This window comes from Cottoperca gobio, chromosome 11 (assembly GCF_900634415.1).
Source record: "Cottoperca gobio chromosome 11, fCotGob3.1, whole genome shotgun sequence".
Classification (NCBI taxonomy): domain Eukaryota; kingdom Metazoa; phylum Chordata; class Actinopteri; order Perciformes; family Bovichtidae; genus Cottoperca; species Cottoperca gobio.
The window spans coordinates 11062238-11134326 of NC_041365.1; the positions used below are offsets into that span (position 1 = coordinate 11062238).

A 72089-nucleotide genomic window follows, 5' to 3' on the forward strand; every position below is an offset into this window, starting at 1 on the left:
TAAAAATAAAAATAAAAACACACACACACACACAAAACAAAACCTTGATTATGACAATTACATCATTTTCTGGCCAGAGGCATCTGAACAAAACATGACTCATTTTAATGACTCCCAACCTTGAAACAGGAGCACCCGTCTCAGTGATCGTCTCATTGATGTCCTGAGCTATAACACAATCTCTGAGGAGGAGGCATCTGTTTCATTGTTTGGGCCAGACGGTGCAGCTTGTCAGGGGAATTCTTCTCGACGGCACAGGCCTGCCCATGCTACAGATGGCTAAATGATTCAGAAAACGATAATATGCCTCCAAACGTAGAAGAGGTCATCTCCTTTTTCTTAATGGAATGTCTTCCGCAGTTAGAGTCTAGACAGAGCACTTGTTGGATATCTATTTAACGGTGGAAACATGAGGCTCTGCGTCAGCTGCTCAGGAAAAGGTGGACTTTTTTTTTATCCACTCGCAACACTCCTGATCCTCTCATTTGAATAGTAAGCGGATCAATTAATGTTTAATTTAGGCAAAACATAAGCTTTTCCAGACAGGAATTCAAGGTGTAAATATGACAGTTTTAATTCCCTTACATAACCAACCAGACAAGCCTCTCTGCCAGAACGAGGAAAGCTGATTTCCTGCAAAATTATGGTTTAAATTGTCAACTCAGGCCTTTGAGCAGAAGCTAAAACCCTTACCCTGTTCTCCCAGTGTCAAAACACTGAAACATTTATGTGCAAGTCCAAACATATAAGTAGGCAAAGGACTGTAAGCCAAGACCTACTGTAATATTCGACAATTATCGAGGCAAAAAATGTCAAACAGATTCAGTGTCAAATAGCTGTGAAACATATAATAGATGTGATCATTCACCTGCTTGGTTAAGTAAGACTCACATTTTGTCAAGTAAATCGTCGATCACGAAGCATATTCAATTAACTTTGAAAGTTTATTGGCGCTAGCTTTGCACACACACACACACACACACACACACACACACACACTTTGACCCAGGTCTGGAAGTGAGACGTTGAGAGCCGACAGCAGAATCTGCTCTACTTCTCTCTCTCTCTAATGTGATATCAGGCCTGATGTGTAACAGCAAAGACAAAATCTTATCTGCCCCCTCTGTCCCTTTTGACATGGACATTAGTGCATCTGAGACACGTGTCCCTCCCCATTGTCAGCTTCTTTCTGTTCTGCGTAAAAAGATTAGAAAGAAGCTGACGGGCAAAGGGAAACGAGAGCGACGTGGGGAGACAGATTTGGGGAGACATGAATGGCTTGCAGGTGTTTTTTTTTTCTTCTTTGTTTTTTTTTGAGAGAGAGAGATGGATAGAGTGGGAGATGTGGAGCCGTGACTTTCCCCCCCCATGCTGTCATTATGTTTTATGGCAGAAGAAGTGTTTGGGAAACCGAAGCGAGGTGCTGTGAGGATGGGCCATGTGAGAAAAGGTGATAGTTTTACACCAAGAGTATATGCAAGGAAAGAGTGCTGAATGCTTACATGTCTGCTCACAACCAACTTATCTAAAAGTGGAGTGTGAGAGAAAGAGGGAGTGCATTTCTTTTAGGCATAGTGCTTAAGAAAAACAAACAGAAGTGAGTGCAGAGTAAGTGAAGGTGAAGGAGTCCCTGTTAAGATAAAGAAAGGGCAGACAGGGGTGAAAGAGAAGGCTGCGAGTCATTTCTGTGCAAAGAAACGGTGCAGTCAGTTTGTTACACACTGAAATAAACACACAAGAGTAAATTTGCAAAAAGATTTTAATTGGCATTGTTTTAATCATTCTTGGATCACTTTACAGTTGTTGGTTTTTTTTTCATTCTTGTCAAAGGTAAAGACATTTCTTGTGGTTGTCTTCAACACCGGTAAATGCTTTTCGCCCCGCTTCCCAAACCCCGTAACGTAAACTAACATTACAGAAGAGCACATTCTCTCATACTCACTTGCATATTCAGATCCTACAAACAACTCCTTAACGGGTACGAAATTCCTAAATGCAACATACTCGAAAAGCGCGGACAAACACATTCTACATACATACGCACACAAATGTGCACACATACGTTTTTTCTCTTCCTCGCTCTCTCTCCCACACACACACACACACACACACACACACACACACACACACACACACACACACACACACACACACACTCCATAACCGGTTTGTATTATAAATATACATTACAATGCAGACTCCTTCCTTTTCGCAAGTGCAGCACTTGAGGAATGCTGCCCTTCCATCAACTCTGTCTGTGCATCAGTTGGTTTATGACATGCGCTTCAGCTTCAACATAATCTGTTTAGCAGTATCTGTTACATGAGAGTAAGGTTACTGAGTGTACATCCCTACTGATTAGTCATAACCAATAACCCTCTCTTTTTGTCAGGCTGAATTACATCTGCCTATTTATCTACACAAGCAAAATGCTGCAGTAAAAATTCCACTGTTTAAAAAAAAGAATAAAAAATGGCACAAGAGCTTATTGAGCAAAGGCCTACAAATGCACATTAATAAATTAGGTAGATAAATAATATACTTTAATTTCAAAATAAATACATTTGAAAAGTAAATAAATAAAAAAAACATTGTAATCTGATTAATGCCAGCCTACGTTGTCCTGTATAACAATATAAAAAAAGTGAACTTCTCTTTATTTGCACATTCACACGTGTTTTGTTTTTTTTGCTCCTAACAAAATGGCGGCAGCGTTACTTTGAGACTCAAAGCACCATTTCTCCTCAGGCACCTGTCGCACTCTGGCGACTGTATGGGGTCGTCTCCATGGTGACTGTGACTGCTGTAATGGCCATCAGCACTGATTGGCTGGGAACCTCTGAAGTGGAAAAGGAATAGATGGGGCTGTCTGGGATTAAAAGGGAACTTGCTGCGGAGAGAGGTTTTTAAGAATTGTAAATTAGTGGTATTCTGAATGACTCATGCTGATTGCTGCGAGGAGAAAGGTTTGACATCCGGAAAATCTAAGCGAAGTGCTGAAGGTCAATGCATCGGAACAAAACACACATCTACCACGTCTAAGTGCCGTCAAATTACTAGTCCAGTGTCTGTATTTTTCTAGGGTTGTTACAGTGTGAAGGCAGGAAATACAGACAAAAGACTAGTTCTAAGGGGGCACTCGCTATCTCCTAAGAAACGCAGGCTTTGCATCTGTACCAATCACAAAGCCAGGGGTATTTTTGATGTCAGGGGAAAATGGATTCTTGAAAGGCCTGTTGATATCCTTTCAAAGTATTTCCATTTCTTAAGAGACACTTTGGGCTGTTATTACCAGAAGCTCCCTCACACCAGTGTGAAAACATTCTTCAATGTCCAGGATAATGGCAGCAGAACTCATCACTGACTATATAAATACCCTATATAGACCAGGTAACATCAGTACAGTTCCAGAGACCAGTTTGCTTTTTATTTATTTTTTTACCAGATCTAAGTTGAGTTTTATCCATCACCATACTTTGTCCGTGGTCCAAGGCCTAAACATCCACTGCAAAGTCCGCGTTTGCAACCCTCTTCAAAGCTTACAGTTACAAAACAAAAAGCCAGTGCAGCTTAAATTCCTCAGGTGATTTTTTTTTTATATCCATGCTACAATAAGAGTGTGTAGTCTACATCCAACTCATTACAAGTCCACTTTCTCACTCGCCTGTTGGCTGACACGCCTGACACGCCTGACAGCAGCACAGAAGTCTGATGCTTAATACTGTGGTCTCCATGTTGTGGCAAACACACCTACATGAAATGCTGCGGTATTCATATGACAATAATGTCCAACAACACATGGAGTGTCAAACTACACTGGTGTAAATATGACAGCAAAAAGGCCTCTCCTTTTTAAAAGTCTAGTGAAGTTAAGTTCAAGGATTTTTTCTTTCTGTGTCCTTTTGATTGTGGTTCTGTTGCACCTCTGCTTTATCCTCTTCTGTGTTCCTGCCAACGATCACAACAACAACAACTCGGTGGATACAAAGCCCTTTGGACAAGGCGGTCCCAGCTATGCATCAAGTGTCACTCATGGTGACAAGTCGCTAGGACAAAAGGACGGCAGACAGGAGCAGCATCGCCACGGTGAGAAGAAGGCGGTCACGTGATGGGCTGCTGCCACTGACGCTTTTCTCCAGTTTGGGAACTTCAGGGTTAAATTCATCTGGAGAGAAAGTCACAGACAGAAAAAAGAAGAAAGTGAAAAGAGCGAGCGAGATGCAGTGTGTATGTGTGTGTGTGTGTTGTGTGTGTGTGTGTCAGAAGGAAACGAACCATTACCACATTATTAATTTATCAATCTAAAAGGCAATGTGTGATGCATGCAAATTGTGCTTTAACATATGCAGAGAAAAAGACATGATGCAATTAACAAACCACCAATTATCATCAGCACTGCTACAGTACATATGGCCATTTTCTCCTGTGGGATGAGAAATTAAAAACACTTTTGTTTCTGATCTGTTTTTTTCATGTATTCCTCTTTTCACACTAATGATGTTTTTATCCTAGAGGGATTTCAATCAAACCAAATCACTATGGCCTTGCCATTGATTAGACACAACCAAACATTAGCCGGAGGCAAAAGACGAAGAAAGATCTGGGAGAACACATTTTGTAGTATTCAGTAAAAAGTAGATTACACTGAGTCATTATGCTCGGTCTCAACATAATGTTTCACATTATATCTAGAGGGTTATAAAATAAAGCAAAAGGAACCAAACAGCTCTGTATCTTACACAACTATAAGAACAGCCTGAGCTGGCTCCATTGAGATGTTAGAAAACCTATTTCTTTCTATAACGTAATCCAGCTAAGTACAGAAGAAAGCTGCAATGTCTTCCTGACGTCAGTCACATTAGCCCACATCAGACATAAAAGAGCGATGTAGGTGAAGGGGGGGTTGATGGAAGAGTGTGTCATACTGATGTTATATTGTATCATTAGGAAATTGTTTGGGTTTAACAGCCTAAAATCACAATGGAAAGATGAAAAATACTTGTTTTGATACAAGAAAGCATATATCTTTTGACAAATTGTGCCCAGAAATGGACAGAAATCTTGCGTTTGTCTATCAAAATCCCATTACTTTTACGTTGTCATCATAATTTCCCAGTGTGTACAAGTTCCAGCCGGCATCCATCAAATTCAAACTGGCATTCAAACATCAAAATGCTGTTTCACTGTGACGTTAAAGCCTTGGCTGGAGTTTGCTAAATGTAATGGAGAGAGTAAATGGCTACAACTTAAAACAAGGGATGTGGTAACAGACAGGGACAACAAGCACATGACAGCTGATGTTTGATGAATGTACGGAATTTTGTTGTCGCTTTGTCTGTCTGAGAGGAAACCATCCAACCGCTCAGGTTTGTCCTTGTTGTGTGCGACTCTTGCCCACGTCCTTGTGTTCTTAAGGAACACGACGCATCTGTCTGTGGCGATGACACACACAACACTAACATTCACCCCACAGTGCACTGGGATGAACTCAAATAGAAAACAGTCAGTCAAGGCAGGAGGGAGAATATAAAGCAGCATTGCCTCAGGGTGGGCCTCACAGGTCGCAGTGTCCGTCCGGTTTGTCTCTCCAAAAAGGTTTCATCAGAGAGGTTCCAGAAATAAAATGTACACTCCGTGGCTAGAGGAGACACCCTGTCCCTGCTCAACAAGTGAGCTCTCCCTTACCTTTATACAAACAAGTCCATGCAGCCACATCTACACTCCTGAAGTGATTCATTTCGTGTGATGTTACAGACTTTATTTGTGGGTGCCAGGAGCTTTGACAATCACAAAGATGCACAATATGCACCTCTTCAAAAACCCTGGCTATTTAGGGAGGCCGCCCTTGGAAGATGAATGTGAGGGACGTTGGGCGCCTCGGGCCATAACAAGTTATCAAAAGGTCCCCTGTATGACACCTAACATCACAGTACAATTGTGGGATACAGAAATCAATTTCAGAGCGCACATTGTGGTGCAGTCTCGTCTGTATTACGAGCACACTGACGGGGTAGCTCTCCTGTCCACCGCCAAAGGCATTTACAGTGAGCTAAGAAACATCAGCTCTACACTGTTGATGAGCGGAAGAAGGTTGTCTGGTCTGATAAATCCTCGCGCCAACTACGCCACAACGATGGTAGACTCGCAGTGATGCGTAAACGACATGAGGCGATGGACCCATCTTGTATGGTTACAGCTCTACAGGTCGGGAGAGGAGGTGTAATAGCGAAAGCTTCAACTGCCTTAATGCCATCTTTCTTCATAGCTGAATAGAGCAACAGAAAAACAGCAACAAGCGTGTATGAGATCGATGTTGCTGTAAGTGCTTGTAAGACCACAAACAGAATGAACAACTCTAGAATATGAAAATTCCTCAGATCGTCTTAAAAAAGCCTGAAACTAATTCCTCCTAGCAACTGCTATCGTAGCTTTCGTGTCAATTGAATCACTTACTACTGATTGGTTAGAACTCAGAGAAGGCGAGGAGGCTGCATGTCCATCAGCACCAATGGAGGTCCAACATGTTTCTGAACCAGTGTTTTAATTCTTCTGGTCACTGAAGCCCCCTCGGTTTGCTTGGTGCATCACAACTTGTACATACCAAGCCACTCAGAACAGATGAATCAACAGTGCCGGTGCCAGTTGATGCATCTTAAAATGATCTGTTGCATTTTCTTATTTATAGTGCAGCCTTTAGCTCTCTACTGCTGAAAACACTCAATATAGGAGGACATGTTTCCAGATTTGAGCAACTAACTTATCAGACTTGATAAATGATGAAACCAGAAAAACAAGAAGTTGTAATAGACCAGAATTGTCCTAAGAAAACCCTGTTAAATAAGGGCGACGTGACGTAGAAGCAAAGCTAATAATAACGAGGATGTCGGCAAGTCCAAACATACGTGGAGAGAGAATGAGGGATGTGTTGATGCTAAGCCTGTCTGTGGGCTGGTCTGGTCCTTAAGGGTGAGTCAGAGAGTGGGTGTCCAGCGGTCAGCAGGGCCATCAGGGCTACGAGTTGTTTATAAGTATGTACGTGTGTGTGTGTTCATAAATCTGTGTCCTGATTTTGTTATTCCTCCAAATGTATTCAACAAAATGCATCACAATGCTAGAGGCTATGATTTTGTATGATTCTCTGCCAGTGAGTTTTTTTTTTATATTAAATTCTACGTAAGCTCCAGCCTGAGTTACTGCTGAGCAATTCGCCCACCACTGAGCTTTTCTTTCTTCCTGCCCCTTCTCTCCGCACCCCCCTTTATCGGCCCCCACTCTGGTTTTATCTTTTTTGTTTCCTGCCGGTTTCTCCCTCTCTCTCTCTGCCGTATCTGTCCCTCTTTCTCCTGCTGCATTTCTCTTTCACTGCATTCTTCCTGTCTTTTATCTCTCTGACTTTCTCTGCCTTACTGTGTCTCTCCCTCTTTCTGCCTGCCCCCCCCCCCCTGCCTCCCTCCATGTGTGACTCTCTCCTCCTTCTCCTTCTCCTTCTCCCTTTTCCGCCCTCTTTCACACTCTCCCTCTCTCTCTGAAGTTACTCGTTGCTGATGGCTCAAGAGCTCTCTTCGCTCCGTCTCTGCCGGTCTCGGTTTCCATCTCAAGCAGGTCACACTCTCTTAGCCCTCGTCACAGACTGCCCACAGCTCCCAGACACAAGCATACTAAATGATTCCCGGCAAGAGGCTTTTGTGAGAAAGAAAACTAGAGGGTTTATGTAACCACTCAGCTGCACAATTGACTTGCTCCCTGACATGTTTTCTCTTTAAGCAAACATGGACCTTTCATTCCTTACAAGAGCTCAGCTGACCTTGTGGAGGGTTTAGTTGTGGAGGTTTTACCTGTGTGTGTATGTGTGTGTGTCTGGCTTAAGATGACCCATTCTGGTAACTTCATTAAGTGCAACTGCTATATTGTCAAAACAATCAAAAACTCTTCCCCTTCTTCTTCTTCACCAAATTTGTAATCTGCGTATCTCACTGTGTGCAACTCATCAAAACTAATTTTTATGCAAGGCAACATGAGGACAGTGGTGATCGAAGTACTCACATCTTTTACTTAAGTGAAAGTAGTAAGTAAATGTACAAAAGTATTGGCATCAAAATGTACTTAAGGTAGTCTACTCATTCTGCACAACCGGCCATTTCAGAATAATATATATCATATTATTGAATTATAGCTTGTGAAAAGGTTTAATAAAATGTTATATTACAAAATCTAATAAATATATAATTTGATCATGTTTCATTATTGGTTATTATTATTAATCTGAATTTTAATCTTCAAATTAGTAGAGTAAGAAGTAGCAGGAAATAGAAATAGAAAGTACAGTACTTGAGTAAATGTAACAACGAAAATGCTGTATTTTATTATGACACTGACAAATGAACGGTATAATAGGGTCAGTATCGGGTCAGTAGTTTTAATGTATTGGCTTGGTGCTTCCATGTTACCATTTATTAAGTTACCATAACTGATCAAACTGATGGCCAAAACTCTGAAAATAAGTTATAAACGTGAATTACCCTTTAATGTTGCACAATAGATCATGGGCCTACTGTTGGGTTGAGTGGGTTCATTTGTTTACGTGTTAGTGTTTTTACACAGATGCCCGTAAATACATTATGTATATAACAAAGAAAGTGAAGGTCACTACTGCCAAGTTGCATTGTTCATGGTGTTTCTCTAGAGCAGAAAATAAAAAGTTTACTCATCAACCAGTCATGACCTTTGGATTTTCTTTTGCCAACCGTAGAATAACAAAAAAAAACTAAAAAATGTTGCCTTTCCACAATGATTGGGACACAAATCGAGCTTTGCAGCCTCAGCCGAATATTGACCAGCATCTGGCAATTGGCTGCTGTTCATTTTCAGCAGCTCAGTCACTCACCAATGTTGTGTATTTTGATGTTTGGCCTGACTGTGTAGTCGGGAGAGGTCTGACTGGAGTCATCATCTGCCTGGGAAACTGAGAAACACACCACAAATACACACAAAGTCAGAGAAAAAAGAAAGAAGTGGGAGAAATAACGTCCGAGAGACAGGGAGAGAAAACACCTCATTAAAATGACAAGACTGGGTAAAATGTACATTTTAGGCACCACTAAATTGCATACAGATAGAGCAGAGCGTGGAGCCGTTGGTGTGCCCCTGCCGCTGTGAAAGCATAAAGAATCCAGACTTCTATCTGAAGAATAAAAGCATTTGGAACCGGTGGACAGAAATCATTTTAGCATTTGCTGCCCGTCTAAACATAGAAATACATTCGGTCTGCATTGCCAAATTATCCATGAATGAATGATGGGTGGGTTTGATGAGGTATTTTCTGGTTCTTTGAGAGTAAGAAGGATGAAATAGCATTTACAGGGAATTTACAATGAAGCTGGTAGCAATCAAGTTGCAGCTCTTCCGCAGATGTAAAGCATATGTCATGAATATTCACATCTCTTTCTTGTTTAAAAAGTCGTGTCAGGGTTAGGGTGGGAGACACGCAGAGAAAATGAAAAGGGTCTGCAGGCAGCTGAAATCAACAGCTTTTTGATAACAAGCTGTTAAAATGACCTTACTGAGTAAAGGTTGTGGATTGTAAACCGACAAAATGCATCAATGCACACATAGCCATTCATGCACACACAAACACATTAAAAAGATTTACAGCCCGCAAAACTACTGTGTGCAGACACACACACACACACACACACACACACAAACACATGCACAAACTCCTACACCTCGAACACACGCAGCGATGCACACAAACACACACACACAGAAGCAAATGGAGGCGTGGTAGACGCATCAATAGATTAGCCGTGACACTGGGATGGAGGGAGGGGGGGGTGTTAAGGTGATGTGTACACAGGGGCTGACACTGGCCTGAGTGTGGGATGTATTAGTGCTGACAAGGTTAGAGGAGAGGGGGAGGCTTTCAGCACTGGTCTCTCTGATCAAAGGCCTGCAGGGGAGAAAGCAGGCTACTAGGGTAAAAATAACACTCACTATACAGGGTAGCAGGCATCAGAGAGCCAGAAAGAGAGAAGAAGAGATAGACAGTCGGGTAGAGGGAGGGTGCAAGATGGTCAGGAGAGCTGAGAAAGAGAGAGATAGGTAGTGACAGAGAGAGCTGAATCTTGCAGCGGAATCATTTTTTTTTCCTTTTACATCTTTTGTGTGGCTTCACGAGAGCGTGTCATTCACAGAGAGAGATATAGCATTACTGTAATAGCACTGAGACAGAGAATAACATTAAGCCATCACTCTCAAAGCACTGCTTCGAGGGAAAAGACGGCGTCATCAAAACCTCGCCAAGACAGCGTGCGGCAGAAGAGCAGACTGTGAGATCTTATTTTTTCTGTCTCTCTGTCTGTTTCTCTCTGCCTCTTTGTCTCTGTTTCTCTGTGTGTTTGGGAGATACAAAGAGATAGGAGGGGAGAGAAAAGTGGAGATAAACTGACACAGGAGGAGAGAAAATGTTATGATATGAGTGGGAGAGACCTGTGGAGGTAAGACGGGGTTGTTGGGTCTCACCGGTGGAGCAGCAGACGTAGACCCTCAGTCTCAGGCAGCTGTGGCCGTGGTGGTGGGTGGGCGTGGCTAAAACAGAGAGCAAACACATACATGTCAACCTTGTGCCCTCTGCAGGCCACACCACCCTCAAGCTGTGCAAACTGCAGCTGCAGCTGAGAAACAGTGTTGTCCTCAGCTGAACTACCAGAATTTATTAGCAACACCCACATGCCATCAGTACATGTGGGTGACAGCAGCTGAGGACAAGATATTACAATATTGGATGTTCAGCACTCTTTGGTTTTATACATCCATCACAATAAACCGGCGCCTACAGGCCTGACTCACAGATATAGTAGTACTCCTGGCCCACGTTGAACTCGTAGCCCAGCGAGAAGGCGCTGTAGCGCTGGAACTTCTCAGAGAACTTGATGGGAGCGTGAGGCGCGTGGGGCCGGTTGCATTCCCAGCGCTTGAAGCCCAGCTGGGGGTCACAGGTGCGGTAGCCGCGGTAGCTGACCATGTAGAGGATGTACTGCTCGGCCACGGTACGCTCTAACGTCCCGCGCTGGCTGGTGTTATAGTGCGGGCAGTAGATGTCCAGGTAGTCATTGACGCTGACCTGCACCGTGAAGCCCTCCCTCCGCAGCCTACAATACAGAAAGGTAGAAGAAGAAAGAGAGAGAAGTGGAATTTTAAAAGTCACTCGGGCTGCAATTGTTTTCACGATTTGTTGAAGGAATAGTTTGACATTTGGAGCCTTGTAGCCAGCGTGAGGTTGCCAGGCAACCAGACCACCAGAAAAACATTTCTCCCAGCCAAGAAATAGTCCCGAACATAACACCCCATAAAACTGCAACTTGTCATTTCTTACACTTTACAAACAAACAAGATATAACATGTAAATGAGGCTTTAGAGGTGTTCTAAGCAGATTGTTTGAACAGAGCCCCACCAGCTGTTTCCAGTCTTAATGCTGAACTAACCCTCTCCTGACTATAGCTTCACATTGAAAGGATGGATATACAAGTTCCCTTAACCTCTCAATTATCTTTAATCAGTTGATTCTTCATTCCATAAAATATAAGAAAATAATGAAAAAGGCTTTCAAGTGTGGCCCCTTCAAACAAAACTCAAGACATTTATTTACAATGACATAAAACAGAGAAAAGCAGCAAATAGTCAACGTAAAAAGCAATACAAAGAGGCCAGAGAGCGATAAACGTTTCCCCTGAGCGCATATTAAAGCCCTCTTCTCTTCAAGAGATAAGCTATTACACCTTTCTCTCCCTTTGCATATAAAAACACACATTTCCTCACTAAATGCCTCGTGGCGAGTGCTGAGGGCGGTGCTGAGAATGATAATCTGCACTCCTGCCTTTCCCCGAGCTAGCTACTGGCCAGGTCATTGAGGCGAAAGGAGATCCTGTCAGTGGCGATGTATGCTCTGGCCGCAGGGGAACCAGCCTGCACACGGTACATATGATGGCCCAAGGTCCCCTGGCATCCGCTGCTGATGGACGAGTAGGCTGTTAGCAGGTAAGGAAGGCCACTCTAAGGTTGAGGATGTGTGTGTGTGTGTGTGTGTGTGACGTACATGGCGGTACAGTACAGTACAGTAACCCTTTAGCTGATTCAAGACTCTGAACAACTCAGACGATGATGTGAAATGATTCCTTATTCAGCTGCCACGCTGTGGCATCTTCGCTGTTTATAATACTAAGTATACTTATTATGTAAATTACACAATCTGTAATTAGACGAAGTAGAAGTCATTAGAAGGGCTCCTGCAGGTGAGCTGATGAGATGGGAATTTACCTTTGCTGCAGTGATGCGTAATATGCATCAACTAAAGCTGTAATGACCCAGTTACACCACGAGGTGGAGGTATTGTGCTGTCTTGTGTTTAAAGAGCAAACCTCCTTCTTTCTCCTCTGCACTCATTCTTTCACTCCCCTGGTTGTTTTATGTTTCTTACACATTTTCTGTTACACATATATAAAGAAACACACACTTAAACACACACCACCACTCACTGCGTATGCATTGTGCCCACACACACACGCTGCTCAAAAAAACATGCGCACATGTGCATACGTTACTAGGTCAGGCCCCCAGAGAGATTATTATTCAATTACAAAAAGTGGATCAGAAATGTCATAACACCTCTCTCCCTCTCTTTCCTTTTTTTTGCTGTTACAACTGTTTTTGGGATCTTCTCCTCTACCCATCCTTCTCAAACCCACCCCTTCTCTTCATTCTCACACACACACACACACACACACACACACACACACACACACACACACACACACACACAAATATCAATTCTCTTAACCAGTGTTCTTTTTGGGCCATCAATCTTATCTGTGCTTTCTATCCCCGCTGCTCAGATGTGAGATGACAGACTTTTGTCTTGCAGTGTTGCGGGAAGAGACAACACAGCTATGCTTCAAAGGGACTATATTTAGAGAGGGGGGGTGGTGGAGGAGGGGAGGAAGTTTGAGATTGGGGGGGCAGAGCGGAGGGGCAGAGATAGATAAAGCGGTACAATGGGGGTGTGGGATAGAGAGAGAATGGAAAGCAGATAGACCTAAGATGAAAGTGGGAGAAAGAGAGTGTGTTGAATATGAAAACATGCCAGGAGGACAATCCTGGATGTGCGTGGCATGAACAAAGTCAGAGTGATGCAGTCATTGAGAAACAGGTAAACAGGTGAGAGGAGCTGAATGCAAGAAAGCAAGTGTGTGTGTGTGTGTGTATGTGTGTGTGTGTGTGTGTGTGTGTGTGTGTGTGTGTGTGTGTGTGTGTGTGTGTGTGTGTGTGTGTGTGTGTGTGTGTGTGTGTGTGTGTGTGCTCTCAATAGTATTTATGTATAAAACGCTGCTGGGTGCTACTGAGAACGTACAGAAAAATGCAGCTAATTTGTTCTAGTTTGTTCCTGTTATAAGAATAACTGGCTGGAGAGAAAGACATATGTTTACATGAGAAGCCACTGAAATTGACAATAATAACTTATTTGGTGTATCCAATCCAGTTATTTACCAATCTTTTTGATATATGTATTGATTGATGTATAGATTGTATTGTTTAGTCTATAAAATGTTAGGTTATAATAAAGAATTACCATTAAAATCTACCAGACCCAATGGTGACATCTTCAAATTGCTTGTTTTGTCCAATCCACAGTGACATGCAATTTGAAAAAGAAGCAAATCCTCACATTTGAACAGCACATTTAAGAACTTTGACCATTTTGTCTTGATAAAATTACCAGTAATTAATTATCAAAAATGCTGCCGATTAGCATTCTGCTGTACAACTAATCATTTCAGCCCTAGATGAACAGGCTTTCCTGTTCATGCCACTGTTTACTGTTTTGGTTATCACGTAGCCTCAGTAGACATAGCTACACAGCAGGAGGAGCAGAAGTCAGCGACAGAAGAAGCTGAAGAAGAAAAGGAAGACAAAATGACTCTGGAGGTAGAAGAGATGGTAAGGTGGTGCAAAAGAGAAAAAAACAAACAAAACAAAGACCAAAAGGGTGGAGTGAGAAGAACGGGCTGGCTGGGTGAGAGGAGTCCCTCTAGGTGTACATTGTTATATAAGCAGTCCACTTAGTGGCACAAGACAGAAAGGTTGCAGGGCTGAGAGGAATGGAAGGAGGACAGGAGAGGAGAAACAGAAGAAGGGGGTGAGAGAAGATTTAATAACTTACGGGGGGGGGGAAATGCACTGAATGATGACAACAAAGAGAAAGGCACAGAACGGGAGGCAGAGGCCTAGACAGAGACATAGTGCTCCCCAGGGATGAACATATATGTGGTAAAAGTGCATAAAAAAGACTGATGGTTCTCATTCTCTCGTCGTCTCTCCTCTCCTGCAGCTCAACTCTCTTTCCACTGTGCATTGCCTCTGTGCTGGTTTTGCTGTCTCATCATCATTTTCCTATGAGTGGGAGTGTGCAGCTAGTTAGTAAAGACTGCACTCGTTGTGAAGACTGCCAAGGGAGGCAGATAGCAGGGAGAGAGAGCGAAAGAGGAGAGGAGAGGGCAAGCGAGGAAGACAAAGATAGCACCACTGCACCTTTCACATCTGCGCTAAAAAGAAGTCTTTGGAGGATACTGCCGGTATCAATAAATAACAATGTTGAGGTAGCGCTACAGCTAAAGATACTTAAAAGCACACAGTGGACAGAAACTGAGCATCTCCTACTACAGCAACAGAAAATATATAATTCCTGTAGTAAAAAATAAAACAAGCAAACACCATAAAGAATCACTTGTAAGTGACAGAAATGAGGCATTATGAGGGAATATTCCCTCATTTTCCATATGAGTGGTGTCAATCATTTCTTGTTTTGCTTCTTTGAGTTTAAATATAAAAAGAATTCATGTCCTCCGTCATTGTTCTGTGTAATAGTTTTGCCAGATGGCATCAAAGCTGAAGCATGAGCGCTGCTGACTTTCAAGGAAAATAATACCAGTGCAATTGTATTTGGTTTTTTCCTCCTACTGACATGAATGGATATGAAAAGTCTTAACTCACCAAGGTATTCTTCACAGTCTGAAGTTAGTGCTGTTTATTCTGCTGCAGGTCCAAACCAGAGGCTCCAACTGTTTTCAAAAATCCATTAAAAACAGCTGGAAGAGACAAGTTGTTGCTTTTGACAAACAAAGTCCAACCTTGCAGTAGAAAAGACAATAATAGCTTCCGACTGTGGAGGAAGAAAAAAAACACTTGTGGGTTTCCACTCTTCAGGTATTAATGCCGATAGGTACTGTAAAGAATAAAATTACACCAGTATTTTCATTTGAAAATGCACTTCTCAGCCACTAAAGAGGCTCACCTTTATGGAATAATATCATAGGTGCACAATGGAAAATATAAATGGCACCTGAAAGCCAAATGATTGTTGTAAAGCAAAGTGCTTTTATTACTTCCTGTGCTTATAACTGTTCAAAACCTCAATTGATTGGCCAGATTTTCCATTTTCTTGCAAAGATTTTTCCTCCAACTTGCTTTATGTGCTTGTACATCTACAAAGCAATTATGAACAAAGCTTTCCTGTGTCAAGAGAAGGAGTCAGTATGATTCAATTTAAAGAATTGACTTTTGCATAAACGGTCTTGTCGGTACACAGACTATCACACTCGCTGCACCACATTAAGTAATCTATGTCTAATTAACAGGAGGTGTTTTTTTTTTTGGTGTCTGCATTTTTTGTCGCTACTGCTTTCCGAGATGGCTGCCATGAAAAACGTTTACAATTATGTCAAATCTTGTATTTCTACAGCGTCACTGTCTATCTGTGCTTTTTCAGAGTGGTAGAAGCTCCTCTGAGTAAAGATGAGGTCAGCATGGCATCATCATTGATGACCTTAAAAAACGCTCTCTGGGGTAATCAACATCAGCCTCATCAGGGGGATAAACTACTGATGCGCGAAATGGTGCAACTTAAAAGCCGTTCACCAATCATCTGTTTACCACCGACAAGACTCCTCCAATCGAGTCCCCTGGCAGGAACAAGCTGGGCTCTGCTGTTTTTCTCTGTACCTCAGCACCAAAACTCATTAGTTGTGCACGCACACATGTGCACAAAGGACACAGACAACCATCAGACATGCATACAAGCGCACGCACACACAATATCTCCTGTGAGTCGTCACTGATTGAGTTAACGCCGCAATTAACGGCCCGGTTTACAATGTTTCGATCCAAAATGGGGGATTGAGGGAGAAACAAGTGCTGAGCCAGACTGCGGGAAGAGGCAAACGCTGCAACTCTCTTCTATTACCATTAGACCACTGGGAGTCATCCACCAGCTTCCTCCACAAACCTCTGTCCACAGAGAAATTGAGGAACATTATCTTTTCATATTTACCCATTCCTGTATCAACCTTCCACCTTTGCCTCACTCATTCCAGAAGCTCTGCCACATTTCTTTCCTGGCCTTTATCTAATTCAGGGAATAAGGTTTTAACATTTACAGACACCTGCACCTGAGAGCCATCCCGTACAGCTACCTCACCAACGTACAGCTTACAGTTCTGCTGGAGAAATTACAAGTCTTGTTCAAGGAGACCTTGACAGCAATTACCTTTAACAGCAGGCGGAGGCTCACACAATCTTTAATATAAAAACAAAAGAATATCAATTGTAATCATATCCAGCAGTGTGCTCCACTCTCTACTCAGCTACTGATAAATGCCAACACTTTCAAACTAATTAATAACTTCAGCGATTAATACATTTGTGTGGATGTCAGCTGGTCATGACATTTACACAGCATGCCAACAACTACGAGGTGAAACAACTTCATAAGAGAACAATTTAATGCTCAATTGCTGCTGTAGTTTGAACATGCAGAAAGTTATGGATTTCAGCTTTAAAGTGATATTTTATTGATCCCCAATAAGTGAAGTCTCTTTGCTTTCCCGTCTCAGTGGGAGGTCACAGAGCAGCCTCCGCTAAAGAACAGATTCCTGCCGACACAGGTACCAAGAAACGGATCTTTTAGTTAAAAGGACGGACTTTCTGCTGAATCCACCCTGCGGTTCAGCTGCTTGGTGTCTCCCCCAGCCTCGCTCCGGGCGTGCCTTTAGTAAAGTGGGTGAGAAGGCTCTTGAGGGACCCGTTCAGAAATGTAAAGTATTAGAAAGTTTAAAGCAAATGCACCTATGAGAGGGACATGCGCCAGAGTCAGATATTAAAGAACACAGAATTTCTTGTAGCACCGCAGGATGTATAGTCCAAGCTGGTGGAGGAGAAGATGCAAAGAGTCAGGACTCGAGCCTCAGAATACACACAAGGTTCCCAGTCGGGGGGTTTGGGACCCTCAAAAGGGATCACAAGATGATGAACATGATGTCAAAATGTCTGAGAGAAGGGCTTCATCTGTCAGTTATTTTATTATTAATTAATGAATCCCTTTGTCTACAAAAGCTGAGAATTTCTGACGGGCCATGTCTTCAAATTGCTTGCTTTGTCCGACCAGATAAATTCAATAAACATTGATACAAAACAGCAACATAAAATCCCCACACTTTTATCGACTAATTGTTTGACGACTAAGTGATACACAAACATACATTTGTTAGATATGCATGCTGAAATATGTCATTTTCATTGTGACATACTGGATAGTTTTACATTTTCAAGCCACAAAAACAAATTAAAACGAAATAAGAAGCGGGTTGAAATGTTCACAACTTGTATACATATGCAACGTTTCAACATAGTAGACTTTGTAGACATAGACAAAGAAGCAGGCCCAACTCAAAGGGCACTTTGTGTTTGCTAGTTGGCTCAACGGGCATCCGTATTTGAATTGTTGCAGTGAGGGAAACAAAACTGATCATGATCAACATAATAACACCATTGCCACGACGCCAACCTCTGATTAAATCACTTGCAAAGCATTATGGGTTGCTGGCAGCTCGTTCAGAGGAAATATGAACAGGCATAAATTCCATTGATTAATCTATGTGGCTTAAGCTGCTCTTTACTTTCTAGACATCCACAGAGGAAGTTTAAATATCAAACAGAAATATGGATGACACAGTTGAATATTAAACCGTGGCTCTCCTCCAACTAGACTCTTTGCATAAAATAAGTGTAATAGAGGCCACTAGGCATGTTTTCCCCCTTTTTATTACACTGAAATGTTTCCAAGGACCACTTGGGAATGTTTTGCTGGCTGTAGTTGGCCCGTGTGCTTGGGGCTTTGCATTGGTGTGGCAACTCCGACTGGCAGCAATACGGCTTTAGTGAGCACTCAAATCCAGCAATTAAACTCCATATTTTAATGACTATGGTTTAGTTTAATGCAACTGGGATTTTTCAATGACTAAAATATCAGTGCTGTAGTCCCTGTAATGTCTAAAAATGTGCTCAAGCAGAAATTTTAATTATCAATGCGGGATGGATTACACACACACACACAAAAGAGAATAAAATGGTGAAATGGTAAAAAGATAATGAGAACCCCTCTTGTCCTAATGAGAAATGAAAATCTTCCGAGGTATGACGAGGGGATGTCAGACAACCAGTGTTCCAAAAGTCATCCATCCCGCTGAGTCCGTGGTGCGATTATATCCTGCGACAAGCCGTGATAACAAGGGTCCACCTCTCTCAAGGTGAGGCTCTAATTGTACCTCACTATTAAAAGGCTTGAGCGCCCACATCTGCTCTCTGTGCGAGCTTCACTTCTCATTTACTGTCTCACATACATCCCCCTCCTGCCTCTCATTCACTATTCATCCTGCTCTGCAGAATAATGTCGGTAGATCGTGAAAAGCACAACTCATTCTCCACTCTCCTTCCTCCTACGTAGTCTGTTCTACCGCAGAGATCCTGCATCCATACATGGATAATGGACCATAACAAGCCTGTGGAAAATGACCGAGTGTGTTTATAGGTTTGGGTAAGGACGCAGTACACACCAAACAACAACGTATCATAGTGTTTATGACACCTATTATAATTATTATTAACACCTGTCCCTTGAAGGTCTTTTATAAAATGAAATAAAGTGTATCTGATTTTAAGAGGAATTGACATGTGACATGGTTTTTGATGGGGTTCCCTAAAGCCATCAGGATGGAGAGATTTCTCTTTTTTTGCCAACCTTGTTTGTTTTTCATCACTTTGCTAGCGATCTTCCAAAGTGAACGCATTTTATCAATAAAAACACTGATCATTAAAAAAAACATATTTGATGCACTTTGTTCTCGGGATTTTGCGATGTACCCGTATTGACGATAACTGTGATATTAAATTGTTTTAATATTGATATCATGTTATTGATACGCACACTAACCCTTCTTAAATCATTTTTTTCTTTCAGTTTCAGTTCATTTTCTATAAATATCGCAACATTAACGTGAATTCTTTTGGTCACAAAAATCGTGTAGTGAAAATCTGATATCGCGACAGCCCTATTCTGAACGTATATTTCTGTTTGCTATTCAGCTTAACATCTGTTATGTAACTTTACTTCATTATACATCCTGCCCATATGGTGCCTGCTGCATTATGGAGCGGTAAACAGTTAGAGCCTATATTCAGAACACAATTAATCATGTGCAAATTAGACAATAAAATAGTGTAAAACCAGCAAAACAAAGTGAAAGAAAAACCTACACAACCTTAATCAAGGATTAATCCACATGTTCTAATGAATCTGCTGTAATACATTCTTAGATTAGCTGAAATAACACTGAAGTTGTACAACAAACATTAACAATCAATATCTTTTTACTGGGAATTGATTCTGACCGCAGTTGTGGCAATTAAAGCCGCTTTTGTCACAGACCGGACATATTACCTGTGAGAAGAACACACGCATTTATATTTTGTCTGTTGTACTGACGGTTAAATGTAAAGGGTGAGAGAATGAGAGAGACAGAGAGAGTGAGAGAGACAGAGAGAGTGAGAGAGAGAGAAAGAGAGAGACAGAGAGAGTGAGAGAGAGTGAGAGAGGGAGAGACAGAGAGAGTGAGAGAGGGAGAGACAGAGAGAGTGAGAGTGACAGAGAGTGACAGAGAGAGAGAGACAGAGAGAGTGAGAGAGACAGAGAGAGTGAGAGAGACAGAGGCAGAGAGAGAGACAGAGAGAGTGAGAGAGACAGAAAGAGTGAGAGAGACAGAGAGAGTGAGAGAGACAGAAAGAGTGAGAGACAGAGAGAGTGAGAGAGCAGAGAGAGTGAGAGAGAGTGAGAGAGACATAGAGAGACAGAGAGTGAGAGAGAGACAGAGAGAATGAGAAAGACAGAGAGTGAGAGAGAGAGACAGAGAGAGTGAGAGACAGAGAGAGTGAGACAGAGACAGACAGAGTGAGAGAGAGACAGAGAGAATGAGAAAGACAGAGAGTGAGAGAGAGAGAGAGAGAGGAGAGACAGAGAGAGTGAGACAGAGACAGACAGAGTGAGAGAGACAGAGACAGAGACAGAGAGAGTGAGAGTGAGAGAGAGAGACAGAGAGACAGCGAGACAGAGACACAGAGAGAGAGCGGACAGGCAAAGAGACAGAAAGTGAGATAGCAGAAGGGATGTGACACACAAAAGAAGCTCTCATCAAGATGAATTCTTCGCAGCACACGCCCTCAGCGAGGGTGCCAGGCAGCTAGCCTGCCGTGGCCATGTCCAAAAACAAAGTGCTTATCTCGCCCATTTCTGTCTGGACACTGACAGAGCAGAGGACACAAGTAAAAAAAAAAAAGACTAAAAAAGGGTTCACAAACACACATCAGCTTAGTATTCATTGATCTAAAGAATAAGTGGACAAATTAAACAACTGCTGTGCAGGTAAAACTGAACGTGAACATAAAGTAAAATATAAACCACGTAAATCCACAGAGATGCTTGTGCGCCACGAGACAACTCAGCCATTATCTTTAAAAAGTGCAGTATACAAGCTTTGAAGTTCAGTGTGTGAGGGGCTCAGCTGCTCTCACAGGAAGTCAACCACAGTAGGGTGTTCACTTTGAAAAAGAAACCTCAGTCTTTAAGCCCTTACTCTGGGCTGGCACACACATCTCTCTCTCAGCCAGAACGAAAGAGAGGAAAGAGAACAAAGGCAGGAGAGAGGGAGAGGTGGAAGAGAAGAAAGAAAGATGAAGGAAAGTAGTTCTGGGTCAGATTTAGACTGGACGATATTCAGGCAGCACCAACTTAATGGATGCCAAGTAGAATAATCTGGTCTTTTATCTCCAAGCCATGGCAACTGCAGGGCTTCATGTAGGTACGCATCCCCTCTAAAGACCACCAAACACACACAAACACGCACCCTCATGCACTTTCAGAACTATAAAAAGAAATGTCAAAGCAAAATGAACACACTCCCTGATGACTGAGGCTAAATACAATCAACTTACACAGAGTGTTAATCAAATGAACACATTTTTACATTACGTCATTTCCCAGCTTGTGATATCCCCGAGTACACTGAACACACGGCAGCACACATGCACACAACACTTCTGGGCAGGCCTATATAAATAATTCACCCATTTTCTTAAAATAACCCATCGCCCTTTTTAAAATATATCCTCTTTTCTTTGTGCAAACAACCCTCCAGCTCGCACAGCAGAGTGGTCATGGAATAATTATTTACACGTTCCACCAGAGAGCACTGATAAGAGCCTGTATAGGAGGAGAGAAAGAGCTACTGGGGGACAGGGATGATGGGGGGGGGGGGGGGTCTGCTCAGGTAGCAATCTGTGGCCCATTAGCAGGTGACGTTAGGCAGGCATGTTCAACGCAGCTCCCAAGGTACGTCAGACCTTTCTCTTCTGAATAATTGACTGACCCACGTTTTCTCGCTCCTCTCCATCTCCTCTCCTTCTGTTGTTCACTTCCCCCCCCCCCCCCTACATCTTTTGTGTTTTCTTTTATACTTTCTGCGCCTCCTGCTATATCTTTCCCCTCCCTTCCATCACTCCCCGTCTCTCAAAGCTATGAATTGTGAAAGTTGCCAGTACATATAGGCCCTTATGTAACAGAGGAGATAAAGAGGGGAGCGTTCTGAATAGGAAGAGCAGGGGCGAGGCATCTCTCAGCATGTTTACTTCTTCAGGACCATTTCTAACACCACAGCTGCTGTTTGGTAATGCATGCAGACAGTGAAGGGAGAGAGAGAGAGACTGGGAGGACTAGGTGCAGGAGGAGGAAACACTGCATGTCTTTACTGTTTTCTGTTTAAACACTTCTGATAGATTGAGACAAGATTTGAGTCGACAGTTGAGAGTGTTGAAAACTGAGCAGGCCGCGACGAGATAGAGCTGGAACAGAATGAGGGATGGGAGGGAGGTTGTTACACCACACAATGACACTCAAACCTATCCACCTGCTCTCTCAATAGCCCCAACGCCTCCTATGGAAACCCCCTTTCTGGAACAACTTTGTGATGAGGCACAATACATTATCCTGAGGAATCAAATCATATTCAAACGCCCCCCTGCTTCTGTTCGATATGCACCGCAGCATCTGGCCGGGGCCATTAATGAATGCCGCCTCATGCCATCTCCTAATGGAATTGCCTTGTCTTGGAGTTCACTGCTGTGACACCGGCTCAGCAGTGGCAAAAAGATTACTAGAAAGATTAAAAGACAGAATAAACCAGAGGCTGTGCATGACAGGCAGCCAGGCCCACAGATCACACATTAGATAATTGGTGTAAAAACAATCCCCCGTCTCAGTCTCTCCTTCCTGCCGAGGCTTGGAAATGGTGGGCAGCAGATCCCTGCCTGGCGTGCTGTCACACCTCCGCAGTGAAAACTGTTTGAAGAGGCTGGAACAAAGCCTGTGTGGTGTATGTTATGTCTGAGTGAAAATGTTGCCTTTGTAGACCCAGTGATGAGCCTAAATCCAATGGCATAGCTCTGCAGCTGGTTAGATTTGGGAACAATGCAGCGTCAATCTTACTGACATACAGACATACAGCAAAGATTCACACAAAGACAAGCACACACACTTCCTTCCTCACTCCAAAACAAACACCCTCTCACTCCACTACACATGCACTCTTTATCCCCCCTCTCTTATTGTGCCAGTGCATCTTTCTCTCCTTCATTTATTTCCACTTTGCTTCACTCTACACTATCCTTCTATCCATCTACAATGTGCAGTTATCACTCCCTCCATCTCTTCCCCTCTCAGAGCAGCCCTGCGATGGGCTCGTGCCCTTTCATAATTCATGGAGTTGTTCTTATGGCTCAGGCAGCCATGTCGGATGTGAATCTGTGCGCCTCAAAGGCTCACTCAGCCCACACCGCCTCAGCCAGGAGGGTTACTGCACCAGCTACTGTGCTCAGGTACCATACAACACTAAATCAACACGCTCAATCACACATTGCTCTTATAGCACATGCAAATTCTCAGCTTTTGTTTAATCCACCGAAGATTTGGTCTGCTTTTTATGCAGGCAACAATAGAGTCGATATTATCATTCATAGTATCATCTGATTGTTCTACAAATGTGTGAGTTTTTGTTTTGTTACGATTCAAGCAAGCAACAAAATAAATGTGTCAGTGAGTAATGTTACACATATGAAGACTGTAATAATCGAACCTTAGGATTTTATTTTATTGCTAAAATCCATAAACCCGCAATAATGGATTTTTTTCACCACCATCAACATCCTCTTTATAAATTGTTGTGGTGAATGTGTTGGCAAACAGTGGCTCATTGAGCAGACACAGAGATAGTTTGGCAATCATTTGATGTTGTGTTTCTGGCCACCTGGTGTATTCAGTACTCAACCTTTATCCGCTCTGTTTTGGTCTCCACCGACTCCTGAGGGAAATATATGGCTCTTTCTTTAGCTGCTAAATGTTTCACTATGTTCATCAGATTGTGGTTAACTTTGTTTTACATTTGGTGCTGGGAAGGAAGTGTACAGCGGGTTTGTTAGAGCCGCTTAGCTGAAAACAATAAGAGCGGCGAGAGTGAACGAAACATTAAAGCTGTTAAAAAAACAAAACCGATGTTAAAATAATTTGTAGAGCAGAGGAACTGCAGTCAGGTGACACATCTCTGTGGGTTTGTCAATATGACTGAGCCCTCGGTGCTTTGACATTATACTATGTGACTTATCCATTGATGATATAAAATATTGATAAGAGCCGCTTTAAATATCAATATTGATTTCAACCATATTGTCCAGCCCGGGCCAACAGCTGATCTAACAATACCCGTCTTTATTTTGTACCAAATGCCGCAAACCAAACATCAACAGAAATGTTTAATATTCACACATCCATGCATATTTTCAAATAATGAAACACCATGACACACTCAATGTGTTCTCGAGGTAATATGACAGATTTGATTGGTCACTTGATAGAAGCTGAACTAAGCTGCAGGGCGTTCGGTTGTGCTGCGCGGATCTGTGGGTAAATGGTCCATGTGGCTGGAAAACAAAAGGATGAGAGTCTGTACTAAACACGCAGCTAAATTAGTGAGTGCGTTTCATATGCGCTGTATACTATATACACACACACACACATTTTCCTGTGTACAATACCATCAAACACACAGACACCTCAACTGCTAAGCACTCACAGCTGGGCTTTTCTTTCCTCCCACACCCAGCCCAGATGAGTGACAGCTTTATGGACATGTTCTGAAAACACACACACACACACACACACACACACACACACACACACACACACACACACACACACACACACACACACACACACACACACACACACACACACACACACACACACACACACACACACACACAGCCCTCACCAACAGAATGAAAAGGAGACTCGTTAGCCACTTTAATCAATGTTAATCACTGCAGACTCGCTTCACTGTCAAGACTGCGACAATGTCTGTCTGAAAGGGAAGGGAAGTGAAAGAGAGACTGAGCAAAACAGACGGAGGCAGAGAAACACAGACAGACTGGGTGGAGCAGGGCGGGGATAGTGTAAAAATGTGAAATGGTATCCAAAAAATATACACTGCCCATGCAGCACTGAATCCAATGCAGTTTTGATGTACTTTATCTTGTTTTTCAAGGTCTGTTTCTTGGGTCTGTGTGGCTGGGCCTCGGCGGGAGATGTGGTCGGGGGACAGGAGGACGGAGAGGGAGGAGATAGAGGGCACAGGGAGGGAGAATGCGAGAGGTAGCAGGGTAGAAAGATAGAGAAGAAGGATAGGAAAAGAACAGATGAAGGAATATAGAGGGGAAGATAAGAGTCGAGTCGAACGGGGGAAGTGTACCCAGGCATGGAGATAGTGGAGAGGTGAAACGCTTTAAGCGAGGCACAAGAAAAGGGATGCAGAGACGGAGGGCGGCAAAGGAGGGAAAATTGAAAGATGAGAGGAGAGATTATTAAGAAAAGATGTGTAATGCATAAATAAGTCGCGACAAAGGGGGATGGATCTGCTGAATGTGCCGGGGAAAAAAACATTGTTTTGAAGTTGGACCGGTGGAGGCCAAGGTGAAGCGAGACCGACGGGGAGGGAGGGGAGCAGACGGGGAGATTGGGGGCAGAAAGTAACGCACAGATTGTGTTTATCAATATGTAATACAAATGTGGGTGTTATGAAATGAGCTTTGGCCTTCACGGTTTAACCAAAACTTTAGTGCAAAGCTTAGTCGTTGTGCAGGCAGCCAGCGGGAGCACAGACTGAATAGTAATGTCTGCGAGCGGTGATTAGAATTTCAGATAGAGACGGCCGGCCGCTTTGCCATGATTCCTGGGCCTAATGCAGTCGCCCTGTGTAGCGAGGCACACAGGAGCTCTGAATGTGATCTTATGTGCGTAAAGGTACTTTAATGTACTAAGCTGTGTGTGTGTGTATTGCATATGTGCTGAAGCATGACAGAGCAAGGTGATCTGACCGTATTCAACATGCACAAACTTTAAACACACACTGCTCAGATGGCCAAAAAAGAAAGCACAGGGTTATGTGTTAACCCTGTGGGTCATGGGTCACTCTAACAGGCTTCACATCGCATTAGGCGCAAACAGACAGTCACATGCCGGTTCCAACAAGTGTGTTCGTCCGTCTGAAATTGACGGCTGTCAGTATGCAGGGATCAGCAGGAGGAGGAGGAGGGAGGGAGAGGTGAGGCAGAAATGACAGGAAGAAGCAGATGGAGGGGGACAGAGAGGGATACAGAAGGAGAGAGAGAAAGATGAGGTTTTCTCTCTCTCTCTCTCTCTCTCTCTCTCTCCTCTCCCTCTCCCTCCCTCTCCCTGTCAGTCTTTATGATCGTCTATTCCGCGTCTTCTCTCCATCAGCGACTCGGTAACCTTCAGCACAAGACCCAAGTAGAGATGATGAATTGAGACGGAGAGCAGAGAAAGGACGGAGATTAGCAAACATGGCGAGATGATGAAAAATGACAAACAGAGAGAGAGAGAGAGAGTGAGGGAGGAGGAGGAGGAGGAGGAGGCGTTAGAGGAGGAGAAAGTAAAAAGTGGAGGGAGGAAAGGTGACATTGGGGGAGGAGAGCAAGCCGCTGGCTTTTAGCTGGAGGACGGCCACAGGATGACATTAGAGGAACGCACTTTGGCTGCTCCTGCTGGGAGGTTCTGCGCGCACACACACACACACACACACACACACACACACACACACACACACACACACACACACGGATAAACAGACACATGGACAGACAGCTCTGCAAACACACACACACACACACACACAAACGCAGGTAAAAATAAGCACCTAACTGGTGCTGCATACTTATGCCTCCTAACCTGTGGGGAGCCACCCCGCCTCCCCTCCACCTCTAGTCTAGTTTGTGCGCTGGCCTGATAACCTTCATGGCAACTGGGCTAAACAGACACTCAGGGTGACAGGTCTGCCTACCTGCAAAAACAATGATAACTTTGTCTGGGGGGGCTTTAGAGGCTGCAGCCAGTTAGTTACAATACTGATAAAATGATTAGCACCAGAAATGGAACATTTGACACGTTGTAATTTAAGTCAAATGAACGTTATGACATTGGAACAGAGCCATATTTTAGTTTATGACGGGCCGGATATTACTTATTGCTTGGCGTAGACGGATAAATCAGCTTGAACATCTATTTGACTGATACTGGCCTTTAATTAAATATCAGATGTCAGCCAGTCTGTGTTGTAAAATAAAATAATGGAGTTTCATCCCTCCATGGACACTAAAAAACAGACCGTGAAACCAGCAGTGACATTTATTTTATTTTCATTTTGTATTCATTCATGTGGTTGTTTAATATATTTTAGCGCATTCATTCTTTATTTAAAAGCGGAAATGTATCCCAGACTTTTCCATGCTTCTGCACAAACATCCGGAGTCCTGCTAAGTCTAAATTAATTTTATTAATCAATGATTTTAAGTGAGCAGCAGTGGTGGAAAGTGACTAATTGCAATTACCCTCATCACTGCAACAAATTCACTTTTTGCACACTCGTATCTTTAAAATCTAATATTTTACCTTCGCTTGTACACTTTCCACCCCTGTTCAGTGGGGAGTTAAAGATGCATATGATGATCTAAATCACTGAAACGGAATGAAATTAGAATGAATGAATAAAATTATCTGCACAAATTATCAACTATCAACGGATTAAATTCAAATGAGTCAGTTCAACTCTATGTACTACCTTTAAATCATTGACATCATTAAAGAACATCTGAGCCGTTTATTTTCCCTGTGCAGTATCTCAGACAGCAGTCAAACTAGTGCTGAAACACATGTTGAATAATGAAATAGTTTACAAAATATTAATGGAAAACTTGTATAATAAATGTCATTTATCAAGCATTTTATAAAACTGCACATTTAATAATTTAGGATTTTGGATTATTGTGTTGCCCAAAAAGCTATTTGAATATCTATCTGTGCGCTGTGGTTAACAGTGATGGGCATTCTTCATTATGTTCTGACTCTTTAAAGAGATTATTTGAAATCAACATGAACAGAATAATAGATTATTTAAATAATGCAAAGCAGTGGTCATCCAAACAGGATGTGAAAGTGTACTGTATGTTCTCAAGAAAACCAGACAATGAGCAACTACAGTAAACTGCAAGAACAGTACAACCTGTATTTGTAAAAGGAAGAACAAGGCAGGAGAGACGAGGTGGTGAAGAGAAAAAAGGGTGGTGGTGGTGGTGGAGGGAAGAAAAACCTAATGAAAGGAGAGGTGACTCATTCAGTGATGAAAACAGCATTACAGTCCTTTTTCTGAATTGCCCCTATTCTCACATGAGGTACTTCAAACACACACACACGACTAAGCGCCCTTTTCCTCTCCCTTGGAGCGAGGCATAAACGAGTGGAGTGACAGACATAGAGAGCCGATGGTCCCCCCTCCCCAGAGAGGGGAAACGCACTCATCCGCACTGATCTTAAAACAACAACCTCCCCCCTTTGCTTGCTCTCTTTCTCCTCTTTCTCTCTCTCTCCATCCTTCCATCTCTTTTCACCCTGACGCTCAACCTCCCTCTGGCCTCTCTCCTAGTCTCCTCACATCTCACAACCCCCACTTCATTTCCTCATTCCCTATTCATTTTTATTTGCCGGTCCTCATTCATCGCCGTTTTTTGTTTGTCTGTTTGATTGCTCGTTGTTGGTTTGCTGTTTACTCTTGTTCTCTCAAGTGCTGCAACCCGACATCAGTTCTCAGCCCCTCATCAGTAATCGTTGCTCTATCAAACATTCATCTCTCGCTCCGTCTCCTCCATTTGATCACATTTTCATGTCACTCTTTATGTCTCATAAATACCAAAGAAGGATCCCTGACCCTGCTCTAGTTTCGAGCACAATCACATTCTCTCTTCACCTCGTTCATTTTCCTTCTTCGCTCCTTACTCGAGCCGGAGAAAATATTTAATTGCAACGCATACAGAAGCAATATTTAATTTTCAATGAAGATCATGTTACACACTTAGCCTGTATTTATATTGAATATTTGTATCAAGCATAAATCACAAAACATTCTGTATCTTCTATGTAATATTAAACTTAAATCTGCATGAATAGAATCAGGTAAAATAAGGAATATGCTGGTGCTCTCACTTATTTTCAAAGCAATTACTGAGGAATCGTCACGTGGTTAAAAAAAACTAGTAAGTTGACCTTTGACATTATTTTCTCACATTTACTGGTTGAGTATAAACCATAAACTTTTCTATTAAAAAAAAAGACACATTTAGCCCACAGGTATTAAGATATTGCATTAGTGGTACACTTGATATATTTTACAATGGATACAAAGTTGGCCAGTTATGTTAATGTTTAAATACCGTACCTGACCCACAACCCTTGATGGTACATTTAACAGCTCTGCACTGTTGCTGCTTGAGATAATGTTAGCTTCAGAGACTGAGCGCATGAGCTGCTTCACAGTCCTGAATCCTGGAGGTCAGCTTAAAACGATGGTATGATGTGCTTTTATAATAAACCTTTCATGATCTGAATCTACACCGTTGCTACGGACTGGAATAACCTTTTGAATCAAGCACAGACCTTCTTAAAGTCCATATCACTCACTTATTGAATTCAACATATTGCATAGAATTTACAAATACCTCTTAAAGTACAGATATAAAGTACAAATATCGCACCTGTGTGGCAAAATAATCTCCGCACAAAATAGCCTCCATTCCATTTATTCAGTATGCATGCAAGGCATATTTTCTTATTATCCATGAACTGATTGTAATAGATAGATTTTGTCCTCCAAACAGCAGATTCTGACTCGTCATGGTAAGAGACACACAGGTGTTACTAATAACATTAACGAGGGCTCTGTTGTATTCAAGCGGCCCAATAAGCTTTAACAGTGAGCCGGCGTGCACAAAACAAAATGACCGCCGTCATTTATTTGATTTTTTTCACCTGTGATGTGTCAAAAATGTCCTTCAGTAGATTTGGAGCAAGAAACAGTTAAACTGGGAGATTCCACGGCTCTGTCCGCCACACTCGATGACAAACAAGCTCACTGCCAGCTTCCCGTCTGAAACTGAGATGGGGAGATCGGTGACATTGTTTATCTAGGAGGAAGTTGCTGCCAACTCTTTATTTTTGCCAAAATCAAAATGAAACGGAGAGGTGCTTCTTCTTCCTTGACGAAACCAACTTTGGACACCCGGCATGTATGGAGCATAATAACCAAACAGCCAAGAATGTCTGAGTTGTTTGGGCAGCACACAGAATTAAAGTCAATTAGCTACAACTGAGTACATTTGCCATCAACAGTTGTCACTATAGTTTGGGGAGTTAATGGTTGCCAAGTAAAACTTTCACCAGCTTGTTGACACCGATATTTATGTGAGGTTGTAATTTAAATGTAAAAACACTCCCTCAAACTCCACTTTAAGAACTATTAATGGTTCAGCTCTGCTCCCCAACTACAGTATGTTGCAATCTTCACCACTTTTTCCTCTCTTTACCTCCCTCCCACCTCTTCGCTCACGCTGCCCTATTCCACTTAAGAATCAATTTGGGACAGAGGGTGCTCTGCCAGTGCCCTTAGTTTTCCAGTCCGCATTTAAAATGGTACACATGCAATCGCTACAAACTTGATTCCCATCTAGTGAGAGAGCTTTTCTCCGCTCCATGACACCGCTGAGATGCCACTGCCGCAGTCCAGTGTTTGACAAATGAGCCAACAAATTGACTTCTCCGAGCATTCCAAACAACAAAGGCAAAACAAAACAAATCTCGCTTAACTAAATGCTGGATGAAATGGCGCGATAGAGCGCGCAGGCTATTACAAATGATTCCACTCCCGCGCTCCATCTCATCGCTCCCACCCTCTTTTTCTCTTAATCTCCTCTCTCGCTTTTTCCTGTTTCTTGCAGTTTGTGCCCCAGACACACATTGACCCACACGCTCTGGGCCCAGTAGGGGGCCTTGTTCCTCTGCGTCGCTCCACTGCACATGACTGACGTTCTCCTTACGGGAGCAGGAGGCAGAGGAGGTATAGAAAGAGAAGAGAGAGAGAGAGAGAGAGAGAGAGAGAGAGAGAGAGAGAGAGAGAGAGAGAGAGAGAGAGAGAGAGAGAGAGAGAAGAGAGAGGAGTAGAGGAAAACGGAGCAGCCCTTACTTCGGGGAGGAAAGAGATGGAGGTGAATGTGTTTCATGATCAATGGTGCTTCTCCAATTACATTCCAATTAAAGGCGAGGCTCAAGCACGGCTCTAGTGCACCGCACCACAGAATGGCTTTTGACAGGCTTTGCACTGGATATGCTATCCCCATAACAATGGCCATTTTATGCAGCTCTCTCCCTCACACACTTAAATCACAAATATTTACTTGTGTCGGGGAAAAAAGCCTCTGTAATAAACTCACATTTATTTAGTTGGCAGTTAGATTAAGGGCAGTTCAAAGGAGTAATGCCTACTATTCCATCGATGCTGGTTTAACACCGCCTTACACTCAACAGTCAATAAAGAGCAAGGGAGATGGAGGGAGAGCAGTGGACCAGAACCACTGCTGGTTGGAGACGGAGGGAGATGAAAGAGAGGGGAAAAAAAGCAACGTTGGGGGGACTGAAGCATGGCTAACATGGATTGGAGCATAAAGCTTCAAATGATTTCAATTACACTTAAGTGATCAATTAGATTGTTACATTTTGTTGGGATTAGGTTTGTCAGAATGCAAATTGGAATCAGTCTATTTGTAAGTTGCTGCCAATGTAACGTGGCTCAACTTAAAAGCAGCAGGAGATAGTGAGAGAGACAGGGTTTCATGTTCAGTAGAAGGAAACAACAGTAAAAGAGCTGTGAAGTACAAACACATAGAAGCAACCGAGTCATTATGTGTGCTGGGGAAAAGCCACACAATGTGTATAGAGTATTAAAAACTGTTGAGTAATGAAAGTTGGCATCAAATGGTTGGTAGCATTTTTGTGTCATTTATAGTTTGACCAGACGTTTCCTGATCAAAATCAGGAACATTTGTCTTTTTTACTTTGTATTTCATTCAGCCAAAGTTATCAGACAGCTGCTCGTATCAAAACAATAAACTGATGCATTTGAGAAGTTTGGCACATTTTGTAAACATTAAGATTATTTTATTAAGATAACAAAAAGAGCATGTTGACAAAAGAACAATCTCAACTCAAGGAAGTAAGTAGATCTTGAGTCATGATTTTTTCTTATCAAAGGAATAAACTTTCAAAAGAGGGGCTGCAACTAGAGAGTAATTGTAAAACGTTTGCTTAAAAAATGACTTTCAAATTAGTTTCTGATAACTATTCTGTCAATTGACTAATCAATCAATTGTTTCAGCTCTTTTGTGTTAAAAATACACACACACACACACACACACACACACACACACACACACACACACACACAAGATTGAATGTTGTTGAATTCAAGAAATAAAGAAAAGTTTAGTTTGGCTCAGAACTGAGCAGCTGATTAATATCTAATTGTAGCACTTCTTGTTGACAGAATGGTGAAACAAATTGCAAACCAAACAAAGAAAAGTGTAAAGCCTATAATCATTCACAACAAAGATGGAAAGCGCAGTCATCACCCTACGCTTTCTCACTCTGCAAACTGCATCCTGGCAGAATGGCACTTTGGTCTGCGCTTGTATTTAGCAGCAGAGTTAATTATCCTGTGTTACATGCTATAATGCATTATTAATGTGTGCGAACAACACGAGTCAGTGTTCTCTGGCCCACAGGGGTGTTTGGCTCAATTTAAACTGCTCAGTCATTACTGATGAGAAACGTGGACAGAGCCCGAGTTGGGAGGAAATTGCGGCCAGTTTCAACCGGTTGGCTGCAGTTTGAGACCCGTATTGATTTGTGAGGAAGTTAGGAGACCTCTGACAACCCCAGTGTTAAACCAGTTCGATCAATCTCCTCTCACGCTGCCCCTGGGCACAACTATGTGCTGGGCAAAGGTCTTTGAACCACCCAACTCCACAGCTGAGAGCGAGCTGGACACGTTCCAGTCTGTAGAACGTCACACTTCACAAAACAGGTACCGATTTCTACTTAACCGAACAAACAGCAGGCGATAACCTGAACTTTGAATACTGGATTGTTGGAAATCAAACTAGACAGTGTGTTTTTTTTATCATAAAGGATATCATACATGCTTTTAGTGGCAACGACTTTTGTAGAAGTGATATTCTTTTATCACTACAGCAGCAGTCTTTTTTCTTTTCTTTTTTTTGTTAGTGGCATAATATATTTTATTCATCCCGCAGTTGCAAATTAATTTTTTCCACTGTAATATATCAAGTAATTAAATGTTTTTGGCTGACAAAATAGTTTGGAACTGTAAAATACTGCAACATAATCTTGGGGCGTAACGTAGCTGTAACGAATAGGAGATCCTATCGAGGATTACTGGATCCTGAAGCTTAATCTCAACAGATAAGAGTATAGCATCGACCTGAGATTATCTAACACATCTCTTAATGCAGGGCAGCTAAAAGTGATAGGGTTTCTTTGTTCTTACAGTATTGCATCTCCAGACGAATAGGCACCACATATAGCAGCCTGAATTATAAATTAAAAACCGACCTACTTAACATGGTAATTGTGTCCTTTTAAATGAATAATTCATCATTTGCTGTCAGGTATGATAGTTAAAACAGTGTCAATGTAGCCTGAAAGAATGACTAAAACATAATTTTGCATCCCCTACTTTGCTTTTTTGTTTCCCACATCTGCAGGTGCCTCTTCATTTACCCCTCCCCCCCGCCCCTTTTCTCCTGCTCTTCCTCTATTCTCTCCTTAAATTCAATTACATTCAATTGCATTACACAGAAAGTGCTTGGTTGGCATGACAAAAGAACATTTGTGTTGCCAAAGTGTGAACACAAACAAACAAACTGAGCAAGGAAACAATAAGTGGGAAGAATGAGCAGTGATTATAAAGCAGATCATAAACCAGTAATCCTGTGAATGAGAGTCAAACAATTAGAGAGAAAAGAGTTTTGACAGGCAGGTGGTTTTCTTCTGCCCTACCTGCTGTTTTGAGGGTTATGACAGGTGGCGACAGGCTTGCTGCACACCTCGGTGACGCTCTCAAGAGGGGTTCAAAATTATTGCTAAACTCATGTTCCCATTTACCGGTTGTTTGTGCACAGCTAGTGTTCTCCAGCGAGGGGCAAATCATCCTCTCTGACAGAGACAATACACCCACATTTCTAAGAGGTACATGTAAATACAGTGACACTGCCCCCTGCAATTCACCACGGAGAACAATGGATTAGGGGTGCATAAAAATGGCAGCTTCTTCAATTGGCATCTTTCAGTCCCGCAGAGCCATCCCACAATGCAATTTGCCCCCCACGCACTTGCTCCATTCTTTACAAATAATTACCTGTTGTACCGAGGCGGTCTGTATGCGTGTGTCTGTGTGTTTAAGTACCTCCCCCTGCATGTCATTTTATTTATTTTTTAACACACAAAAAACAGAACTCCCAGAAGCAGAGAGAAATGTATGAGCACACTAACAGCATAATGCTGAAAGCAGCAAAAAGAAGAGGGGAGAAAAAACACTGCACATGCACATAATGGGGGCAGATGGACATTTTGAGTCATATGCAATACTGCAATCTGTTCCACTTGCTAGCAGTCTGCTCAGCAATCATTCTCTACAGACAAAGCCGCTAAGTACATTATTGCATTGTAGTGACTTCCTGCTAACTAGGAGCAGATCTTTCCTCAGTCTTAAGGAGAGTTAGCTTCAAAAACTACAGCAAGCTGGGCAGAGTTGGGTATTTTATTCAAGTAACTGTTTCAGAGTATCGATTTCTCCCCCGTCCATGTGGTGTTTCCCTGTGTGTCTCCAATTTAGCTGTGTGTGGATTAAGCGAAGGCACTACTTTGTTCTGGTACTCCACTCCATCACTCATGTTTGCAACCCTTAATTCTCTGCAGCATGAGCGTATATCTTCATATTCAACCATTCACACACACACACACCCTACAGTTTATACCTTACACCATACACATTTCTTTCATCAGTCAACAGACACTCAATAAGGATGTGTATGTCGCAGCTGGTGCATTTCTCTTCTCTTGTTTTATTTAACATTATCGCCTGACAGAATATTAATAGTAAGACGACTGCAGAATGCCAGATTGCATTCACTGTCAAATAATGAAATTATTGATTTTTTACAATCCATTCAGATGCTTTTATCAAAAGAAACTTGATTTATTTATTTTTTTCCTTACACACATTAGCAGCAAATGTTGAGGTTCAGTGTTCTGCTCAAGGACACTTCAACATATAGACAGGAGGAGCTGGGGATCAGGCCGCAAACCCTTATGATTAATGGCCAGCCCTTCCACCTAATGAGGCAACTGCAGCAGGGTTAAAGGAACACTCCTCCATTTTTACTTGTGAAGCTCAGTTTACGTGACATGTTTGGTATTATGTTTTCTAAGGTTGTGAAAACATTTGTAAAAAGTCTTCTGCAGGTTCGGGGGATGTTCGCTATGTAACCCTGATGTCTCGTAGTGATCGGGGGTTTCCTCTGGTTGGGCTTGAATACTACAAATTCATAAACTGAAAAGCTGTGTGGGGAGAATTTGAAAAATGTGCATGTTTGCCAGGTTGGTGTAATGAAACATGCCATCAAGTGGCATTGTGGGAGATAGAATCAGTGCTCGTCAGTACTACATTGGATATATTCATACTAACAACAGATAAACAGATAAAGCTACAACTGTATTCACACAGCACTTCTCAGCTGTAGGAATATAAACAAGATGGAACTATTTTACTGTATGACAGCGCTACAGTGGATGTTTATAAATAAATTACACTTTTTTACTCTGTAAATTGCATATAATTTTGTCAGAGCTTAAAAGACACCATGTAGTTGGAAGCGAAAATGTAGGATCCAGTATTTTTGTCACTGCAGCTTTGATTTGGACTTTTATTATTATTAATAATAATAATAATAATAATAACATATTTAGATCACATGTCCCTCAACTACTAGATACCCTTTCGATGTTAGGGAAAGATTGGGGACAACAATTGTTGGTCTCCGAATGGATGTATTAAAGTATTAAAGTTGGATGCACTACAAACCCATCCACCCTGAACACCACCTTTGTGTCTGTCTCTCTGCTGATGGAGAGTAAATGGATAAATTAAGTCATTGTATAGTGAGTGCACTGCGGTTAAATGTATTCCGTTTCGGTTGAACAGGCTTTCAGGATATGCAGATGATGCGACATGTCTGTGTGACAGGTTATGTACCGTACACAGCTTGTATTCATGTATGGTACAGATTGGCCTATAAACTGTCAACTTGTGGCAGAGTGCTGTGTGAGGTCGACAACATGTTCTGTTGCTTTTTCCCCAGCCACCTTCAACTTCCTCAGGCACAGAACATTTTTGAAGGCAGGGCTGAAAGAGGGCAGAGAAATGCAATTACTGGTAAATAGAGACTCCCTGCTACTGCAAATTTATCCAGGGTCCAGAAATCATTCCTCACAAGCCTGCTCGAGGTGTGTGTGTGTGTGTGTGTGTGTGTGTGTGTGTGTGTGTGTGTGTGTGTGTGTTTCTGTGCGTGTCTGTGTGTGTCTCACATGGTGTGAATCATTGTGGCGGTGCCATTAAAGCTTATCAAACTCCAGTGGAGCTGCCAAGCTGTGGTCGGCTCTCTCTTCTCCCCCCTCCAGGGTGTCTCTGAGTGGCTGACGGTCGTTGCCAACTCGTGTGCCCCCACTGACCCTCGCTGGCTCTCGGGTAAAAAGGTAGAAAGGCTTTGGCAGCTAGATCCTAGTAGCCTTTAAAGACAAGTCAGTCTAATTAAATTCTCCCAATTCAGTGCTAATAACGGGTGGATAGGGTGTCCAGGTTGGGGGCTGGGATATTGGCACTGGTACATTTTGTGCCACGTTCTTCTTTCACCTCCTTTAACCTTGAGTCGTCTGTTAGCAACCATTTTCCTTCAGCCTCACACAGACTTGTAGGTTTCCTCCAGTCCATGGTCACTGCTTTTCTTTCCAACAATCACGAGAGAATGACTCTTAATGACTTGTGACAAATATGACATCCATCTCTGGAAATGTACACTACTGACTATATTGTGCACTGTGACAGCTCGTTTTAGGGCAGAACAATAGTGAGGGAATTGAAACAGCAGGGAGCCACACAAGCAGTCAACGGATTTCCAAAATTACCAACGGATTTGTTGTTTTGCATCGAGTTTTGAGGCACAGTTGAAGGTTTCTTTTCTGACATAATTAATAATAATAATTAATCAGCTGTCACTTGCTCCGTCTTGTTACCGATAAATGTGTGTCACTGCCAAAACCAGTGATACCTGGTGTTAGAAATAGTGAGCCCAGTGTTTGGTACATAGGCTGTAAGCTCATCCTGAAACACCATTTCCTCTATTTCTCCCTCTCACAGGCTCAGATTCACCTTGTCCACTAAGTACAATAAACACTCTAATTTGTCTCAGTGGCACCGGTGCAGAAACACGTCAACAGCTCTCAATACAAAGCAGTACATTGTCACACATGGTACAAAGGCGGCAGGCCCTCCGAAATAGTCCAAAAGGACAGCGAAGCACGAAATATATCGATCACATCGATTAACAAAATCCAATCTGGATTTTTCAGTCACATATGCAAAATAAAATAAATGTTTTTGTACATATAGAAAAAGCAGCAGCTAAATGCAGTTTATATTTAAATTCTACATGTGACATCTTTTACACATACAGCTTTCAGGAGGGGGTCTCACATGACAACAAATGTCGACGAGGGATTTTACAATCCTTTTTGCAATCAGAGTGATGTGAGCTGAGCGGAGCAGGGAGTGTGGTTGCCAGTTCTGCTAATGAAAACAGAAACCTGTTTTCTCCGAGTGTTAAAAAATGGTTTTGTTCAGGTGCAAAACAAACTCGATTCCATCTGTTCTCGATACATTTCACATTGATTTTTCCGGTAACAAATAATAAACAACTGCATGAAATGTGCAAACCAATTTCTTTGAATAGGCGTTTTGAAAAGTGTTAAATTATTGAGATAAAGTATTGCCTAAAGAACTCATTTCTTTATTAGCACCATCAAGATCGATACAGGGAGATTGTTTTATACAGTATGAAAGTCGAATGTCTATTATGTTTCATTCAATACCCAATTTCTTTCTTTATTTTTATTTTTTTTAAAGGTAGCTTCTTCTTTTTCTCTATATACAGGTATATAGATTTAGTATTCCAACAAATACAAAGGTTGTCATAGTGTCTACATTATGCAACCATCTACTACAAAAAAAAGCAATAAAAAAAAATAAAAAAATCGAGGAATAGATTTAGTCAAATGATTAATTGAATATTTTTCATGTCTAGGAATATTGCTAGAGCATTTGGCTATTTCTTTTTACCAAATAGCGACGATATTTTACGGTTGATTTTTGTTACTTTCAGAAAATATGTATAAAATATAATCATCAGTATTGTAGACACAAGGAATAAGTAGGTAAATAACAGAACCGTCTCACTTTACTGTAATACAATCTTTAAAACCAGGAAAAGACAACATCTATGCCATATTACAATATCCAAAATCTAAATCTAGTCTCATATCACAATTTCCTAGATGTTGCTTGAGTTGCTTGAGTTTCTTAAGCCCAGTAGTCCAAACCATAGGATGTTTATTTCCAAGTGTGGGAGGAGAATTCCCCTTTGAGCTGTCATTATGGATTTTAAGTCTGTCAGTCATTCTTTTAGTCCATCAGGCCTCGGCTCATTCCTGGTTTGGTACAGTACCACCTCCAAAGAACATAAGACGTTTTAAAGTCTTTGAAAAGACACACAGCCAAATTTCCCCTTTCATTAGCAAATCTGGCATCCACACACTGCCACCATCACTCTCTGACTGAAGAGTCAGAAATGATGTGTCCCTCTTGGCTCGTCACACAGAGACATTAGATGTCTGCCAAAACTCTGCATGTGTACAAGATGTGCCCCATGCATTATTAATTTGTGAACAGTACTGTGTGTGCGTGTGTATGTGTGTGTGTGTGAGAATTAATCCTCTTTACACGTTCATAGATGGTGATGCTCCTCCAGCAGCTGCAACACCTTCGTGAAAACCAAGTTAGATTTTTATTCTTCTGAATTCCTCTTGCCAATATGTTTTCAATGTATTCAGAAGTACATCTGATTAAAGCACAAGCTGAAAAGTACAAGTCTTGAACTGTATGTGGACAAATCACGATAAATAATTAATCACACAAGAAGAAAAGATCACTACCACTGTGACAGCAGGCTTATCCCTTTATACTGTAAAGCTTTAAGAACAGCCCAATAAAATTCCTCCAACACTTCGTTGTTGTGCTATTTCCATAGATCCAGGCTGACACAATAAAGTATCTGATAAAAAGCTGGATGTGACAATGGTGGCTTTTCTCTCTCTTAAACGTGGCTCTGGTGAAAACAGGAAGACTGGCGAGGGCGTAATTTAGATGAGAACATCCATCGATCCACCGGTTTCTCTGATTAATTAATCTTTCCTTGCAAGCAGACTTTTTCCTTCATTATTTTGAGTGCCACTGGCTGCTTTGGCTACCCTTGAGTAGTTTCAAATTGCAAAAATACAGAGTAAACTGTACAGGGTAAACCTTTTTTATTTGTTTCTTTTGAAATAAACACACTTAAAAAAAGGCAGAATCCTATCCATCTAATCTATCACTTAGTATTAAAACCAGGTACTAACTCACTGTAATCAATACACAGCAGAATTAAACAGTGTTAGTGCTTGATCTGCAACATTATGACAAGGCCCTTTATTCAAAGTCTCTTTTCAAAGGCCTGTGTGTAGGTGTTAATTCTTCATATTACCTTGACTGTCAGCATCAGGCCATACATGCCACACGTCATTGATGGGGTCATGCATTTTTCATAAGGTTGTACATGTATTTTAATGAGCAGGGCTGATGAGGTGTGCTACATCGGCACGGTGGACGGCCTTCACCACTCCCCCTCATTCACCATCTTCCTCACAACCTGTCAGTCAACCACTCCAAGGCCTCCTCACGTCTGTCTCTCGCAGTATCCTCGAATATCAATCACAGCGAAATCCCTGCATATTTCCATGAGATAATTAAGAGGAGATTGCAACGTGGTGCACACGATCAATCTGCAAATCAGTGGACCAGATTAAATCCAAATTCCGACTCCGTTTCGCAGATGGCAAACTAAACAGCCTAAACTGACAGAGATGCGTTTGGATGGCAAGTCGGATACCCCCCTGCCGGGCGGAGGAGCCCATGTCAGTGCCTGTGTGTAATTTGGAATTAATGGGACGGTAAAACTTTTAATTCAAAATCCTAGCCTTGGGGACAAACACATTTGCATACAAATGAACACAATTTCCTGTTTGTTCGGTATGCAAATACAAAAGAAGGAACTTACAGAGGGGCTGCCAGAGTTGAACAAGCACCACGACTCTCGCCCGAGTGCAGAAAGCGGAGGCACCCAACCAAGCACTTCAAACACAGCTCTGTTTGAGATATCAGGCTACGGCAGGGGTGAGTAGAGACCACCCTGAAGGACTGCACGCTCTTGTGGGGCTCAGAGTAACCTTTCTCTCCTCATCTCATTTACACCTGGAAATGACAAGTGAGGTGGGTCTTTCTCCAAACACAAGAGGCAATTAAAGACTACTGATCTGAGGCGGCGGGGGAGAGAAAGGTGTCCATCCCAGGGGGAGTGTGGCTGAAAATGCTTATAGTAAAAGTGTAATTAACCAATTATACCCTTTTACACTTTTAATTTCATCAACACTACGAGATCTTCTAATGTCATTTTTTATTAATTGCAGTTTTTTTTCCATACAATGGACTGAGATAAGAGAAAAAAAAAAAAAAATTCAAGGCATCTGTCCTCTGTGGTGTTTCAATAAAGGTTGCAGGAATGCTTTGAATGCCAATGACACTCAGGAAATGAGGCTACGATCTGATAGCACATAATTTATCACTGTAAACATTAAAGAGACAGAGAATGATAGGACCTGTTTGCATTAACATAAATGACTGGCATGCTGAAGGTGGAACAAACCCCCCCCCCCCCCCCCAAGCTTGTTAAATTCGGCAGCCACAGCAATCTGCTTGCCAGGTTGGATTCGGTTTAGACCTATACAGTGGACTTAATGACATGTGTGTTATGTTTGCATTACGCTAGCTGAGGAATGTATTACTTATTTCCAGCAATATATTTGAGTGACAGCCAGAACTGCTGTTTTTCACAACAATATCTCGTCACAGACTGGCACACACACAAACAGCAGGATTTGTAATTAAGTCTCGGGTCGTAACTGAAATGACCCTGGACATCGGGCTATGTTAAAAAGCAACCCATTTCCCAATGACTTCTCATTAGTAGGCGCTGCAGCAGCTCCCCATGTACAATCCTCCCTTGGAACTCTGAAGGTGACACAGCAGTTACAGTGGACTTTGATGGGGCACTGGGGAGCTGTACTTCATATCACAGGACTACTTCCTCTGCAGAGTAAAAGGTTTCAACAATCAGCAGCTGCAGCCATTTGGGAGGAAGGAGGGAAAATCTTCCTTCTCTGGCAGGGGGAGGCGTTTTATCCCAGTTTATAGGTGGCCACTGGTAGACAGGCTCCACTTCTCTGCGAGTAAAAAGAAAGATTAACCTCCTCCAGGTCATTCCCTCTGCCACAGATATAATCCAGTGCGTAAATCATTAATTAATTGTGTGTTTGCATCAACAGTAAATCTTGCAGATCCTCTACAGGAGCCTCTGTCGCCTCGCCTCCTCAGCATCTCACAACACTAAATCAGTGGGTTAAGGGGTCATCAGAGAAAAGGTTTTTTGGACACGGCAGAGAAGTAAAGGAGAGCCTGCCTGCAGATATGTGGATGTGCTCAATTCACAGGTCAGATAGGATCATGGTGTCTCCTCACCCGCAAAGTAAAATCGCCCGGGCCGTGGATGGAAACCAGCGCCCACGCTGCCGGGCCTCCAGTTACCAGCGGCCTGATCCCATTGCGTATTCACTCGCCGACTGCAGGGCTGATTAAATCTGTATTTAATTGGATCAGATCTAGTCGTGATGGAGCGCTCCCCCCGGCGTTTAACCCGCGGTCCTCTGTCAAGTGAGAGGGAAAAAAATACTGTGGGGGAATTAGGAGCGGGAAATGAATACCAATGATAGGCTGTGCTAATACCCAGCGCAGGAGGAGTGGACCACACCTGCAGGCCTGTACAGGGAGGAATCAGAGCTACCGGCTTTTCTGTCTGTGCATATATGCGTGCATGTGTGCGTGCGCGTGTGTTTGCATAGTCTTTTCTTCCTTGATTAGTTAGACATTATGTTATTCAGGTCGTACAAAGACATTTTCGGTTGATTAGCTGTTTTATAAAAGCACATCACTCATAACTCAACATTATTCAAAAACTCTCACCCAATCAAAACTTTAATCAGTTTGTCATGATTACTCTATTTGGATCTTGGGAGAAAAAAAGAATAGAACAATCACATTTGCATAATTTCTCAATAGTCAATACAATTTTACAATTATTCCTCGATTAAGAATCCTTAAATCATACTGCGTGTGCACGCATGTTAGGGTTGGGCTTGTGTAAACATTTTAAAACCAGTTGGATATTAAACACCGGGCGGTTGTGCGTGCACGGAAGATGTAACTGATCTTCAGGGGGTCTATCTTGGTATAAATGGCAGGTCCTATGGATGGAAAGCAGAATATCTGGCATTTGGATGTGTGAGTCAAAGTGTTACGTGAGATGTCTTACTGCACAGAGGCTGAGGATGTTGCATCAGTATAAACAGCTCAGTGTTTGGAACTGGATGCTGAAGGGGGGTGAGGGTAAGGAAGGGAAACCTCTCCGAGTATTCAGTTGTAATTCCTCCCTACAGTTTCAGACACATCATATAAACAGCTGGGTGGTTTATTGCACCGAGCCCTGGTATTGGACATTAATCGTGAGATGGGTAATGGTCAAATAAGGACATAATCTCTCTCTCACACACACACACACACACACACACACACACACACACACACACACACACACACACTTTCTATCCGTCGTTGAAATTTAACAAAAGAAATCATTATGATTTTTTTAAAGGGTTAAAAAATTCAGATGAAAATTGGGTTTTCAAAATACCATTTGCGTCGCTAGTCAGTAATTAAAACAATTGTAGTTTAGCTTTTTATATTAAAGACAATAAGCAGCTCATGCGTTTACTGTGCATTAAGAAGAAGCGTCTTTGGTTCTACTGAATAACTCAAAGACTTAGCGATTTTCACTTTAGTGGGTCATTCACAAATGACAAGAGAGAGAGAGAGCTGAGAGAGCGTTACGAAGGTCACATGGCAGTCATGTGAGAGGGGCAAATTTGTTTTGATTTTTACTATTGTGTGAGAGACCAAGAGAGAGTTTAAAGAATAAAAACGTATCTCCAAAATATCGACATTTCTTTTATTTGTTCAAAATCGTTTTACAATGTAGCAGTCAAGAAAACATACAAAAATCTCCTGTTACAATATTAACTTTCAGTTCTGCTCACTGATTGCATCATTAGAGTTGCTGCCAATCTGTGCAGTCTCTCGTTAGAAATATTTCTATAATTATTTTCAGTGAAACATTGGCTGACCTGACACTTTCTATGACTCCTGGGTGAATCAATCCACAACAGCTTTAGGTCAAGGCTTACGTTCTATAAATGCAAAATGACCTATTTAGTAAGCACCTAATGTTCCATTATTACCCAGCATTCAGTGGTGCTAACACGACTATGTCAGTGCTATTACACCCTCAGTAGCTTCATTAAATACCAAATCACAGCCAGTTTACTTTCAGTGACCTCGTCCGTCTCTTCGGAGGCCGTGAACAGTGAGTGGAGGTTAGTGATTAAAGGTGTCATTCCACCGGGTGACCTCAGAGGTCAAAGGAATTCTGGGTAAATTACCTTGCAGAAGGCCAGACCTATATCGAACTTCTCAGAATGAACCACAAGGTTGATTGAAAAATGGGTATTTGCATACAAAGCACTGAGCAGGGGGCTGGCAGAGCTGCACACGCTGGCTCTCCGCTCGGGTGGAGGTGGCAGCGCTGGAAGAAAACGAGTCCTCATTAAGCAGAAAAGCATCATTTTCTAAAGCTTAGAATGTGTGTGCGCTCTCTTCCCCCCCCCCCCCCCCCCCCCCCCACAATAAGAATGACACTAGTTTGAAAAATATCTGAAACTTAAATAACTAAATAAACATGTGATGTGTTATTAGAATGAACTGGGCTGTGCTCATAAATAATACACATGTTGATAGATTGCTGATGAACTGTCTAATGAAGAGGAGGCAGAGGGGGGAAGAGAAGCAGAGTTTTTTGCTGATGAACAGCAATTTATTTTTTTCATAGATTTAAAAACTGAGACCTCGCGCACACACACACACACACACACACACACGCACACGCGCACACACAACGATGCAGTAATGCTAATGTCCCTGGCATTTTTTAAACTGCTGTTATCTTCCTGGTACTGCACATTAGCTAGAGATATGGTTTCCCTGGCACTAATTTACCTCTATAAGGCAGGCGCTGGAGGTTAGAATCAAAACCTAATGAAACCTCTAATTTCACCAAAAGTTCATTCCCGTCAGGGAAATTAAAGCCTGCTAATTAGGGATTACAACCTGTTTTATGAATTGCAAATGCCAAGTCAGAAGTTGTTAGAGAAATTAGGAAATGACTACAAGAAAACTTTCTTTCAGCAGACAGGATTTATGTTGACAGAACAGGAGTAGAGAGCTTGATGTTCTAATTTACAATACTCCTGATCAAATGAAAGAAATAACCGCCAGAGATGTGAATTTGATTATCTACAGTCTCTTTCGTTTCTTCAATCACGACCCACAATGTTTTTAACGGCAGTCGGGGTTCGCAGGGAATAAACCTCCTGGTATTACCACCAATTTCCACATGAGGAATCCATCTTTCGCAGTCACCGTGTGTCATACTTGCTTTTCACATCATAAACAAAAACCTGTACATGTTATTCTCTTCACTACATCATTTAACTCTCAACAATGTGCTGTTCTTCTCTCTTCCACCATACTGCATATTTATTTTTGCATTCCTCTTAAATGTTATATGAAGATAACCATATTGATTTCCTGTGCTTCCTGCCTCTCTGACAAGCCTGTACCTGGCCCTGTCATTGACTGTCACCTGTGACACAGTCTTCCACACAAGACAGCATATTTCTTCCTTGCATCATCCACACACACACACACACACACACGGATTTCAGAATTCTGACACAGCTGCAACTCGAAAAATCGGTGAGTGTGTTTTGAGTATGTGCGTATACTACAGAAAGGAAGAAATATAAAATGAAAGACAAGATAGATAGAAAGATAGAGCGATATAGGGAGAGCGAGAGATAGAGAGAGTAAATGTTTGCTGTATCTAAATCAGCAAGCGGCGCAGGTGTTGTGGGCCAGATATTTACCTCCAGGCAAACTGATTTTTACAATGACATAAAAACAAACAAGTCCCCCCTAATAAACACGTTTTATCGAGCCAAACACATGCTGGTGCTAAATGCTGGACTAAATGGGTAAAAAACATCCACCAAATGTGATATTGTAGGCATTAAGCTTTCTCAGTTATATTTTCTTTCCAGTTGTTGTTACAATTGGTTTCCTGCAAATACTACTCTTGGTAATGAATGTATGTGGGTAAAATCCGGGCCACTGATGCAGTTCCCAACTCTGCACTTTTCCCTCGTTTTACAGCAGAGCCTCCAAGCTGCTTGTTCTGATACAATACGCATGAGCACCAGAAGAAAGGTTGAGGTCTTTAAAAGACACTTCCTGGAACACCATTAATATTCCCCATACACACTCTTCCTCTCCTCTATACGAACACCCCCGTCCCCCTCCTCCTCCCTTATCCCCACTTCCCCTCCACTTCTCTGCCTTTACATCCCTTCACTGCCTTATACCTCCCTCCTCCATCTCCATCTTTTCTTCCCTCCTTACCTTACTTTCTTCCTCTTGGTAATTTCTTTGTCATAACTTTTTCTACCGCTTTCTCTTCCTCAAGGGAAGTGGCACAGAATCCCTTTAAGTACTGCAAAAGCAAATCTATTTATCATAACCATCTGTCTCTTACTGTACGTATACTTTATGCTACACTGAAAGACATACTTACACACACAGAATGTAGAGAAAAAGGAAAACACAGCTTCTGTCATGCGTACCTACACTGTACTAGAAAGACAAGAGCGTGCGCAGTGAGCGAAAGGGTTTCTCAACAATGATACAATATATGGGGTGCACTCTCTCAATAGCAATAGAGCAATAAATTAAAGGGAGGTAAATGGGCGGTAGTGCCCACTCTCCTCCCACGCACGGCAATGCGGTTGAGCGAAGCGGTCTTTGGGGACTTCCCATTGACTCCACACAAGGTGAGAACAGAGCAGGAACAGAAGGCGGAGCAAAAACGGCAGGAAGACCGAGAGGGCTGCTGCTGCTGCTGCTGCTGCTGCTGCTGCTCTGCGAGGCAACAGCAACGAACAGAGAGGAAACACAGGCGCGAGGGAGGGACTGACCAAAAGAGACAGAGAGGGCCAAGACAAGGAGACACAATCATTACTCCGCTTTCACCGACAATCAATCAAACAAGCATGAACAGTATGCAAGCATACACAAATAACCCGGACAGACGATGAGACATGAAAACACCTTAAGATCCACCTAATAGCAGCCAGACACACACACACACACAGAGTGAGAGAGCCCAGCAGGACATTGATATTCTATACACCCACACACAGCATGGTGAGGATCTGGACTCGTCTGTGTCTTCCAGTTTTACACACTATACACTGGTCTAGACACAGTCCCAAGCAGCATTACACCGGTTGCTAACATTACGAAGAGCATGACACATTTTCTGACATATTTAGAGTTTGTTTTGTCAAGAGTGTAGAGTAATTATAATATATAATTGCGCTTTATGATTTTCCTGACACAGTCAATGAAATGAATCCCAACATTAATTTGCCTAATAGGTCCATTATAATTTCCTCTCCAATATCTATTTTATATTTATGTGAAAACATCAAACAACTGTATCAATTCAAGTTTCTCCCCAAAAACTACATTTAAAAGATTACATTTGACTTTATTTGCCCAATCCTTATTTTTTTACTGAATACACCTTGAACACATCATAATGCAGGTCAAGAGCACCTCCGTTACTGGCTGCTAATAGCTAACGTTAACTCGCTGTACTCCTGCCGATTTCAACACAGGTTTCTGTCGTTTACAATGTAGCATTATCAGGGGGAAATAGGGTGTGTCCCCTGGACGCCTCGATAGGGAGTATTGCGTCTTTTCGGATTTTAACGCATCGACGCCGTTATTCAGAGGCACCTGCATTACTGTTGAAAAACGATTAGCATCCAAAGTATTGGTTCTCGTGACATCCCTAGCTCAGACAATGTAGTATTGACAGTAGAGTGGGCTGTGCAGTATGATGGGAGAATGCACTGTGCATGCAGAGGTTTGAAATCTTATTGAATACCTATTTATCGAGATGCTGGCAAATCTGTATATGTGATAGAAGAGTGCGCTGCGGAATACAGTGCATAGTTAAAAATATGCCATAAAACATAGTATTGTTGTTTTATGTGCTTTTCTAAATGATTTCACTATGAAAAGTAAAAATATTTATATTGAAATTCCAAAATTTCAGAGCTGAACTTCCTTGGAAATTTTCCAACCCTCTAACTCATGTTAGAAATGTGGCGATTATAGCCATGAGGACACCAGCTGACCAACCACATACCTTAACAAACAAAGCATTGCAGCAGATTGGTACATAGCCAGAGGATAATTTACTCAGTTTTAACAAGGGGGCACGGTGAGGAGGACCACTGGCTCTGCTATATGTTTCCTCTCTAATCTAGTCATTAATAGTGAAGCATTCAAAATGTAGTGATAACAAGCAGGGCGCCACCCCTTCTCATCCATCCTCGAACCACCCCCCTCGGCTGTAACAAATGCAAATAACAGACTGCACTGTAGGGCTGTTTCTTTTACTAACACTACACACTGATCCAGAGAGAGAGGGCAGGGGAGAGGAGGGGAAAGGAATACCCCCCCATTGATGGAGGATGCTAGTAGTGTGGGATGAGTCACGTATTGTACATATAAATCAACGGGTGAGAATACCAGGAAGCAAAAAAAATGCACGTGCGAGTAGAGACACATGATTATGCATGTGCCGTAGCTCATGTATTAACCATAACTGAATTTACACATCAAGGCGGCAAATGAATTCCAAATAGATTTTTGATGCAGACCAACACGAGACCTGATTAAATGATGAGGTTGAAGATATGGAAACATGGACGGAAAGAAAGGAGTGTGGTGCCACCGACAGAGCTGTACTCTGAATATTTAATATAAACTCAGCGGATCAGAGATTGAGCGTGCCATCGCAACACTGGCCCCCTTTAAAAGATAAAATATACCATCACTACAACTTCTCTACGCCTAAATGTCCCCCATGAAGTCAAGGACAGAATCAATGCTGTTAGCAGGCTGCTCATTTTATAAGCTGTATCAACATTTATTTTGCGAGTTCGCCAAAATACAAAATTAACCTGTTGACTGTCATCTGGTAAACATGTATCCCGTGCTGGTGTTGGGAGTGAAAGGCCCCCCATGTACCATATTGTTTTGATATTCAAAAAGTTAGAAAGGGATCGTAAATAGTCGACAGAACCCCTCAGTTAAACTTTAAAAACGTCACATGGAGCTCAATTGGTAGAGCAAGCGTGTGGGTTGGGCAGCCCAGGTTCAAATCTGACCCACTGCCCTTTGTTGAATGTCGTCCTCTCTCTCTCTCTCTCTCTCCACCTTTCCTTCCTATCTTTGGTATTTTCTATTTAATAAAAGGCAAAACAAAGTCCAAAAGATATTCTTTAAAAAAAGAAAAAGAAAACCGTCACATTAAGAATAATCACCTTAATCTCCAGACATTCAGAACGCGTTCTATAAAAATATGACATTAGCTAACGTAAGGTTAGTGTCAGCAGGATACATTTAAATAATATATTCAGTTCCAAAAATCTGACGTGATTTAGAAGCAATGTAATGATGTCATGACAAAAATCATTTTAAGTATCCCAGTAATGTAGCTACAGTTAAATCACTGTATGCGAGCTACAGTAAATTGATCTGTTTTATTTATTGTCCCCCTTGAATGGAGCAGTGACCGCCTAGAAAAGTACAACTAATGGGTCCATTTGACCGTTTCCCAGACAATCCTGGCTCAAACGCTGCGTAATGGCTCGAGTGTATAGGTCATACTGTACAGTTTACAACAACGGGTACAGGCTCTCTCCAAAAAAAATTTGTTTACTTCACAAGTGTGTGTAGGCAGGAATATTTAAATATCTGCAAATGTAAAATTTGAGCAGAACAGCCCTCCAGCTGCCTCACAAGAACAGAACTTTTAATTGCTTGCCATTAGGTAGCTTCCCGTCCAATCCACTTACATCACACTTTCAAGCTCTAAAGACTTTATCATATTTGTAATAGAACAGTTTCGCTTGAAGATGTACTGATTTTAAATATTCCCTCTAATAATATAAGAGGGATATATTAAGCCACCGGAGATGGTGGCTGCTGCTGAAGGGTCAAATTACCTTTAGTCATTCTAGATGCACAGAGCACTAGAGAGAGATTTCAATTTTCTTCAGATATTCTCATTACAGAGAAAACGTCTGCCAAAGGGTCTCAGACCTTCATATAATTAAATCCTCAAAAAGGAAAAATCTCAATTATAACAGAATACCTAATTATCATGCTGCCCATATTCCAAATTGCCCTCGCATGAAAGGAAAGCTGGAGCTGTATCATCCCCTCTGCTGTGAGGACAGTTTCCACTTCTCTTAACACCGCTGTTGTTAAGCACCCAAGAGCATTAGAGGGAAGACCTGTCACGGCTCAAGACCTGAAGGGAATGAACAGAGAACAAGATATGACAGAGCACAAACCTGTGTCCTCACTTGCTGCCTTTTTTATGAAGGGACACTGATAACTGTGAGGGTGCTGGTCGGTGCAAAATACCACCTCAATTGCCATACCTCAGAAGAGGCCTTCTGCTTCAATACATTATTTTGACCCACTGCTGTGGCTGCCAAATCATTTTCCAGGCCATGTAGTGTAACAAGGCCCATTTCCCAAATAATCAAACTCCAGCCAGTGACCATCCACCTATCGATAGCTTTGATCTTTTTCCTACATGGCAGGCATTTCCATCATAGCCGCAATGCAATTTCCCAGTGGGTAACGGGCAGTGCGATGCAGACTCCCAGTGTAATGTACTGTGGCGCTACTATTCGGAAGTTGGAAAGCCCTCTTTGTAGAAAGCATTTGCATTCAAATCATTGAGTCTGAAATTGGTTCTACCTGGCTGGGATCAGGTCTATCTCCTGTGGGTTCCCACTGCCAGTTAAGTGCAGCTTTTATAACCTTGGAGCGCAAGGAATGCTAATCGCTTTTGATGGCGTATGAAGGGTCTAACTATGTTTTTCTTTGGACTCCTACTAAGAAAGTAGCACCCCCCCCTCACCTGGGGTACCTCTAGATGAGTCCCATGGCACTTTCCCATCATAACCCATGAACGGGCTATTATGGCCCACCAAACCTGCCAATTCCTCATAATAATGAAGCCGAGCAGGCTTGGGGTGACTCGTACCTCTAGAGGGACCAGAGAAGATAAAGAATTGGAAACACCAAAATGGGAACCTGTATTGTGACAGAGTACTTTTATCATTTATTTAATTCCAGGTTGATTAAGTGCCTCCTCCCTGAGGTTTTATCTGTATCCTCACCCATCTTTTAAATGTAACTCGCGCTCACTGCACTGTAGAGGCAAATTACTGTTCACCAAAAGCAGCAGCCTTTTGAATGAACATTAATACCTTTTTGCTTTTGTTTCATTGTAAATGTAGATAATTCTTAACAATGTACTTTACATATAAACAACAGCGATGGGGAAGCACTATTTTTATTTTTTACTTAGCTTGCTTTAAAGTGTTAAGCAGGTGAGCAATGAGACATTTTGCAAAAACCTATACTGTATACCGATGCGCTCAAATAACCTTTGAATCTGCGGAGCAGGCAGAATGTAAATGTATGCTCTGATGAAAACCTTTCATTTTTATCTTGTATGGAATAACTTAGTTTGTTTAAGTCTCACAGTCATATTCAAAACCATATTTTTCTTTAATCTGTGCTCAGCCTCATGTGTTTGTCTTCTCTGAAGCGGCCGCTGCTGCCATACCAAGACCTTGTTTAGTGTAGACATGGTTAAGGCCTCCATGGAGCATGAACCCCGGAGCAGTGACTGACAAGCCCATAATAATCAATTCTCAAGCATGCTGTTCCAAAGCAATACTTCATCTGAGCTTCCCGAGCCAAGCTCTGGACAGTTCATGGAAATTTACTGACACCATGAAATCCAATTAAAAATGCATTTGGACATTGATCACCTGATGCACCCAGATTGATTGCTGCTCAGAAAGCAACCTTGTAGTGTTTTTGTGCAGCCAGGGTCCATTCACCTCTCCATACCATATAAATATATTGATCTACTCAACCACTCTTGGATCCATACGAACCATTAAACATCCTTTCAGCGTTTCTCCATCCATTTATGTGACTCATAGCAGAATCCTACGAGCTAAAAATTGCCAGCACACCTCTTAGGAGACCAATAAGCTTCGAGACACCACTGCAGATCTACAGCATAATGAAGCCAGGTGATAATGTCAAGTTAACTATCCATTTAAAAGCGCTCTTCATCAAACTAATCTTCTGGATGCCTGAGCCTGATAAAGAATATAAACCATTCAAATGTTCACAAACAACTTGAATAGTTGGAGAGAGGAATACTTCATCACTGATGGAGACACATGTTTAATTCAAAAACGTATAAAAGGTCAGTTTGCACTTTTCAATCAGTGGGATTCTCACATTCTCATTTAACACAACTGCAACGAGGGGGAAAAAACTACACACTATCCATTGCTGTTTGTGTGGCACAATGAATGTGAAAGAATGAATTGAATGGCAGTGAATAAGATGCATTTGTATGCAAAATTGCCAAGACAGCCCAGAGACGGAGCTGCGGGCAGACGGACGTGCATGTAATCGGTTATCAAATCAGCTCGTCTCCTGTATGCTCCATCTGTGGCGTGTGGCGCAGGGCAGAGGGGCAGGTGAATGGCGGGTTCTATTGTCTCTAAGCATCGGTCCACATGAATGACTTAGCCTGTGTCCATATTAGCACGGATCAACTCCTCTGGGTATCATCTCGTCAGAAAACAGCAGCTGCAACACATTGGGCCAAATAACCTCACTTCCATATCCGCTAAAACCTGCGCTCTCTTTCACCCTTTCTGACTTTTGGCCGACTCAATCAATCGTTCCCTTTCTTTGTTCCCCTGAAAGACTACTCCACTTTCCACCTTTCTACCGTGTTCTCCTTCCATTATGCCCACTTCTTCGCTGCAGTAATATCCTTCACACTTTGCATCCTTCTCTTTTCCTACATCTATTTTCTGATTCCTCCTTCTCCATCACTCACTCTCTATTTTTATACTTTCTCAGTAACAATTCCCTTTACTGCAACTAAATATCTACAAACCTTTCCCTTTAGGGTGTCAGGGTTCTCCTCTGCCTTGCCGGGGACCAGCTCCAACTCTCTCTGGGTCTGCAGTCACCCACACAGACCGACCTGGCGGTTAATGAGCCTGTTGAGTAAGACGGCACCTCGACTCAACATTGATCACCGGGCCTCTGTACCTCGAACTCTCGGGGAGGCCATTTGTCAAGGTGATAATTTATTTTGTAGCACCACATATGGTGTGCAGAAGATTGGGTTGTTTTCTCTTCATGTGTTCTAGAGGTACAACAGACACTATTTCTGGTGAAAATCAGGGTCATAATGTGTAGCATGAATCGCGCAGAGGTGTAACTCACCACGGATTATTTCACGCCGAGAAGGCAAGGGAATGGCGATTTAGCGAAGAGATGTGTGGCACATTCCGACTTAATTCTGTATTTCTTCCTACGCCAGTGCAAAGGCTTCTTACTCTGGTGTCCTGCTAAGCTGTAAGCATCAGCAGACACACTGTGTGACTTATGGAAGGAGTGGGTGAATGAGAGCTGCGCTGTTGTTTTGATCATGCTGGCATGTGGTTCCCAATTATGGAGATGCGGCCTGTCTAACCAGCGAGGCCAAACACCTGATGGGAGGAGGTGGCGGATGCACAGGACGCTGCTTGTGGGAAGGCGAGGCTACCGCAGTGCACCGCTGCTCCTGCGTGCTCTCAAGATGTTCCACATCTCCCCCCTCTAATTGGCAGATGGTCTCAGATGCGAGATGATTCAATGGCCTGCGTGTGTGTTTTTTCCTGCCTCAGTCAGCCATTAGCAGGGACATCTGTAACGAGTTGGCGAGGCGCACTGCTGAGAGCGGAAGCTGAGAGCAACACTTTTCTAATGGGGAGTTGTGCAATCGTGACGGATTTGGGCGGTAATCAAAGCCATTTCTTTGGGTTATGATAATCGAGACATCTCGCTTCAAATAGTCCGAGACAGAGGAAAACAATCTTTGAACAATCGTCTGATAGTTGTTTACCTAAGAAAAACTGCAAAAAATCAAACAGCAGGGTATTGCTGGGTATGAACTGTGTGACAATCCCCTTTTGACTTTCAATACACCAGAGCAAGACATTCCTCACTGCGCATTATCATAAAAAGCCATTTTCATGGCTTTGGCACAAACAACTTGGCTTCCAATAGATCCCATTTCTTGCAGCTGTGCCGTAACCATCTGCGCTGAATGCTGCGCTCAAGGGTAAAACATTAGGGTCCCAACCAGAGTTTGGCCCTGAAGGCCTCTGATGTCTGGCTCTCTGTCGCTGCCTCATTTCATACAGCCCCCTCATGTGTCTTCCTAACCAGAGCTGGATGAGGGAAGGAGCTGCTTTGTTGAACTTATGAGGGCTTCAGCTGGTTCTCTAGGTCGACAGCGTGGTGGAGAAGTGGACCCGGGCTAAGGGCTTTTTAAATCTTGATGGCCATCAGTATTCTTGCCATAGCCTCTGTGGATGTGTCTGCTACATGCAAACTGGGTCAATATTTGCATTATTTCAGAGATTTGTATCCCACTGAGAGGAAAGTACAGGTTTTACACATGCAGGCATTTAGACCCACATCTGCACGTTGTCTCTCTCTCTCTCTCACACACACACACACACACACACACACACACACACACACACACACACACACACACACACACACACACACACACACACACACACACACAGTATTCTAAATTCCTTAATACGAAACCCTATTTGTCACATAACTGTCAATTTAAACTCACAAAATGTGCTAACACCATAATGAATGACTACACTGAGCAACCTTATCCACGCTGTGAAAATCATTTTAGACCGAGCAGACAGCGAAAGACTAATTAAAATTGATAGATAGGACTAATTCTGATTTTGACACTCAAAAACCTGTGCACTTTAAAAGAGCTTAAATGCATCAGTTAATATAGCAGGATTAGCTGCAGTCATAAATCTAAAATATTTCTGAATGCGACTCTGCTATTCACACATTAACATTAATGAGGAAGTGACAGAGCAGCAGCACCTTGACTTTTCCCGTAAGGTTTTTTTAAGCAGTTTTCTCACTGTTTGACTTGAGGAAACCTTCAAATATGTCAATTACCCCACATCCACATACATTCAAATGACTTTCGTACAATTTCTAATTCTAATCATCTACTGTATGTGTGTACTCACAGCTGAGAGCCTGGGAGGTGAATGAGGTACCAGGAGCAGATGGGGGGGCGGTAATGAGATGCAGAAAAAAGGGAATTGAGGGGGACAGGCCGGCTGGTGAGACACAGCAGAAAAATAAGAGAGGGGAGAAAATAACCAAGTATAAGATACAGAGAGGCGATAGGAAAGACCCGTGTCTGAGGTGCATACAAATGGACAGGGAAGGAACACAGATAGAGGAGGAGGGGAAGAAGGAAGAGTGGGGGTGCAAAGAGGGAGGTTGTGTGAGGAAAGGAGATAAAAGAATGTGAGAAAGATGGATTCACTGTTGGCTAATGAGAAGACAAAGGCAGTAGAATCCACATCGATCTCTGCCCCACAGTGAGTTGGCTTTATAGCTCACAGGTAGAGAGAGATAGGAGAGCCTGGGGAAGCTTACCTGAGGTAAGCAACCTTAGTGTTGTAGGAGGAATCCAAGTCCAAGGATAGGCTTAGACATGTGTGTGTGTGTGTGTGTGTGTGTGTGTGTGTGTGTGTGTGTGTGTGTGTGAATACATTAATGTGGGTTTGTGTGGCAAGCATACTTATTTATAGTGAGGGTATATACTAAAGCTGATTTATGGAAGTTTGAGCGGTGTATGCAGGGTACAAAGAAAAAGCACCTATAATCAGCCAAATGCTGGCAAAATATGCAGGTGGCTAGTAAATTTGCATCCTTCACCAGCAAAAAAGAACAAAACAATGGTAATCTATTCAGTGGCTGGTAGAGATTTGAGCATTCACTAGCCATATGAATTCACATTCAGGGTGCAACAGTATGTATTTGTGATGCATGTTGACAGGTAAGGTGACACTAAGGCAACAGAAAAGAAGACTGCTCAAATGAGTCATTATTTGTGAAGCAGAAGAGGGACTAAATGCAAGATGGAAATCAAATATTTAAACAGTAACCACTCTGCATGCAGGACGCAGAGAAGGAACACTGTAGGAACACTTTCCCTCTGGAGATGCATTACTCTGATTAAATGATTACATGGAAACGAGAGAAATTTGAGGCTTGAAATTATATTAGACATGAAAAGAAGCAAGTATTTAATGAGACAGTTGTTAGTTATCAGATTGAAAGGCTGTCTTATCTTAAAACTGGGGAAATAATTGGCTTATTATTGTTGTCCCTGTGGTGTTTCAAGGTCTTAATGCTGTACACAAAAGAAACACGTCGCCGCAGAGCATCTACCACTCTCTTGTAAACAAGTTATCAGCACAGGTGCAACACGAGTTAATTCGCTGTTAAACACGGACAGTGCTGCAGCAAGCCACTTACAGTAGGTTTGAGCTGTTCCAGTACACCGCATGCCGGTCGTTGGCTCTCGACAGGTGCAAGTTTGTAAGCGCCAGCGTGATGAGGCTGAGAGAAAACGTTGCGAGAGCCATAATCCCTCCGGTGCTCGTCCAGCCCTGGTTCCCCTCTCTTCCTTCTGTCCCAGGCGACGTGTCGATCACAACATCCCAGCGGTCGAAAAAAACACCTTTTCAAGTTCCCAGTTACCTTAACAACGGGGCAAATCAGGGTGACTTCTTCTTACGTGTTCTTCAACACGAACTCCATTGCGACGAGACCCATTTGGACATCTTCACGTGCGCTAAATCTATTTGGGACTTATTTCTGTTACCCGCTGCGCACTTTCAAGTCACTCCTTGTTTTGTTTGGCAGCTCTGCTTTCATTAGACAGACGCAACACAGGTAGGCTACTGATAAGGCAATTTCTACCACATTCACAGCTGTTGTCGGATTTAATTGCGCCCTGCACAGTTTTAAAGCCGCTGGATCTCCGTGGAAAGGTTTGTGTACCATGCGCTCCTCTCACTAGCAGCAGCAGCCCCACGCTGCGTACACAACGCTACAAACCCGCCCTCTGATGGCCGAGAGGCGCTCACATGTCCATCTATGCTGCTGCTGCCCCGCCCCCTCAAAACATGCAGTGTGTGTGTGTGTGTGTGTGTGTGTGTGTGTGTGTGTGTGTGTGTGTGTGCGTGTGTGTGTGCGTTTCACTAACTGGAGAATATGTTATCCTCTTAATTAAAAGTAGATATAAATCGTGATCTTTCTTTTGACGGGACACTTTTTTTTAAGGATCAATTATATAAAGTAAGGGTTTAGTGTTTAAGATTATGATATACATTTTAAACAGTATGTTTAAATCCGATTAAGGGATTGTTTGAGTGTGAAGTGAAGGTGAGATTTACATTAAACTTTCGCAAAGCATAAAATACAGCACATGTAACATCTAGAAAGTAGCTTTTATCTATATAGGTTTACTTTTGGATTATACTGGATACACACAAAAAGACACAAATCCTCAGCAGCTGTGAAATGACTCATTATCACACGTTTAATCATTATCATAGTTAATTACAATCAAACTGTTCACATTTCTGTCAACAACCCAACACAAAAAAAGGAAGCTGTTTGATATACAAATGTTTGACAAGTTAAAGGGAAAAACCAACACGATGACGGTGGAGAGTGATGCCTTTTACTGGCAACAGATAACCCAATAATGGCCCAACTTCAGATTGCAAAAAGGCAAGCTGTGATTGGTTGGGGTCTGTCCTGTAGTCTACCCTGTCTCTTAGCCAAATCACAGCAACATTACTAGTCTAAAGTCGTTCAGCTTTCTGAGACATTTTACTGTCCAGGACTTGCTTTCCAACAGTGTTTATATTTCACGATCAGCTTGCACATTCACGTAGACACACAAAAAAAATGCACATTGGTTTCTATCTTGTAAGGCTCAAACTGCGTGCAAGATATTAGAAATGTAGAAGTGTTTATTATTTTATATGTTATTATTTTATTATCATATAAACATTTTGCAGAAATTAGGTTATTTCAGAATCACCATTCAGCAGGGGTTAAGGGTTAAAGTTAGAGCTAGAATTCAGATTAATATTAGAAAATGAATATAGTCAGAGGAAGGCCATCACAAGAATAGTAATAACACACATATGTGAATAATTATGTGTGTGCGCACATGTGTGTGTTTTACAGTGAAATACAGACTGAGGGAGAGTGAAAATGAAAATTCGGAGACTTTAATTAACCTGTTTAATTTCGCCTGTGGTGGTTTAACCACTCTATCTAGCCTAACGGCGACTGCTGTATTAATGGCTGAGTTAATTCCAAATATTAAGCATTAGCCTCGGTTTGATTAACTCTGCCAATTTCATATCTCATAATAGAGTCCTTTTTAGAGGGGATATCAGTGATATTCACACCCATAACTGTGCTCGTAGACGCTGTTGGTGAAACTTTAGCTAAGCGATCCAAACATTAATCTGAGTGACCTCCAATGAAGAATGAATGGTCATTACACTTCTCAGCCGAATCCCTGAAGGTCATATTCACACTTCCTTGAGTGAGGAGAAGTATCCGGACTCAGTTGTACATCTACTGGCTGCTTTCTCCTCTCTCGGCTCTCATTCATACACACAGTCTGTCTAGTTTGCTCTCGTTTGCTCTCACTCACTCCCTGCCGCTCTGTTGTTTTTGTCAGTGATGACGCCTCTCTCGAGTGCCCTCCAGGCATGTTGCCGTGGCGACTGGAGTAAAGGGGCGGATGAAAGAGCAAGTACAACTCTCCCTCTCTCTGTCCCACCACCTATCTGTGGATCACTCGCCTCCATCCAGTCTAACATTTGTCATCCTTTTGTTGCCTCGCACTCAGAGGAGGGGGAAAGTGCTGCATATCAGGAGCATATTCTTCCATTTCTTCACGAAGTGATGATCTCTCGCTTCCTGTTGCGTGCACCGACCACACAGTGCCAATGAAAGTGAGATGAAAATCTAGAGAGTGACATTTAATATGTTTCCTGCACCCGTCTCCACCAGCAGAGGCACAAATGTATATTTATGATGTGCTTTGTGAGTACGACTGTGTATTCTGAACATGTGACTGGATGAGGCTTCCCAGTGTCGTAAGTTATTGAATGCAGTTGTTCTTTCAACTTTGTACCTTGTGATGCACTGTTTATTTATGCTTATTGCCTCTTGCAGCTTCTGCAGCAGCTCAGTTTGTATTTTGCAATAGGCTTTGGTGAGCACTACAGTATGGCTTGTTACCTTGACTCTGTTTCTGATTAATTCATGAACAGCAACTATAGCATTATTGATTATTTCAATAATTTGTTATCATCAATCAGCCTCAACACTTTCATATATCCTTGTTGACTTCATATTGATTTCCTAACTGACTTCATTTCTGGCGTGAGCAATATTCCAGGAGAAAATGTGTCGGTTTCTTCCTCCGTGGATTTTCTTTATTCTTCCTCCTGGCTTCTATCTGAGCGATCTCTAATTTCCAGCATCCATCTGCTCCTCCTTTGCTGATGTCTCATTTCAGAGTAGGCTCATCTTTAATGTTAATGGATGAAAATGAGGTTGTCTTGATTGATTTTGATGTCCAGTGACAGGTGTCAGTTAACAACAATTCATTTGATTAATCCGTGGATCTAGCAAAATGTCAAATTTGAATATAAAGTGACAAAAATAAAAACTTTTGAACTGAACATCTCTGTAAAAAGTAAGAGATGAAAAAATAGATGTAAAAATGTATCTCTGGCCTGCTGCCCAAGCTCAGCACAGTCACCTCGCCGACTTCCCTCACCCTCTTTTCTTTACTTTTCTTTCATTTGGTGTAAATCTGCATTTGGTGTAAATCTGCATTTGGTGTAAATCTGCATTTGGTGTAAATCTGCATTGTATTTCTTTAACTCCACTATGCCCATACAGGTGATGAAGTGGGGAACGGACAAAAAGAGTTTAGAGACAAAAATAAGTTACAGAGTGTGAGAGAAAGAGAGGACAAAATAGAGAGAGCCTGGGGGCACGGATAGATTGAGGTTGGAGGAAGGAGGACTTTACAGTGCAGGAATCAAGGGAGAAGTAGAGAAGGTTAAAGAAGACTAAAGTATAAACTGAATGTAGGGAGGCAAGATGGAGAGGGAGGCATGGAAGCAGGAAGTAAATTGAAGAAAGGCCAACAGTGTTTTTGGTAATGGTATGGTGCTGAGGAGAGTCCTGGCCTAAGCTCCAGATGGGCCTCCATCGTTTTGCCCCCTTGAGTATGGTGTTTAACCTGCCTTGCTTCAGTAAGTACCCACCTGTGCAAATGGCTAATGTGATTGTGAAGATATAAGCCCAGAATAATGGCATCGGCCATGCAATCAAGAACAATGTTCCTCAACATCGGGCTGTGATGAAAAGGGAGCGCTGGGAAATGGATGGCAGGATGAGGGCTGAGCCTTTGGGGAAGCGAGTGATGTGTTGGTAAATGGTCGTAAAGGACAGAAGGCTGGAAGAGCGAGGAGATCAACTTTGAGGACAATCTGTTTAGAGGAACAGAGAGAAATGAAATAGCAAAAACGATGTTAGGAGTAAATTGGCGTGGATTAAGGGCAAAAATAATTCTTATGAAAATAAATATGGTCATCATATGATGATGAATAATAACCACAATGTTGCAGGATTATGTGCTTGAGCTGGTTTGGAAACCGGGAAGCCATTGTGTTATATTATGCTATACACAAACTGCACTTTGGTTTGAGTCCATGTGAATGTTATTATCCTGATGAGCAACCGGCACAATTCACTCAGGAATAGGCTTATGTGCTAAAATGCACAAGAAGCCTCATTCCCCTTTACAATAAATGACTACATGTTTACAATCAGACTCATTAAAATATTCAATAAACTAGATCAGTGTAGCGATGGATAAAATGTCAACAAGTTATCACCATAATGTGACATAAGGCCATACCAGAGTAACGCTCACAGCTCGCTTAGTTATTGTCTGTTACACTGTAACTACAATATTTGACACAGACTGACCAACAAATAAAAACATCTTTGAGAAACAGATTGGAGAAATGTCACTATAGCTTTGCAGAAATCACAGCAAATATAGGAGGCATGTTTAAAATTAAATAACAATTTCTTAGGACTACAGAGCCAAATCCAGTTTATGACTTATTCCAATAAAAAGAACTTTAAAAGAAAGAAAGCAAATAAAAACGAATTCAGTACACCTAAGGTCAGCCTAATGAACATGATGGCACAGAGAGGGTTAAGAAAGGTGGAATGTCAAATGATTGAATATTATGTCAGGAGGTTGTAGGGCACGGGGAACGCCAAGAATAAATGCACTTTCAATGGCATCAAATATTGAGGAGAGGAGAGAGAAAACAAGAGCAGAGCAGAGAGTGTTTGATAAGCAAACAAAAAGAGGAGAACATTATTAGCATGACTGGAAGAGGAATATTTCCTCCACACACGGTACCTTCAGGAAGCTGAAACAGAACAGTGCAGAACATTCATGTTTTCAGTGCAAAAGGGCTCAGAATTGATATTTTACTAGAAGAGTTGTAGTCGACGCTGTGAAAAAAAGAAAATGTGATAAGGCTTTCACAACGCATCAAAAACATAGGCAATGCTGTGATTTATTTTAATTATAGGTATATATCTGATATGATTTACATTTATATTATGCAAACAAAGACGAGTAGAGAGGCTTGAATGATCGTCAAAGATAATTTAACTGTTGATCTTTCCTTCAAAGTATAAGAAGGAGCTAGCATCTGTAACGTTGCATTATTAATAGAAACAAGTGCAATTATGTAATAATCCAATTTGATCTGTAGTAAAGAAAGTGCCTGCAATCTACTGTCAATATACAGTACAGCCTCATGAAATAACTACAGAATAAATTAACTGTATATTGAGCCGATTGATAGTGTTGCTGTGAAAGCATGCAATACTGTAGATCGATAGATGGATCGATATGAAGACAAAATCTCTCTACTTCTTCATTATTGACTACAAATCAATAAGAGTAATGGAAGATCTTGTTGCCAAGCGTGTTGTTCACTGCGGCTGTGTCTTGGAAATTAGATGATGCAAGTACAAGTATTGACAAATCTGATAGCATGCTGAGAGCTAAGAGAGTTGTGAAACAAACCGAAAAGAAAATCTCTGTACACTATTTTCTATCTGGGTAAAAGGTTTTTTTTTTCTTCTCTTGGGCCTGCTCTTACAGAAGCTCGAAAGATTGGTTTTATACGACAAAGCAAACAGCGGATGAGTCAATAACAAGGATCAAATCAGCAGCCTGGACTGACCACACGACGAGCATCGATTGAGGAAGCAATTAAGTAAGCATTCCAATGTATTCTTAAAGAATTGTTTCTCTTCTCATCCTCTATCCGCCCTCACTGCTGCTGTAGGTAAGTAAAGGTAGTGTCCCTGAGATCCTTTAATAACCAGTACTTGGCCTGGAAGGAGGGCGTCTTCAGTACACACAGCTTTTCTTTCATTGAACCTCTTTCACAAATTTGTAAGTACAAATCTTCTTACATGCAAAATTACTGTGAGATTCATGACATGTGCGCACCAGCCAATTTTGTTCTTACCACCGTGCGTACGATAGTAAATCAGAATCATTCTAAATCCCCCATTTCTCTATATAAGGAAATATGTTTGCCTAGAGATGTATCGTGGAGAAAGCTGTGAAGTTGTTGTACGAGAGAAGCAAGGCCCCAAAGCAAACAAGCTAATGAATTTGTCAGTAGCAGATCATTTTAGGCCAAGTCAATAAACCTAAACTGTTACAATGGACTATTCTCTTATACCCCATTGTAAGCTAGGACTGGGACACTGGGTTTTTAATAGTTGAATATTTGAATTATGACATTAATTGATGAGGATGAAAGTACATTCATTTTGTAGTTATTTAATACTTTTGGACAATGCATTAATAATTAACGGTTTCAAATATTGTTGTCCATTAAAATCTTTTTTAATAAATGCAGTTTCACTATGCTAAGCATTTAGTTAAAGTTGTGTTTACAGTTTAGCGTGGTCTGACGCAGTTCTACATTTGTTCTACTAACTAACAACTAACAACTTCAGGTAAAAACAACATTCATTAATCCCAGATGTGTGCGTAAAACGTACATTCGCAAAGTTTAATCATACGATGTTTGTGAATGAGGCCCATTGTGTCTTTGCTAACTTAATGTCACATCCTTTGCATCTCATCCCTGTGCTTGCCCACTGCTTTTCTGAGAAGCTATGGAGGTGAAACTGCACAGGCAGACAGAACTGACTGGCAGTGTGGATCAGAGTCAAAAGGCAGCGTTAGTCATTGCCATCACAGCCTCAGAGGTTGGCTGTATCCTGCATGTACAGACTCTATAATGCTCAAGGAGAACAGTTATTATTAGCATAGAAACGACTCACAATATGCCATAATAGTTTGTACAGTACATGAGGCCGAACACTCAGATCAATGTGCAACCACTCAGCCTTGTTATCCCTTGTCTCTATATAGAAACTTAGCTCTGTGTTGTTAAACAATAATAATCCTTACATGCTGCCTGCACTCACCTATCCATCTATCCTTCATCCAAAAATATACGGCCAAACTAAAGCTGCTGCGTCTTCACATCGACAGCTATTTTTTGCCTCCTCTGTAAATGTTAGGTCGAAAGTTCACTTTGAAATAATGGAACATGTGACCTTTTTCTCCGCGAGCAGAAGATATTGCTCCAGAGGAATTGGAGCATTTTGTTTGAGAGGGTGTACAGAGTAGGGAGGTGGGCGCAGTAAAGCCCTGAGGGACAAGGAGAAATGTCAAAATAACTACCGGAGCAAGGTCCTGCGTGGACATCAACCTTTCAATGTGTGTGTTTATTGCAAAGAGAGAGAAAAAAAAACACAGTCGCTGGATTGTGGGTTTATTTTAAGGACTGGGTTCACAGATGAGGAGGAAGACAAACTGATTATGGAGGATGATGACACAGTGGGTTTAATCTATATATTCTTATATATTGTCAGGTAGAGCGCAGAATGCAGAGCTGTAGACTGCTGTGTTCAACAAATGGTCTGCATGCAACAAGTCATTGTAGCTCAGGCTTATTTTACACATTCATTATAAGAGCATCCTGTCATAGTGCACTGCTCTACTTTTTAATTCAACCTGCACATAAATCTCAGGTGTCTAAAATGATGAGATCAAAGGGAAAATCTAACTTTGTACTCGTCACATCTGTTGTAGAGTTACGGAAAATGCGACTTCGGCAAAACAACGCAAATCGCAAATACAATTAAGTTTTTTGAGAAACCAAACACTTGAGTCCAAATGATAGTAAGCACAGACACTATCCCCCTGTATTAGCTCCTGTACTTAAATGCAGATAGGGAACTACTACCCAGGCAACTTGTCGGCTCACAGACAAGTTTAACAGAACAGGAAAGCAGGAAAATAAAAAACATTTTAACCTCATTATAGTTGTTGACAAACCGATCTCAACTCCAAAAGAGTCTAAAAAGAGATTGATGTTTATTACGACTATTTAAAAAACACATCTTGGACTTGTTATCCATGCAAGTTAAAAGAAACCCCCCCCCCCCAAAAAAAAACTGGACTTTGAGTTGACATTGGTTTGTCAACTGCGGTTTTCAAGGTCAAGTAATCACAGAAATCTAAATGTATATATTTTTATTTTCTATTAATCTTTTCTTTTTTGTGAATTATTGGATAATTTTAGGGGCTTACAATCAAGTATGTATGAAACCCCTCTCATTGGCAGTATTTTATTGTACTTGTTTATTAGATTCTAAACACTGTTTCCCTTTTGGTAATTATTTTGTCTCTCATTGTCATATTGCACCATGTTGCAAACTCCATCTGGTGCTTGATGGAGGTTCAAGTAAAAGCAAGTGTTTGCAAATATAATTTCAACCTGGGTCATAGTAAATCCCTCCACAGATGTCTGTGAATGGTGTGTGTTTATCTCCTGAAATCAGCTCAATCGTGGATTCAAGAGTTGGTCTGCTGGGTGAAAAATTAAACCCTGTCCAACTTTTCAAACGGACGTAACTCCCGGTCGTCTTCTATCAGTATCACAGCGACACCTGGCAGGATGCCCAGCAGGCCTGTACTTGATGCTCAGGATTTCAATCACCAGTCCAACTGTCGCTCGCATCACTCATCCCTTTGGCTTTGGACCAATCCCAGCTAGTGATGCCAAGGAAAGCCGTCATGAGGTCACTATGTCAGGCCTGACCATCTTGCACAACCCTCCGCCTGCAGGGCTGAAGGCGATGACTGACCTTATTAGCTGTTTGAATAATTGCCATACTGTCTGGCATGTGGCTGATGTGGAAGACCACTAACACGCACACGCACACGCACACGCACACACACACACACACACACACACACACACACACACACACACACACACATAATGGAGAGATGCTAGTGAGGTCATTCATTGCCTCAAATCATTACTGCAGTCGCACCTCATCTAACCCACATAGCCTATAATACTGTATTATTATTATTATAATATGTATTATGTATGTACCTTTATAAGCGGAATTTGCCAGGAAATCTGTCTGTTACATCCTGAAAATACAGAATAAACAGAATAAAGGTAATAATCAGAATTACCTGATTCAATCAGAATCAGAAATCCGTTATTAGTCCCACAACGGGGAAATTTACCTTGTAAAATAAGGAAATATGAAGTAAAGGGGCGAGTACACAATAGTTAAATAGAATAAAACATCAAATGTAACCGGTTTTAACTAAATGTAGTCCAGTTTTATCAGATGGCTAGAAGTTTTTTGTACTGCAATCAACTGCTCCAACAATACATTTCAACTTTGAAAAATAATGGAAAGTAAAAGCCAAAGGCCTCCATGAAATGTATTTCACTTTCATAATCCTCCATTAAATCCTTGTCTTTCACTCGCATCCTGAGCCAAGCAGTGATCGCTCAGGAGCAAGCAATCTGCCTACACAGGGCTGACCCAAAACCCCGCATAGCATATTTTGCTAGCTTGGTGCTATGTTGTTTCCTGGTTGGAACTATCATACGTTTCCAATTTGTATAAAACGAGGCATTTCTTCAGTTTACAATGCACGAAATCATGGAGTTTGATGAATAAAATAATTAGCTAGCAAGTATTCCCTGTTGGGTTTAATTAGCCAGCTGTTCTACACAACACTTTCACATCCACACTGTGGAGGTTGGATAGAGAGGTATGTAAATGTTATTTTTTCCAGAAGCCATCATCATAACCAATTTAGTAGTGCTTTAAAACAACACAGACTACCTTCATCCGGTGGAGGGGGCGGCTGCCTACAAACCCAACACATCCCTGCTTCCACTGTCGATGTTAATGCCTTCACTTCATGCTTCATCCTATGCTACGAATGCTGGCAGACGAGTCAACCAACATCACACACATGACCCACGTTAGAAAAGGTCTCACGCCTTTTGTTCTGCTTCTGATCACATGTCAAGATAATTCTTCCTGACTGACCTTATGGACCAACATTCCCAACTGGGAGTCACAAAACAATATCTGCCTTACTTTTTAATCCCCTTGTTCTGGCTTCTCCCCAAGCACCCTGACTCTGTTTTTTGTGAACTTCAATATGAGCCACAGGGGGATCAGCTGATGCTCAAAGAGCTATTTCAGCAAGCCACACAATCTGCTCTGCTGTAAGCACTTGTACAAAGGCCAAGTGCAATGCCTCAGAGGAGTATTGTTAGTCAGTAGTCCAGTGAGGAGGAGTAATGAACCAAGAAATCAGTGTCACTTGCTCATAACCCAGTGACACACAGCTGATCTGACCACATTTAAGTTATACAAGTCTCATAAGGGACTTTGTGTGGAGCTAAACTGGATCAACTGTATGGTGGCCATCTTGGTGGACTAGATCATCCTTGTTTCTTTTTTCTGTGCTCTCTGATGAGCCGATAGTTGACGAAAGTGATACTTGTGCAGAGACGGTCATCAGACGGTCATCACAATCTATTGTTCTATTTTCGTCTCCATCATGCTGCCGGACTGAGTTTCTCATGACGGCATGATTTTTCCAAATGTTAATAAATCTTTTGAAAAATGCCACTCAAACTGCAAGGGAAGGAAAGATAAAGCGAGAATGTAAATGATTGAGTGGGATTTAAAACCGCGGAGAGGTTCGAAGTGAAACTTGTTTAGATACATTAATGTTGAAATTTGCTGAACGAGAGAGAGAGAGATGGAAAAAGGTAATGACGCTCTCTCGATCTGAGGGTGCCTCATTATTTGTGGTGATGTGAATCGCATCAAAGCAGCTTATTATGATCATCAGTGCTCGATAGTGGAGATGGAGATGATCCACTCCTGGGTTGAGGGCACAGCCGTAGTGTGCTATTGATTTGGCTGTTAAGAGGTGCTTGTGTTACAAAGGGCATGTATCTCAGTCTTCCATTAGGATAATTATGCTTTCTATTGCCTTGTGCGCACCTCTATGGCCCGCAGAAAGAATAAATAATTAAGTTGCTCTTTATGTGTTTTTTGCAGAGCTCAACAAACTAAGCAGCTATGTGACATGTGCAAGGTTGCACAGGTGCTACAAGGAGAGAAATAAAGGGAAGAAATAAGTCTGACTTTATCATAAATTGCAGGCGCAATTCTGTTTTGTGTATGAACTTAATTAACTGTTGAAGTTATTTAGATGCCGCCGAGAAGTTCTTCTGCCATAAAAAACACGCTCTATAATGAATGCAACCAGTTTCACATTACACAGGGCTTTAACCCCAGAACTTGACTCAGTGCCCTATGTACACACACTGCTTGTGGTCGTCTTCCACCCTTTTATGCGACACGCCGAGGGCCTTCTCGGAGGACCTGTTTTGTAGAGAACTATTTGGTATTAGCATTTTCAAAAGGGCAATCGAGTCAGCGCGTCAGAAAACAGGGAAAGGTCACCAGGTTTCCTGCCGCTTAAAACCTCCACACTCTATCAAGTGCTTGCCTTGCTGCCACGGACCGGCTCATGCCAAATTGAGAGATTGCCCATTTTTCTCCTCGGTGACATTAAGAGGGTCATTTAGCACTCCAGCTCTGAAAACCCTGATTGGGCTGAACAAGGCCTTTCCCCCCAAAAAAACCATCGTAGACAGGAATCAGTATAAGGTGGTAGCAAGATCTCAAACCCCCAGACGCATTGGGGCTTGGCTGTGACTTGACTGGCACTGAACCTCTGGGGTTAAACCAGCATGCTGGGTTGGGAAAGGGCTAGGAGCACAGGAGGGTGGTTGTGGGGGAATTCTCCATGAACTTCTGTCTGGCTTCCAGTGAAACTGGCGGTGCGTGCCTGGTGCGTGCTGTGTGGCAAAGCAAGCAAGGGACCCCACGGAGGCTGGTTCCAGTGGTGGGAGAGATGTGCTTACACGGTTGAGTTAGCTAAGCCTGCAGATCCAGAGGGGACAGAGGGGGTGGCATGGGGAGGAGCGGCAGAGCTCCAGGGAGCAGCGTGAGTCTTGGCGGTGGATGAAAGTGCTGCCACACAGACGCCGATATCTCTGAGTACCCTGGGGTTGACCTTGGCAAACCTGCACTCAATGCCAAACCATCTGCTTGTTATAGAGATGTACTGGTTAGGGCAGTAAGCGAGTTACCTTATTACATGTTTGTTCTTAGAAAAATCTGTTTAAAAATGTTGCACGCATCAACCTGACAAGAAAAACTAAATTATATCTCAAAACCAAAACAATGATATTCTCACAGGATACATTTGCATCCACCCATTTGTCCACTTTCTATACACATGTAGCCTACTGTGTGCAGGCTCAGAGGGACTTTATATTAGAATTAAGTTAATTAGATTTCAACTAACAGTGAGTACCAGTGTAATGCAGTTTAGCATCTGACAAGAGGCTTCAAACATTAGCAAAGTGATTATACACATACTGTGTTTACAGGTGAACTATGAATGAATATATGTAAATATGATATGTACAGTGTGGAAAGTAACTAATAATAAGTAATATGTTACAGTTACTAATGTTTTGTCATTGGTTTGAAGAAAGCGGGGCTCAGTTGGAAAAGGATGATGTCACGTTGTTTCATCCTGATGTGGTAGATTAGCTGTTAAACTCCTCATAAATAATAACTAAAGCTGTTTTGTGCTGAAATTTAAATGTAATTGTTGCTTAATAATTAATATTTCATAGTATAGAGAAATACTGAATATTTCCCAGCTCTCACTACCAACCATATATATAAAGCTATAAACTTCAATTGCTAATGACCAATTTTATCATGATGCATTTGTGATAAATTCAGATACATAACTGAAGAGGATTTTTTCTAAATAATAAAAAACGGCATTGAGAAAAAAAATTGTACAATTTTACACAAATAATTACAAAAATAAAAGATGTTAACCAAAGTTTAACAGAAAATATTAATAATTTAGATTGTGTTGTTGTCCCTGTAGTCCTGTAGTTGTTGTCAATCAATTTGAAACTGACAGAGCTTTTGATCTCGCTGGTGGGCTCATGTTTACGCTTGGATTGCAGATTTCTAAATATCAATTTATACTGAGAAATTGTCTCTGAAATGTAATTAAGTGTACTGTACTATAATTGTGTATGTTTACAAATTCAAAGGAACACATTTATCATTGCATCTTGACAATAGACCAGTCACTTTTCATTGACTAATACCTTTTGTCTACCACCACCTGGTGTCTGAGCTGCTGGTGATGTCTTCTTGTGGATGACAGGCTTCACACTAATGTGAAGTGACAGCTTCGGAGTTTGCATGGATTCTATTTTCTTCAAACCAAATCTCCTGATTAGAATCAAGAGTCTGAATCTCAGTCCTGTTGTTTTCATTTTCTCCTCCCTCCTCTCGCCTGGTCCTTTATTGGCTCTGTCGGTCGGTAAATGACATCTGAATGCATCTTTCCACCTGCTCCTCTCATCATCAGCATGTTATCGCCTCAACACTCTTTCTCGCTCATTGCCTCCTTTCTCTCCCTTCTCTCCCTTCTCTCCCTTCTCCTCATGTCTCTCATCACCTGTCCTAAACCAGTCCCTATCCCTCCCCATTTTCTCCCTTTATGCCCCTCGTCCTTTTTACCCGAGCGGCTTGTGGTGAGCAGGTAAATAAATCACTAAGCAGCTCTGGGGGAGATAACGAGGCAACAGGGGATACGCTGCACTCTGCAGATGTGTGCAGATGCTTTGCCTGGAGCCACATGGAAGAGGACCACTTGATATATATACACCAGATATTTGCTCCGCCCCTAGGAAAACACATGGACTCTAGTCAGATGCTCCGAATAAACACTGCTTTGAATGCATGAAGTGTGATATTTTGCTGGCCAGCCTGTATTAGATTTAGAATCGTTTGGATGGACAGTGAACGGGGCAGAGAAAGGGTGTGGTAGAAATGTTCGAAACCTGCTCTTTTTTTACGCCCTCCAAATTTACCACTCTCCCAAAATGATTAATTGTCTCTCAACAGGAGTGCTAGGAAGCCAAGAAGGAGGTTAAGAGATGGTGAAAATATGCCCAGGGTGAAATTTCAGTCTCTATGATTTCACATACAGCAGTTACAGAGACAATCACTAACACGCAAAGGCCCAATTACATTTTCTGTAAAAGAAGAAAGAGACAAAATTGTGACATTAGGGTAATGAAGGAAAAACTTTGCTAATGAGAAAGAGAGACAGATGGGAGAGAGAGGAGAGAGGAGAGAAGAGAGAGAGAGAGAAGAGAAGAGAGAAGAGAGAGGAGAGAGAGGAGAGAGAGAGAGAGAGAGAGAGAGAGAGAGAGAGAGAGAGAGAGAGAGAGAGAGAGAGAGAGAGAGGAGAGGAGAGAGAGAGAGAGAGAGAGAGAGATCGAGAGAGAGAGAGCGCGAGAGAGCGAGAGAGCGAGAGCGAGAGAGAGAGAGGAGAGAGAGAGATCGAGAGAGAGAGCGCGAGAGATCGAGAGAGCGAGAGCGAGAGAGAGAGAGAGAGAGAGAGAGAGAGAGAGAGAGAGAGAGAGAGAGAGAGAGAGAGAGAGAGAGTACTTCCATTCTAGTTTGGTGACAGTCAAAGGAGTATAGTTTAAGAACAGTGAAAGACTCCGAAGAGGACATTTAACATGCAATTAAATCCCTGCTTTGAAAAAATTATTATTCTAGCTCTGAGAGAAAGAAAGCTTTTCATCATTTAGAGGAACGTGTGGGAAAGATGATGAGTGGGGAGTAAAGGCATCAGAGAGATATCCTCTTACCAAATGACACTAATAAGCAACACAGAGAGCTGCGGAGCATGGGGACAAATAGATTGATTGTCCAACCACAGACTGAAAGTTGGAAGAGGAGAAAGATAAATGAGTGAGGAAATATTATCACAGCACATTATACAACACAAAGTTTGCTATGATTGCATTATACTGTTATAATTAATGTTGGGGTGCATCTCCAAAATGAAAAGGATGTAATTATTGCAGAAAGATTGCCATGGTGTGTTCATACGTGTAGTTTAGACATGCATTAACTGGTGTGTATGCATGTGTGTGTGTGTGCATGTAGAAGTTTATGACATTTAGGAGTTTTCTTCCTGCTGATTAGGCAGGTGAAGTGCTACAGTATATTAGGATTTGCTCAGCTAAATGCTTCATGGCACCTAGACAATGGCTTATTTATTAACATTTCTGCCAACCATTGGCAAAGCAAATGGAAGCTCAATTAAGGCGAATAAATTAGGATTAACGCAGAAATGCAGCGCATTTTCATTTTAATTAAATGTGTTTATTATTTATTTCCAGAGTCGTTGCAAAGGGGGAAGCAGGGGGAATGAGACGCCTCGCTGCTTCCTTACAGGATGACACACACTGAAGGAGAGTTACCCAGGTAGAGGTCTTTGTAATCACAGTGGCTGCTGGATGACACACATTGTGCACTTACACATTTTATGACAAAATGATATGGTTGTCATTAGCACTGATAAAAATTCACAGAAGATCCTCATCCCACAGGCCGATTCTGAACGCATTTATGATCCCTGCAATGCGACAGAGGGAGCCGAATCAACACGGCCCTTCCATTTCATTCTTTTAAAGTTACGCTTGGCGAGGTTTTATGAGCTCCTACACAAATCATATTAGATGAGTTGCCACCAAGTCATTTTTTATATATTACTGCACCTCATCATATCCCCAGAAGGAGAGAAGGCACGAAATACAGCGAGGGGCCCCACACAGAGTGCCACATCGCTAAATGGCAGCGAGACAGCGGAGGGGTGACACACGTCGTGTCATCGATGTCATGGCAGCGCGTCCCGCTGTCTCGTACGGTATAATCTAACCAGCCTGGGTGTTAAGACAAGCTTTTTC

At 42.0% G+C, this 72089-nt stretch overlaps 1 protein-coding gene across 2 annotated transcripts; it reads right to left on the reverse strand.

Annotated features, from left to right (window-relative positions):
• Positions 1-1741: 1741 nt before the first annotated feature.
• Positions 1742-56778, reverse strand: efna3a (ephrin-A3a). Of its 2 annotated transcripts, none has more exons than XM_029443622.1 (5): positions 56179-56778; positions 10849-11150; positions 10522-10587; positions 8885-8962; positions 1742-4165 (listed from the first exon to the last, which is right to left on the reverse strand). In XM_029443622.1, exons 1-5 carry the CDS (start codon positions 56286-56288, stop codon positions 4047-4049), a joined length of 675 nt encoding a protein of 224 aa, XP_029299482.1. In that variant the 5' UTR covers positions 56289-56778; the 3' UTR covers positions 1742-4046. The 2 variants fall into 2 exon arrangements, with proteins under 2 accessions (XP_029299482.1, XP_029299481.1); XM_029443621.1 differs by having other exon boundaries at positions 10489-10587.
• Positions 56779-72089: the final 15311 nt, after the last annotated feature.

Bases quoted from the DNA above. Each gene is read 5' to 3' on its own strand.
- efna3a (XM_029443621.1), bottom strand. From the start codon at position 56,288: ATGGCTCTCGCAACGTTTTCTCTCAGCCTCATCACGCTGGCGCTTACA. The intron at 11,151-56,178 runs GTAAGTGGCTTG...TCTGTATTGTAG, and splicing joins TGGAACAGCTCAAACCTACT to GCTGCGGAGGGAGGGCTTCA. The intron at 4,166-8,884 runs GTGAGTGACTGA...CTTTCTCTCCAG, and splicing joins CATCAAAATACACAACATTG to ATGAATTTAACCCTGAAGTT.